At 38.2% G+C, this 54,888-nt stretch overlaps 5 protein-coding genes across 5 annotated transcripts; 1 reads left to right on the forward strand and 4 right to left on the reverse strand.

Annotated features, from left to right (window-relative positions):
* Positions 1-2,659: 2,659 nt before the first annotated feature.
* Positions 2,660-8,059, reverse strand: LOC110907311 (regulator of nonsense transcripts UPF3-like). Its single transcript, XM_035983068.1, has 10 exons — positions 8,005-8,059; positions 7,526-7,558; positions 5,062-5,199; positions 4,861-4,990; positions 4,712-4,762; positions 4,523-4,599; positions 3,990-4,133; positions 3,121-3,490; positions 2,976-3,015; positions 2,660-2,782 (listed from the first exon to the last, which is right to left on the reverse strand). The coding sequence occupies exons 1-4, from the start codon at positions 8,057-8,059 to the stop codon at positions 4,884-4,886; spliced, it is 333 nt and encodes a 110-aa protein (XP_035838961.1). The 3' UTR covers positions 2,660-2,782; positions 2,976-3,015; positions 3,121-3,490; positions 3,990-4,133; positions 4,523-4,599; positions 4,712-4,762; positions 4,861-4,883.
* A 14,333-nt stretch (positions 8,060-22,392) lies between these two features.
* Positions 22,393-24,218, reverse strand: LOC110909295 (probable inactive purple acid phosphatase 16). Its single transcript, XM_022154328.2, has 5 exons — positions 23,909-24,218; positions 23,421-23,639; positions 23,059-23,338; positions 22,795-22,966; positions 22,393-22,689 (listed from the first exon to the last, which is right to left on the reverse strand). The coding sequence occupies exons 1-5, from the start codon at positions 24,138-24,140 to the stop codon at positions 22,477-22,479; spliced, it is 1,116 nt and encodes a 371-aa protein (XP_022010020.1). The 5' UTR covers positions 24,141-24,218; the 3' UTR covers positions 22,393-22,476.
* A 1,270-nt stretch (positions 24,219-25,488) lies between these two features.
* On the reverse strand, positions 25,489-27,626 carry LOC110909294 (probable inactive purple acid phosphatase 16). The gene is made up of 5 exons (XM_022154327.2): positions 27,264-27,626; positions 26,754-26,972; positions 26,394-26,673; positions 25,954-26,125; positions 25,489-25,848 (listed from the first exon to the last, which is right to left on the reverse strand). The coding sequence occupies exons 1-5, from the start codon at positions 27,526-27,528 to the stop codon at positions 25,636-25,638; spliced, it is 1,149 nt and encodes a 382-aa protein (XP_022010019.1). The 5' UTR covers positions 27,529-27,626; the 3' UTR covers positions 25,489-25,635.
* Positions 27,627-33,217: 5,591 nt separating this feature from the next.
* Positions 33,218-38,972, forward strand: LOC110909293 (coatomer subunit beta-1). The gene is made up of 6 exons (XM_022154324.2): positions 33,218-33,373; positions 34,369-36,428; positions 36,945-37,454; positions 37,919-38,004; positions 38,097-38,319; positions 38,746-38,972. The coding sequence occupies exons 2-5, from the start codon at positions 34,374-34,376 to the stop codon at positions 38,299-38,301; spliced, it is 2,856 nt and encodes a 951-aa protein (XP_022010016.1). The 5' UTR covers positions 33,218-33,373; positions 34,369-34,373; the 3' UTR covers positions 38,302-38,319; positions 38,746-38,972.
* An 11,872-nt stretch (positions 38,973-50,844) lies between these two features.
* Positions 50,845-52,185, reverse strand: LOC110907310. The gene is made up of 2 exons (XM_035983233.1): positions 51,687-52,185; positions 50,845-51,610 (listed from the first exon to the last, which is right to left on the reverse strand). The coding sequence occupies exons 1-2, from the start codon at positions 52,050-52,052 to the stop codon at positions 50,966-50,968; spliced, it is 1,011 nt and encodes a 336-aa protein (XP_035839126.1). The 5' UTR covers positions 52,053-52,185; the 3' UTR covers positions 50,845-50,965.
* Positions 52,186-54,888: the final 2,703 nt, after the last annotated feature.

Below are 54,888 nucleotides of genomic sequence, written 5' to 3' on the forward strand. Positions count from 1 at the left end.
TCATGAACAAATTTGACTATAAATTCCTTGAGCATAATGGCTTTATTATTAAATTAATGTATGAGTGAATCTTTCACTTCAATCTGGCATCTGTTGTTTCCCCTTGTCATATTGAGCTTTCTGATCTACATGAATAACAAATGTTAATATAACACTAAAAAAGATATAGGAAAGATTGTTAAAAGTATCCATTCTTTATTTAAAAAAAAATCTATCACAACTTTGTATTAGGAAAGAAGATTAAAACCACCTAAATCCTAATCTCCGTAGTTTTGGTGCATTTTGTTGCTGTGATAAAAATATCAAGTGCAGGTCTTTTTTAATAAATGATGTTTTAAGTTTTATGGTATGATCAATGATGGGTAAACTGATAACAATGTTGACTATTACCTAACCTGAATTAATGATCCTTTGCGATTAAAAAGGATTAGTTGAAGGAAATAAAGAAAGTGTTTGATTTTTCTTTTTTGCTATTGAGCCAAAGTTGTATGATTTTAGTAATACATTCTCATATATAACAAAATGATACAAACACATGACATACCATCCCAATTCAACCATGCAATTTCACTAAGATCTTTGGGCCCGAGGTACTGTTGGCATATGGAAATTATAATACACCAGGAAATTGGGGATTGGGGAGCTTCCACATACGGACTCTAGAATAGAAAACTTAATATAATTTGTAGTGTAAAAAAGGGAAAAATGTTTTAAACAGTTAAAAAATGAATAATGTACCTGAAGTGCCATGGTGGCTTAAGAACTTTGACAAGATTCTGCAGCTCTTGAACTATGATCAGTGTTATCAACATTCAGATGATGCATACCAGAGTGTCTTACACTTGACTTAAATCTTTAATATTGAACAAATCAATCACCGACTTAACCGAAAAGTTTTCGTCATTACTTCCCAGCCATTTCCAGCAATCTTTCCTCTATTATGTTACTGAATCCAGCTAAGAAGCCAAAACATTCCATTCAGCCAACTGCACTATAGTGTTCGGATTTCTTGACCACAAATACTTTCCCATAAAGTTGTTACCCACTTGATTATACCTGTCGTGATAATCTATGTAGTTGCTAAGGGTTTAGTGTTCTTATGATTCTCTCATGCTTAGGCCTGTGTTATCTTTGATTAAAAAAGTACAATTAATGGGTCATTATTTTATAATAACTTTAAAGACTTCGTACAAAGTAAACCTCAAACAACCACTATATCACCATCAACAACCACCCTGTAGACAAATTTGAAGGTCCCTAAAAAAGAAAATAAAACCATAGCAAGAAGCCCAAGAACATATGCAAAATTGCATATAGAGTCATAGAGAACATAAGAAAGTTGATGTATAACAACTTGTTTTTAACTTATTTAAGTAGGATAATCCACACCTATGCATAAGCTATACCAAGTTATGTACTCTAAACCATGGGTTAGCCAACATCGTGAAATGAAGTGAAATTTAAATTCGAGTATCTTTTCTTTTAAATTTTGGAAGATAACGCCCCATTGTGTTTGGATTTTTCATTAATAATTATACCCTAAATGATCTATGCTTAAGATTTCCTATCTAATCCGCTAAGAATAGTATTTCAACAAAAGCAATGAGAATTTTACTCGTATGTGAATATGCGATTTAACATATAAGTACATGTCATGATTTCATGACTATTTACAACCACGTTCTCTAAGTAACATCATCCATTATGATGAGCTTTGGTACCGTGTATCGGTACCATATCGTACAGATCATTTTCGGCACAGGTAGCAATTTTTCCCATTTTTCAGGACCGCTACCAACCTGGGCTAAACTGTCACCCGCGTATCACCACTTACCAAGATTGCTTCTTTTTCAAGAACATCAATTGCCGATTCAACCCTTTGTTCTTTTACAGTAATTCTGATTCAAACCACTGCTTGAGGACTAACCCAAATATAGATACTTTGACTCTCAAAAGTCAAACATAGACTTTTTTGTGATAAAAGTTGAATAATTTGACTTTGGTTGTGAAAAGCTTGAAACAATAAAAATGATTTAATAGATTTCAATGTCGTTATCAATAAATTAACTAATTTGACTCACAAAAGTCATATAAGACACTTTACCGGATAGATACTGAAATACATACCTTTGGTAGTGAAATATCTGGAAACAACACTACTTTTGGTGTCCCATAATTTTCATGCCTGGCAACAAAATTCAAATCTGTAATTAACATTAAATATTATTAGACATTGTGAAAGTATATATTTTAAAAATTCTTCACAATAATTGTGATCTTTACAACTAAAGAGTTTAAAAGGCGATTATAGAAACAAAAAGAACACAACCCCCACCCACTCTTTTCCGAAGGTTCTTCAGTATACATTTTAGATTATGACTCCCATACTAATATGAGAAATATCAATACTTAATTATATGAGTGATGATCATATAAACAGAATTAGGTAATAATAAGTGAAATGTGAAACTACTTTGGCATTAACTGAGCATTTTCTATGTGTTTCTATCTCAAGTTTTAGCCCTCGCAATAATAACTTTGAAACATCACATCCAATTATCCAGATCCTTGAAGCAAGTCTCAGGATATAAGAAAAAGACATAAGCCATAAGTTAATACATATTTTGACATAATAAGCGAATGATCAATACACACCTGGTAAATAAAAAGTATATATTAATTATTCTAATAAATATTTACAATTGTACATATTATCAAAACGGGTTGTATATCATCATTGGTCAACTCCAACATTGGTCTCAAACCTTTCTAGTCTCGTTATCTGTAAATAAAACAATATAATTAGTAATACATCAATATGGTATTGTATATTCAACTTTTAATACTTAATAAGCATTAGATCAGAAAGCGCAATTTTAGGGTTTCCACAAAGAAAGAATCAATCGACTAAAAAACATAAACAAACAGAATGTATAGTTTAACAAAACATCAAGTAATCGACAAAAATATCTTACCAATTAATTGTGTTCGAATGATGTAGACAGAAACGTGGATCTACAAGAAACACTTGTCTTATAAGAATGTAAATCAAACCAAGAAAAATTATGACATTTAAAGTAAGAATACAAATCAATCATATACAGGAGACTAAAAACACACCATATAGATAAGAAACGAATTTGCCTACAATTGTTTGAACGAACGATTGAATGTCTGAAATAAACAACAAAGATGAGAGATGGAAAGTATGGAGCGTATTGGTAGAGATAAACAACGGAGAGATGTAGTGAAATGGAAAGTTAGGTAAAAACGTAAAAGACATTTACGTTTGCGGTGAGTGATCCATTATAGTGATCATAAGAGGATTTGTAAATGAAGCTACCAAAAAGCAACTGACCTGCAAGCATCCGGGGTAAATAAGTGAAGCTGTGTTTTACCTTTTTTCCCTTTGCGCTCCTGAAAACCACCGTACATGTAGCATGGACCACCAATATTGGCAATTTTAGCACGTATAAACCAGAACGAACTTCTGCACACGAATGTCCATCAAATAATTATAAAGCATCCAGTTAAAGATGTTAAATGAGAACAGTTGAACATGATTACAAACATATAAAAGCATCAATGTAATGATTTAGCTTAGATGACACAATGCTCATTTTAATTTCTAGTAGAACTGGCTAATTATTCAAATCGTATTTCTAATAGAACTTTACGGTTTGGTTGATCAAACATCATCTCCCCAACATATGATTCACAAATAACACAACCACCAATGGAAAACATCAACAATTAATAAATCTTAACATCAATAACTAATAAGGCATGTCATCAAATATTTGCATTACAACAATTTTAACAAAACATCTATCTTGTTCATCTCAGATAAAATATTTCATAAGGTCCAACAGTTACCGGTTACCACTCACATCTACATGTATCGTCAACATTTCAAATTTTACATAATTGGAGAAACAAAATCGGTGACATCTGGCCCGAACCGAATCATTAAACCAAGATGAAAGTACCTGTACACGCCTATAGGAAGTCCTCAACAACGGCAGTAGCGACGTCTGCCAGGCTGATCATTACCAACCGCAATATAACCATCATCCACCTCCGATTCTGACGCATTTTGCTTTGGGGGAACGATCACCACTGCGTCCGTTTCGCTGCAAAAAATATTTAATAATCAGTTGATCAATCTACATGTTAAATGTAGGGGTGAAACCCATTGGTAACTTCTCATATTAGGCACATTGGCAAAACTTGAGTAAAAGACCATTGTCAAAAGATAAATGACTTACAAATTTTAAGCGACTTCTTTTGTTGACAAAATCATTACCTTTGTCCATCTTAAAGGTCATTGAGTAAAAAGGCCATTGTCAAAAGATAAATTACTTAAAATTTTAAACGACTTCTTTTGTTGACAAAATCATTACCTTTGTCCATCTTAAAGGTCAAGATTTTCATAGATTTTAGGGCCTGTCATTAGACTGTTTATTTAAAAGCATTCATATTTGTCTACTGGTTATTGACATAATTATATAAATTAACTTACTGAATGTCCCCAAGTAAAGATCCTTGTTCCCGGCTACGCGGCCAATCCAACCATGCCATCTGCCGTGATGATGGTGTCTAAACATTACAAACAATAAACCAGCTCATTTTAATTTAAGTAGAAAAAATATAAACTGATGAACATATATACTGCATTGTTATAAATAATAAAAAAATCCTTTAGATCTACCTTGTAACGCCTTGCTAGACTAAGGCTACCCCAGAGAAACCACTGTTTCTCCTAAAAACCAAAACGATAAACAAAAGTACATAAATAACAAACCTTTAGACGAAAGTCGCAAAACTGGCCAAACCTCAGAGACGAAATTAGAATTTTACCCTATAACTTAATACAAAATGAGCTACATGCTCCGAGGCATAGTTCCTACTCGGGGCCTACCCTTGGCAGCTTTTTTCAGCCAAACAAAATCCATCAAAGGTGTGACTATAGGAGCCTCCTTAGCAGCACCTGTAATTTGATGATATCAAGTTTAAATTCAATGAGCAAACAGTTAAAACAACAAAGAACTTAATTCTGGCCAGCTCGCTCGGCTTCCTTTCTTTCTAATTGTATCTCTGCACTTGGAAGATTCTCAACAGGCTTTGAAACAAACTGAAGGAATTCAAGATATTTCGGATCTATATTAATTAAAAGATTACTTATCAGTGACGCATGTCAGGTAATGAGTTAATCGGCAACCTTAATCAACATCAGAGATAAGCCCTTTTATTACCTTTCCCTATGGCCCCTTCACATCCATCTTTTTAGACATTTGTTTACGAACACGCTGTGAAAGTGCATATTCAACAATTGTTTTAAATTGGGTACATGCGATAATAGACCTGTTAAGACCTTAATTTCTAATTATTATCAAGAAAAAACTTATTTTAGAGAAAAATAGTATGTGAAAATACATGCTCAGCAGTAAGAAGTTTGTTCCTGTTTATGCATTGAGAATTAGAATGAGTTAAAATCTGATGCTGATTTAGGTTGTTGATCATGTGCTTTAAAGTACATGCTCAAGAATTACCCTTCTCATTGACAAAAACGTGCCCGTCAAAAAACTATGCAAAGTGAATGACATTATTTGGCCGCTTAAATTCGATATATGCTCTGGAATACGATTGAGACTTCAGGCTGCAAACAAAGTTAAATAGGAAGTCATTAGTTCATTACTCTACCAAAAGTAAATGATTCTCGATATATAATGTCGAAAGAGAGTTCATAATCCAGTTCTAATCATTAACTATTTTTAAATTGTCTAATAAAAAAGACTGAAAATAAAGTACATGTTCCTACAAAGATCATGCCAAGAGAGACCAATTAACAGAGTATAATTCTTACCAAACCTTTCATATACTTCATATTCGATTATACTTGGCTCATCTCTACGAAACTTTATATAGAATAGCTAGGTTCATTCGACCAGCTACCAGTCTTCCCCTAGGTCAACTTCTACTCATTGCTAAACCAATACCATCGAAACATTCAAAGAATATACGTCTTCCCCTTGACCAAATGGGTGTTGCACTGCATACCACTTCACATCATCAATGGCTGCCAACCTTCAAGAGAGGTTTGGAGTTCACCTTTAGGACCTGCAAGAAGAACCACCAAACACTTTTATATAATTTGTAAATATTTAAACTTGAAAAGTTATTCATAACCCAAGCTGGCAAGCTGAACTTAAACTTGAAAAGTTATTCATAACCCAAGCTAGAGCTTAAAATATTTAGCTTCAAACGGCTCGAGCTCTCTTAAGTTAAATGAACTAAGCTCGAGCTTAGATGAGCTCAAGCTCGGTTTGACTTAGAATACATATATTTGCTTGTTATGATCGATCCGGTTCTCCATTAAAACAAGAGAAAACTTTAGAATCCTCCAAAAATATACATAAACATAGAAGAAGGTTGGTGAATGACTTTTTGCTGCAACCTCACATTAATTAAAGGTTGTTTGGACTATGGAGCAGTCCCATGGAGATAGATTCATAAAGGAAACATAGCTCGCCCCACCTATTGTAGGGTGTCGGTTCATGGTAGACGGCGACCTAAACGTGGACAGACATGTGTCTTTGCAGGACTTGCCCTGCATCAAAATGAAAAGGTTTACATAGAAATTCTGGGTTTACAATAGTGTTTGTAGAGACCAACACAAGTAATCTGTATACTTTGTTAGTCCTTGTAAATAACTAATCTGTTCGTGACAATAACAAACACTATATGATTAAATGTATGTAGTTATTTTCTTTTTTTTGGATAAAACGACATACAATGTAAGCATTTTTAACCTAGTTAACCCCTTTAGCACCATTTGGCATGTTACGTTTTCAGCTTATTTTTTATGCTTTACATGCTTACCCGTTTATCAGCTAATTCAAACCGAACCGAACTGGCCTGTTCGTGACAATATACACGGGCTAAAACGAAAATTGTCACCTACAACTGTTAAGTGCTTGAAATGAAATAAAAATACCTTAATGGAAACAATCCCAATACTTATGCTTTAACCGTTGAACCGTTTGTAGTTCAGAGCCGCCCTTGCACTCTCAGCCTGAAAGTTACACCATATGACCGCCAATGAACACGTTCCACCTGTAAAAACCAATTTATGGCCTCTTTTGTGAGCATGGTTTAAAAAACGGTTAAGGCATGCACCTCAAGGTGAGACGGTAAGAAAACGTGCATCACATAAATAATGAACAATGAAATTGACACACATACACGCATCAAATGTTTTGATCCCGAAACTGCACCTGAATGCGCATCGCTGCTGTCCTATTCGCTGCACTATTTTGGCAGCTCAATACCGATGTTCTTCGTCATCGTTTGGTCATTAAATGCATCCTGGTACATATAAAAATCTACCCGACCCATTAAACCTTAACCTGAACAACCGAATAAAGATACCGGTTGGTTATCAGGTTTGCTTTGAAATTTTTGAAACCCGTTTAACTAAACCGAAGAACACCCCTTGACCAAAGCTTTAATTTTTTTTTATTACCTGACAGTAAAAGCCCCAATTTTATCCAGAACCCTAAAAAAATATAAAGACCCAAAACCAAACAATATACAAAAATGTATATAACGATTACCCACATGAAGATCTGTGCTAAAACCAGCATCATCAGATGCTTCAAATCAACCTGCAGTTCATTTTTGTGACATTAATAATCAATAAACAACAAAAAACCCTAAGAAAAATCAAACGTACACCTACCGGCCAAAAATCATCGTCTCCATCCACAAAACAAAATCCTCCTCCGCCTCTAGGGTGTCTGAATGATTGAAAACCCTCCTCCGCCAAGGCAACCAGATTTTTCCTTTTTTTTTACCCAGACGGAGTTTGAAACCTCGTCCACCGCAAGATCTGAACTCCGATATTCATCCATATGGCGCCACCAGACATGGTTGTGCTGTGGGAGACAACCGTGATACATCAGCCACCATAAAATCAAAGGATTAGGTAAAAAGAAAACATACCTGGATCTTTGTTTTTCACCTTGTGGTTCTTGACATCGAACCCTAGAACCGCCATTGAGAGCAAAATCGGAACGGATATGGGAGAAATCTTCATGAAATTCCGATGGTGAATATATCTTCGGCTGAGAAGAGGAGCGCTAGAGAGAAGATTGAACGAATTAGGGTTTGTAAGTGTGAAATGAGGAGAATGAATGATTTACGTTTATTTGGTACCTTATATACCCGAGTCAAAAAACCGGGTATGGTTAACCCAATTCGGATCGCGTGCGAAAACATAAGGATTCTCACATTTTTCCCGCCAAAAAACCATTGTTGTTGCACCATCACTTGACACGTGTCCCAAATCTTATTCATATATTATATATATAGATATATAGATTAAACAAAAGATATCCCACGTATTTACATGTAAACATATATAAATAAACAATTATTTTGTATATTGCTAAAATATTGTTAATTACCAACCGTTGAAAATTTAGGGGTGTTTAAAACTATCCGTATCCGAACATATGATCCGAAATATTCGATATCCGAATCCGAAATATTATCCGAATTTTCGGATTCGGGTGGTGATTTTAAAAATTTTATCCAAAAATTTAATTTTTTTCGGATATCCGAATATCCGAAGTATACGAAAATATCCGAAAACTTATATTCAGATATCCGAAACTATCCGAAATATCCGGTTTCGAACATCCAAAAAATAATAAAAAATTAAAATAAAAAATGGATATTCAGAAATCCGATTCACTATCCGATCGGATATCCGAAATTTCGGATACGGATTCAGATAGTGAAATCTGGTATCCGAAAATTTTAGATATCTGAAATTCGGATATCCAGTTTTAAACACCCGTAATTGAAGTATTCATCACTTACTACCTACATACTCTTCACTCAACCATTCTTTAATATTCTAAGTACAAATAACATTAACATATTTTAATGCAATTACCTAACAAATAAATAGAGTTAACTTTTGTTTTGTTCCATGTGATTTGGTCGTTTTAAAGGTTTTACCCTAATGGTTTAAAAAGTGTCATTTCCTCCCTGATCTTTCTAACTTATCACCAGTTTTCTCCAAGCCTCTAACTCCCTGATCTTTCTAACTTATCACCAGTACAAGTTTTTTTATACATAAAAACTAGCGAAATTTTATAAAAAAAAATTGTAAAAATGGTTTTTTAGGCTTTTTTTAGTTAGTTTTTTTGTTTTCTCATTTAAAGTAGTTTTTTCATGATCCATCCTATATATAGAAGTTTCTACGTGATTCACGGCTTTGTACACGACATCATATCAATAGAATCACGTCATTAGTACATTCTTGTGTGTTCGATCACGCACGTTCACGGATTCCGCACGTCGAACGTTCGTTACGCAATCGTACGGTGTCAAAACCGATCCTACAATAGGGTAGGAGTTGGCTACAAAGCCTACTTTTCCTACAAAGTGTAGAAAGCAATCTCCTTGTGACATATGGCATCTAATGTTAGTTTACTAAAGGGCATTAAGGTAATTGAATAATTACAACAAGTTAAGGAAGATTTTATATCATAACAATAAAAGACTATTTTTATGGAAACTTATGTCTATTAACTATTCAAAATTGGCAGTTACATCATTCGTATCCACGATTAATTCATCCGAAATTCGAAACATAAAACAAATTAATCATTTCTTAACATTGTGTTTTATCAGTTTACGGTTTCTTCACACCGTGTTATATCAATTTTCATAATTAAACACACCCCTCATATATTTCGAAACATAAAACACATTCATTATTCCTTGACGTTGTGTTTTATCAGTTACCGATTTCTTCACATTGTGTTATACCAATTTTTACAATTAAACACACCCCTCACTCATAAAACACAATAGTGTCTGAAATGCAAAATATAAAACACATCAGTGAAATACACAATATAAAACACGCAGACACTATATAAAACACACTATGTCTGAATTACTTGAATCATAACTTTTTCGATATGTAGCAATATGGTACTCATATTAAAGATAAAAACGCTCATTATTATGGTATAATTTAAAAAAACAAATTACTTATAAAAAAGTTATTGACGTTTTAAAAAGATTGGGGGAAATTACATGCGAGTTGCATGTGATTCCTAAATTTAAGGTATACAAAATTTATTTGTATACCCTTAATTCAATAAATCAATCAATTTAATTAAAACAAATATTACAATTTTGCCACTCATTTAATTTCATCCATCAATTACCTAATTTAATGGCCATAATCACTTCTTACACTTTTTTAGACAAAACACACTAATGTTAATCATTCGATAATAAAAACCTTATCATCCAAAATACAAAACAAAAACCAAAAATATTGTGTTTTAATAACCTCCACTAGGTAGAGGATCCTGTAAAAGTGCTCAAAGTGTAAGAAGTGTGAGAAGTGTATTATAACACTATATATAATACTATATAACACCATATAAACACCGTATAACAATATATAACACCATATAATACCATATAACACTTTGTAACACTATATATCATTATATAAAAAATATAACACTATAGGTTGTCTGATAGCATGTCTATGATAGATGTATAGTGTTATATTTGTTATATAATGATATATAATGTTACATAGTGTTATATGGTATTATATGGTGTTACATATTGTTATACGGTGTTTATATGGTGTTATATAGTATTATATATAGTGTTATAATACACTTCTCACACTTTAGGCCCTTTTTACACTATCCTTACCCACCTCCACTATGTTATTTATGGGTTTTGAGTATGTTTTATGGTTGACATTATGGTGTTTTATAACTTTTTACACTTTGTAGGAAAAATAGACTTTGTACCCAATTCCATCCTATATATATATATATATATATATATATATATATATATATATATATATATAAATGGAGTATAAAAATAGGATTTTTATAAAATATCCACTTTCTTAAAGAAATATTTGCAAACTGTTGGTGTTACCCGTACATATTTTGTATTATATTATATTATAATTCATTTAAATTTTTTTTTTTTGAACGGCAAATTTGGATCACTGACGGACCACTGGAGTATCATCGTGCCACCAGCAGAACCACCCGATCATATCCATCTCCACTAGACAATATAATTATATTATAATTCATTTAATTTTTTTTTTGAACGGCAAATTTGGATCACTGACGGACCACTGGAGTATCATCGTGCCACCAGCAGAACCACCCGATCATATCCATCTCCACTAGACAATATAATGCCTATACACCAATTCAGGAGGAAACCCAATAAATCTGGGAAAAACCCCCCTTTGTGGGAATCGAACCCATAACCTAATAGTCATAAGCCTTATCCCACCACCAAGATACCACTAGGCTATAATGCCATGGGTATAATTCATTTAAATGGTAACACAAACAAGGAAATAAATAAACGCGAATGAAAATTGATGGGAACATTCCAAGGTGGTTTTATCTAAAAAAAATAGAAATGAAATTACCTTAAAAAAATTCAAACACAAAATCGGAAATTCATGGTGGTTACATCAAGGAGAATCCCTTACGGGCTGCAAGGTATCTGAAAAAGAAACTTTTGACTTTTCTCATTTCAGGCCTCTCAACTTCTTATTTTGATCTTTTCGTAATTTTAACCTCTCAATTTTAACTTAGTTAATTATGAGGAAGGTTTTCAAACACGTGTTACTTCTAAAATTTTTCAAGATTCACCAGGTGTTACACTTTTGTGGACGATGTCATGACAATAATATAGACAATGTTATTGACGAGTAGACGATGTCATTGGCAAGTTGATGATGCTATTGATGGTATTATAGACGATACATTTGACGATGTCAGGCAAGTCGTTGTTTAGAGTATTGATGAGTTAAAATGATGTTTTTTTAAAGTTGAGTATATTAGTTTTAAAGACGACGATGGATACTGTTTCAAAAGATGATTTATTGAACTTTTTAATTGTTTACCTTACTACTATAGAACTCACTCAATGTAGCTGACGTTTTAGCATGCATGTAAGTCGATAGATGTTTTGCTGTTTGGATGACAGCTCCTTGACAAGTGATGATGGTTACCTGTTTCCCATGAACTCTGGGCATTCCCTAACTTTTCTTGTTTGACTTGTTGGCTTTTTTTTTTTTTAACAATTTTTCTTATTTTTACAATTGAGTAAACTGCCATTTTGGTCCATGAGGTTTTGGTCACTTTTGCCACTTTAGTCCAAAACTCAAATCTTTTGCATCTGGGTCCCAGTGATTTCACTTTTATTGCCATTTTGGTCCAAAAATAAATCAGGTCATATTTCTCAAATTAAATCCTACTATTTTGTCTTTTTCTTCAGAGGCAAAATGGTCATTTCTTTTTTATTTTATTTGATGCTTTTATTATTAAGTTCAACTTCTATAACCAAATATGAGACTTCATATCCACTCAAAAACACACATCACAGTAACTTCAAAAACTGGCAAACTTTTATACAGCGTTGGGCCCACGTCCACTACAACAGTGGGACACCCAGCTCAATGACGGAGAATATCTGAAAACACTCATACGAGACAAAATGTGGAAGACGACCACAGGAACTCAAAAATCAGTACGGAACAAACGTACATGGTGCAAGGCGGACCCTCGCGCAAACAGAACAATAAACGGAGCCACAATCAACACTGGCGGGAACAACAAGTAATCTTCCTCGTCATTCCGGGAGGTCCTCAAGAAGAACGGCCGGTCATCATAACTGGTATCTTCGGTCATTACCGTACTGATTACATGTTCATTGATTCGGGTAGTTCTATGGATATTATTTACAAACAATGTTTTAAACAATTAGACCCAGATGATAAGGCGCGCTTGAAACCAGTCGATTTTCCCTTAACTGGTTTCTGCAATGAAGCAGTCTTTCCTCTGGGACAAATCGCTTTTCCTGTAACACTCTCGGATGTAGAGCATTCACGCACCGTTACAGTCAATTTCATGGTTATGCCAGCTATATCATGCCATGATCTACTGCTGGGGAGACGTTCACAAAGGGAGTTTAGCATGATTACCTCCATACCAAACGCCGCTTGCGGTTTTCCAATAGAAGCCGGAGTAGCAATCTTATATTCAAGCAAAGAAGTGATGTATGTAGACGACGAGCCACCAGTAAAGGCCGCAAAGCCATCTCCATCTAATGAACCAAAGAAATGGGTTCTTAACAATGAATACCCTGAGCAAACCATTCTACTAGGGCACGCCGTCTCACCAGCAATCCGTGCAAGATTGAAAGAGCTTCTATCTGAGAATATGGATATTTTCACATGGTCCCCAGCAGACATGACCGGCGTACCAAGAGAAATAACCGAAAATTTCTTGAATGTTCGACCTTCCGCAGAACCAGTAGCACAAGGAAACCGTAGTCTTGGTGCGGAAAATGCTCGCGCAATGAATGAGCAAGTAGCTGAATTACTTCAAGCTGGGATTCTGTGCGAAGTTCGATATCAAACCTGGGTAGCTAACCCAGTAATGGTACAGAAGCACAACGGTGGGTGGCGCATGTGCGTTGATTTCAAGGATCTCAACAAAGCCTGCCTAAAAGACTGTTACGCCCTCCCAGATATAGACAAGAAGGTAGATTCCTTAGCATCCTTCCATTGGAAATGCTTCTTAGGTTGTTACAAAGGGTATCACCAAGTACAAATGAAGGAAGAAGACGAAGACAAGACAGCTTTCCGCACGGACAAAGGTATATTTTGTTATACAAAAATGACTTTCGGTCTCCGCAACGCGGGAGCCACTTATCAACGTATAATGGATAGAGTCTTTGGGAAAGACATCGACGTAACAGCAGAAGTCTATATAGACGACCTTGTCATCATGAGTCGTGAAGAAGAATCAATGCTCACAAACATCCAGCGCACTTTCGACTCTCTGCGCAGAGTCAACCTAAAACTGAACCCTGTAAAATGTTCGTTCGGAATGGAAGAAGGCAAATTCTTAGGATTTATCGTAACCAAAGATGGTTTCAAAGTCAATCCAGAGAAGGTAGAGGCCATTCAGCTTATGCCATCACTAGCATCCATCAAAGAGATGCAACGCTTAGCCAGTCGGCTAGCGGCGCTCAACCGATTTCTAGCAAATCATGCTGCCAAATCATATCCATTCATCAGCACATTATGCAAATGCGTAAAGAAGAGCCAATTTCAATGGACCCCGGAGGCAGAAAAAGCTTTCCAGCAAATGAAAGAATGCCTAATTCAACTACCTACTTTAACAGCTCCGCGAAAAGAAGAACCATTACTCTTATACCTCTCCGCATCAGAGGTAGCAGTTGGCGTAGTGTTGATGGTCAAAAGGGACGGAGTCCAAACTCCAATTTATTACATCAGCAAAATGTTGACCGGTCCAGAAACGCACTATTCCATCATGGAAAAACTTGTTCCCGCGCTAGTTCGCGCATCGCGCAGCTTGCGAAGGTACTTTTCTGGCCACATTATAACCGTCTTCACCAACTACCATCTGGGACAGGTCTTGTCCAAACCAGACGTCGCGGGCAGGTTAGCCAAATGGGCCATTAAACTGGGCGGATATAACATTTTGTATAAGTCGCGCCCAGCTATCAAGGGCCAAGTCCTAGCAGATTTCGTCACTGAAGTTCCCATCGACAAGATCCAGATTGCGAAGCCATACAAAATCCGACCCCAGTCTTCGATGACATGGTCTGGACCCTACATACAGATGGCGCTTCCAATGATGATGGCGCAGGAGCTGGTCTCCGCCTGGTTAGCCTCGACAACCACGGACTTACCTACGCCATTTGGCTAGATTTCAAGAGCACCAATAACGAAGCGGAGTATGAGGCATTCCTCGCAGGTCTCCGCCTAGCACTCAAAATGGGGGCAAAAAATGTGGAAGCACATGTCGATTCCAAGTTGGTAGCCGAACAGATCAATGGTCGCTATGACGCAAAAGGCGAAGCAATGGCCTTATATCTTGAGCAGACAAGAACACTAATCAATCAGTTTCAGACCTTCAAAATAATCCACATTAAGAGAAGCGACGCGGATGCGCTAAGTAAGCTAGCCGCTACAAGCTTCAAGCACCTAGAAAAAGAGGTCCACATTAAAGTTCTCTCAAACCCATCTGTTCCTCTAAGACACGTGAACGTGATAGAAGTTGGGAATCCATCTTGGATGTCCACAGTTATTATGTATTTACAACATGGAACCCTCCCCCGGAGGGAAAAACAGAAGCAAGAAAGATTCAACACAAAGCATTAAATTATGAGATGGCGGATGGAATTTTATATTGCAAGTCTTACATGGGTCCTCTCCTAAGATGCGTAGACAAGCATGACGCGCAGTATCTGGTCCGGGAAGTTCATTAAGGATCATGCGGAATCCATGCTGGCCCACGCATGGTAGTGGCAAAAATCATGAGTGCATGCTATTACTGACCCGGTATGCATTTGGACGCCGTAGAGGTCTTGCGCAAGTGTATATCATGCCAATGTCATGCTCCAAAAAGACTACGCCCAAAGAATCCGTTGGTTCCAGTAACCGCAGTGTGGCCTTTCCAGCAATGGGGAATTGACCTAGTAGGTCCTTTTCCCGACGCACTAAGCGCAATAAAAATTATAATAGTTGTCGTAGATTACTTCACCAAGTGGGTAGAAGCCAAAGCCCTAGCATTAACCACTGCAATGGTAATCAGAAAATTCATCTGGGAACATATCATATGCCGGTTCGGAATGCCATTGCGCATTATCACAGACAATGGTACCAACTTTGCGGATCTACAGAAGTGGATGAAGGAAATGCACATCGAACATAGTTTCGCCTCTCTGGCACACCCACAGGCGAACGAGCAAGTAGAAAGCGTCAACAAACAGATTGTAGATGGAATCAAAGCAAGGTTGGGAACCGCAAGAAGGGGGTGGGTTGATGAACTCCCGAGTATCCTATGGGCTCACCGCACCATGCCGAAGACTAGCACAGGGGAAATGCCATTCAGCCTTGTTTACGGCTCTGAAGTAATAATCCCGGCAGAAATCGGCCTCGCGTCACCTCGAATGCTAGCCAAAGAAAAACAAAACAATGAACATGAGCGCAGACTCGACCTGGACCTCCTCGAGGAGAGACGTGAAAACGCAGCCATCAACGAGGCCAGGTACAAGTCGAAACTGGAAAAATATTACAACGCTCGAGTACGCATATGCACTTTCGTACATGGAGATTTCATCTTAAGAGACAACGAAGCATCAAATGCTGAAAAACCAGGAAAACTCGCGCCCTAATGGGAAGGGCCCTACGTTACTAATGAAGTTCTAGGAAAGGGCTCGTATACCCTATGACGGCTCGACGGAACAGACGTCCCACGTACCTGGAATGCGCAACAGCTGCGCAGATGCTATATGTAACCTTAGGACCCTTTGTACCTGGACAACATACAACGTCAACCAGCATACAGTACAATGGTCATTGCTTACATATGCATCATAATGATCATATTTTTTAACTACTTTGTATCTACTGGCCTCTACGCCCTATCCAAATCAATACGAAGTTTACTTCCACTATACTTCTGTGTTTTATTACAAATGCATGCGATTGCTTTTGGTAAACAAAAAAGCACTATGATAACACAAGTCTCATGAACGGTCTGTGGTCACAAGTACCACATAAGGTCCAGCCCTACGTTCACACGTGAGCTTTATATCATCTTTATTTGTCCTACCTGAACAAAGTAATCGTACTCATGCAAACATTGTAACTAGAAAATACAGAAACATAAATACTTGTGCAATTGCACATGAACAAAGATGTGCGGCAACACATTACTACAGTTACTTGCGCGGCAGCGCAATAACAAAGCCGCGCAACAGCACATTTAAAAACATGTGCGGCAGCACATTAAAAACATGCGCGACAGCACATTAATACGGTTACTTGCGCAACAGATACCTGTGCGGCAGCACATTGATACAATTACTGGCGCGACAACGCAATAGACAAATATACTTGTGCAATAGCACATCAAGTTGTACAACGGCATTAACGAAGTTACAAATGCAACGACACAATACAGTTATAAGCGCAACAACCAACAAAAATCAGACATCCTAAACAAAATTAGTCGTGACAACCGTTACACGAGTTATATAATCATACACGAAGGTCTTCACCATGTCAGGAGGCAACAATCAAGGAAACAACCGTGTCCGCGCGCACACAGTTTCCATGGCCACAGCCAGTCAACTTCACAAACTAAAGTTTTTCGCTTTGCGCCAAGCAAACCTTAGCTACTTCTCAAAGCAAAAAGCGCACAGTCCATATAGTCCAGTGCTCCACCTACTTACGTAGAAGCAACACTGGACTGGGGGACTTGAATGGGTATGGTCCCAAAAACCCTGCGCAGGCGCATAAGACCATACCACAACCTTATCCTAAAACATCTTAAATAAAGACCCTGCGCGGCCGCGCAACGTTCCTAAACAGGATTTGGGAAGAAACGGCTCAATAATGAAGTATGGCCCCCAAAACCTTGCGCAGAAGGACAAGCGAATCTATTGAGAGATATATTGAGCCGGTAAGCGGGATTGACTTGCCGAATAGTGATACCATAACCTCACTTCTAGAACATCATTAACAAGACCGTGTGCGGCTGCGCAGTGGTCTCAAACAAGTTATGAAAGAAAACAGTCTTTGATAAACACGCGCTGGAAGAAAGGAGAAACAAACATTCAACTAACACTCTTGCGTAGGCCCGCGCAAGGGAATAGTTAGACTTGAAGAGAAAATCCTAAACATCTCCGCACGTCCGAAAGCAAGACTTGAATAAAAGTATCTTTTCTGTTACAGCAAGATAGACACGTGGCAAGGGCATAACGGTTTACAGCTGTAGATCTTCTAGAAGCCTCAAATACTCATCGTGCATGGCCATTCGGTTATAAATGAATGATGATGTGGCATAATCCTAGACACTCATCTAAATCATGATGATGACACTAACTTGGAGAGAGATCCACCCAAAACCACTTTCCATGTGGCAACTCCCTAACCGTTGATCTAGGCCCACGATCCATGTGCAAAGATTGACGGAAGGAAAAATAACCACCAAAACGGAAAGCACTTTCCGTTACTTTCTCCGTCGCACCAGTTTCCCGCCAAAACCGGCTATAAATAAAGTCTGCATGTATGATCTCATAAGTTACTTTCACTTCATTCTCACTTTTACTTCTTCTTCATCAAGATCACCGCACTTATTCTCACGCCGGAGGGTGGTCACGGAGAGAACCCCCATTCTTCCCGTGGCGAGTCTAACGGCTTTCTGTTTTGCAGTGATCACCGGAGAAGGAAACCAGCCAAACCGCCGAATCAACGAGAGGAATAACCCATTTATGCAGAGACTAAACCCCTGATCTGATTGATTCCGGTCAATTCTGATCACTGTTTCTTCATCGGTGATCTCTATTTATGAAACAGATTGAATCAACCAATCAACTAATCAACTATTAACCTTAAAGTCATCAACTTTCCTAAAAAGCTACAGAAATCAAATTGGGGGTCTGGTTAAAACCAATAACACAAACAAAACCCAGATGTGAAATCAAACAATACCATGATTAGGAGAGACAACGAAGCTTATTTGCTATATATCGTTCGCCCACGAATCTGCAACTGCAAGCTCGGATTTCCGCCGGAGCTTCGTACCAAAAAGGCGCAGGCTGAGTTTCTGGAAGCAGCAGCTAGGGTTGAGGCGATTTTCAACAAGCAGAGTTTTAATTACTATATAATACATATTTTTATAGCGGATATCCGAATCCGAATTTTTTAAAATTCGAATTTGGATACCCGAAATTTGGGATTTAGATTTGGATATTGAAATTCACTATCCGAAATTTTTAGATATTCAAACTTCACCCATATACCTCAAGTTGTCCAATGTTTATTTTCCTTTTTATGTATTTATTCTCTTATTATTTCATTTTAACTCGTCATCTTGAGTTAAGACCGTGGGGTATGCTGGGGCATGAGTTTGGGGCATGAGTTGACACGTGGCTTGGGGGGGCTTCGCTGGGCTGACCCACATTGAAGACGGTATGGTGGGGCGGGGGTTTGGGGCGTGGCCAGCCCAAACCGCTATTTGAATATTTTTTAAAACAAGAAATTTAATTTTTTTAATATTTTTAAATAAAGAAAATTACATAAAAAAAATTCTTAACGCTTATATTTTTTCTTTATCTCTTCTCTCATCTCCAAGATTAGTTCCAACTCTTCACCCTCTAGGTGATCAATGGGCTGGGATAGAAATTTCAAATAATCTCGTTTTTGTTTCAGGGCATCTCTAGCTTCTTTGTTTTTTCGAATTTCGGCCCTTTGTTGTTGGAATACGTTGAATGTATCTAGCTTCCATGCAATGTCATCCAACTGATCGTTGTATATTCACCTACGCGAGCCCGAACTCCCAATTGAAGGCGATGCCGTATCCGATCTTGATTTTTGAGCGTGCCTTTTTGCGGCATCTCTTCCATATTCAGGCCGGCTTGGCGAATCATCCAAAAGGTCCTCAAACTCTTGATCTCGTGCATCAGATTGGGCTTGGGACGAGGCCCTTGACCTTTTGGAAGACGTGTTCATTTCGCTACCACTGGGGATATTCGCCCACTTTGGATGGTACTTACAAATCTCCCAACAATGCATGAAACGGAAGTCGCTCCCCACATTTGTTTTGAATGCAACAAATGCATTTGTCACCATGTCGGCTCCAGTTTCACCACTTTTTGGGTTTTGTTTTGCTTTATTTAAAAAAACACTAAATTTTGTAAGTTGGCCGCTTATCTCGCTCCACTTCGAGGAGAAACTATCGTTTTCACGATAAGCCTCCCTTCCCATTTCTTGATGGAATGCTTTACTAATCGCTTCCCACAAGTGGCTTCGATGTTGAGAATTTCCTATTTTAATAAAAACAAAATTTAATATATTACAAAGTTATATAAAAAAATAACCATAAATATTAAAATAAGGGCTACAAAATATTTAAAAATACCTAAAGTTGGATGTTGAGATTGTTGAAGCCACGCCCTCGCCAATACAAGTTCTTCATTAACGACCCATCTTTGTTGTTTTCGTTTGGCGGTTTCAAGTGCTTTCTTCGCCTCGGTTTTTTTCTTATGACTTCTCTTTTTTATGGGTTGGGATGCGGAAGGACCATCGTTGGGTGGTTGAGTTTCGGGGACGGTTTCGATTTGGGAAATGTTGATGGAGGTTGGTGAAAGGTTGATGGGCATTTGTGAAAGGTTCATCGGGCTAGGTATTGAATCGTCGGGTTGTTCGGGTCATAACCACGATTGGGGAGTGTATTAAAAATGGACGAGACATTGGACGATTGGATGGTGGGCTAGGATTATTTTCTTGGAATGCAAACGGGTTGTTCGGGTCATAACCACGATTATGAGGATGCATTTTTCGTTTTGTAGAATGAGAATAGAGATGATTATAGAAATTGAAGATGATTATTGTGGTTGAATGTGGTAAAAATAGGAATTGAAGTGTGATATTTATAGTGAAAAAATAATTTTTTTAAACATAGTGGTTGGCCAACGGCTAGCCCAACGGATAGTTTGGTTTGGCCATTGAGAGCCCGCCATGTCACCTTGCTAGACCCGCCCCACGCCCGGCTTAAAACTCCCGCCCCTTGGGCCACGCTCCAACCCAAGCCCACCCGGGGTGGTGGCTTGGGCGTTTTCAGCCAACCCAAGCCCCATACCCCATAATCTAATATGTTATTATGTGAATTTTTTTTTTTTTTTTTTTTTTTTTTTTTTTTTTTTTTTTTTTTTTTGTAAACGAGTAGGTTGAAAGAGTGTAAATAACTGGTGGTACCATTTTGAAAATTTTACACGAATTGGATTGTCACCCTTGTCATGCTTGACATTTCCAAAGTTTTTCAATTTTCGTTTTTTATAATTCTCATTCAATGTATGTTAATCAATATTATTATAAATCAGCCCAAAATCAAAAAAAAAAAAAAAACCTCTAAATCTATATCAATACGTACTCATACACAAACATCCGAAAATGATCAGACCCAATTTTTTAAATGGGTGTTATAAAATTACACCACTGCCCATTTTCATTAATATTTATACACCAATATTGCATTATATCTTCATTTAAGAAGAAAATATTAAAAAATACCACCTAAACTAAAAAAAGATAAATAAAGCATGTCATTATATAAAAAAAAACTAACCAGCAAAACATAAAAAAAAAAATAAAAACAACCAAAATTATGAAAAGGCCACATAAACTAGTAAAAATGTATAAATATATAATTTTTAAAGTTCTAGTAAAAATAAGGCTAAAATAGTCATTATATAATTTATTTTTAATAAAATAAATACAAGTGGATAAATTTACAGTTTTATTACGTAGGATATATATAATTTTAATTTTAAATTGAGTAAATATGCAATTAAAAAGCTTTTCTAAGAGTAATATGTGATTATCCAAATTTAAAATCACATCTCCAGTCATTGCATTCTTTTATCCTTACCCATTGCCCCTCCATTTGTTAAGTGTTTAACTCGTAAAGCATCAAATGTTCACGCTTTCTTCTAGTTTGACCTATAAACTTTTACTGGTATACTAGTTAGTGCGAATGTAAAATAACTTGTATTATTCCAACTGAAAATTTAGTTGCTATATCCGTTGCAACAATTTTATCTTCGTAATATAATGCGACTTTGGATTTAATATCTGTAACATTTTTGTTTATCATAGTGTAGTGTAAGGATTAAATATAGATGTATCATGTATCTTAACATACAAATTGGATAACGTGAGAAATGAATGATGAATTTTCTTTTTTTTCATCTACTTAAATATGATGTTTAATTGCAAAGTAAAAAAAAAAAAAAAAAACTCTAGAGTAATAGTAATTACATAATTACTCTACTAGTGTAAAACACGTTTTTTTTAGATTCTCGGACTAAAATACGTGTTTGACAAGATCGGAAAAAAAAATTCCGAAAAAAATAAAAATTATCTCCTTCACTTCTCATGTTAAGCCCAATTTGTATGTTAAAACTCATTTGTAGTGGAATCTAACTCTATTTGCTTTTTTTTTTTTTTTTTACGATTTGGATATGAAAAAAAGTAAAGAGTCAACAAGCTTTTTATATATGTTAGCAGCCGATTTAAACATTAAATCAGTGAAAACAACTATTTGAGATCACAATTATGACACTCGACTAGGTCTGAAACGGAGGTGCAAAATGGGTCGGGACTCTAGAGTGACCCAAGATCGATTCCAAGCCCTAGGTCGGAACTAGTGATGAAACAAGAGTGGGATCAAGAGGGTGTGCTGACCCCAAATAAAATCCGAGATGTTTTGAAGAACATGATTTTGGCCTTAAGTGCTAGAGAGTTCGTTCTTCCATTAAACATGTGAAGTATCCTAACATAAACTATATCTAGTTGGATAAAACGACTTCGCTATGCAACGTGCCGTTTTCCATTCTAATCCACGACTTGAGTGAAAAAGGCTCGTCGGTAATTTCCAAGATTCTAGCACCTCGAGCCCAAGTTCCATAGCCACCATACCCGGTATGTCTAGCATAACACAACCACATCTTCTCATATGGGCAGCACCAATCGAGCCCGTGGTTGTGACCCACAAATATAGCCTACCAACATCAAAATCAGTTACAACTTACTTCAATTGGGGTTTTGAAGAACAAGAAATCCTTTTAGCCACAGGATTCAGTATCGCAAATTTATGTAAAACTTACTTTCACCGAAGGCCTTTCTTTAATAAGCTTCATCATTCCCATTTCGGCGTCTTGGGCCGCCACGCCTTCTTCGAACATTGAACCCACACACTGCGTCTGTCCGGCTGTAGCTTCCTTGGCCACCTTCTCGTACGCTTTACTCGGTATATGCCAAAATACTATCTCCTGGATGCTATTATACAATGCCAGTTATAAGTAAAGTAATATTTTGGTTTTTTTTCCTTTCTAAAATGACTCATTTCGACTCGTTCGTATGGTAGTCACCTTGAATCAGGGTTCATCTCTTGGGATTTGTTGCGGAACCATTCAGCCTGAATAGCTGAGATAACCCCAGGGGATGATCCACCACCAGAATCCAAGAAGTACATGAACATTACAGGCGTATTGTGATCACTTTTTGGGGATACAACAGTAAGAACATAATTAGACACACTTGGCCATAGATTTCGAGGACCAAATCGCGTGTATGACAACGAATTACGCCTTATCTCATCTCTCATCAGCTCCAAACGCGTCGTCCCTTCAAAAGCACACTCGTCTCCCCCTGAAAACAATACAAATCCTCGCAATTCATACGATATTAATCCTAAACTATAAAAACAAATGTATCTTGTTTTGCAATTCACCGGAAGCACTTGTGGAAGGGCAGACAATTTGAGGTATTCCAGACGATGAGAACCACTCGATAGGCCACTCGAATGGTGCATCGTCATGGTTACCGAACAAGCTAGCCCAGGGTATGTTCCTGGCTCGTGTTGGAGATATTGCTTGATCCCAATACAAGCTAGCATTTTGAACCATGAAATTGTTTGCTGTAACCAAATCTCCAAGATATACTACAAAATCTGTAACAAATATGAAAAATGGTAACTCAATAATATTTAAACACTTTTGGCCTTGAAATTCGAATTCGAATTATATGTACTTTTTATTATCATTTTATACATATGTATATTTTTTATAATATGAGATTTTTATTGAAATATATCTTTTTTCCTATAATTCGAATTGAATCAACTCGAATTCGAGTTGGTTTTTTCGAATTTAGCAAATTCGAATAACTCAATATTATTAATCTTGTACCTTGGAAATTCGATATGTTGAACACCCGTACCTGGCCTTTCCACGTCGAGAACGGTGGACATGACTTTGATGGAGCTCAAATCATGATCCGGGCCCCAGTCACTCCACGCATTCTCTCCAAAATGAAGATCGGCAAATAGAGCCACCTTAAAGCCCTTGTTGCCACTAGCAAACCGTAGATAACCATTAGTCACGTCATCATTTTCGGGGCGGACCGTGACCATAAGAAAAAGAATGGTGATCATACACCAGCATATGGCCATAGATTATATTGAAACAAGTGTTATGAATCACACATGTGGCTGACAGGCAACTTATGATAACTTTGTAATATAATGTCGAAGATGACCACTAATTTGAAGTTATGTGATGGGTCCAAGAAGAAGTTAGTATATATTATATAGTTGAAAATGGGCATGGTGTGGTGTGGAGCCCCATGGTGGTTCTTCAAATCATGGCCCCACTCTTCGCCATAATGCGCTAGTAACAAACTTTTTATAGTGACAATGAAAACTTGGTTTTCCTACTACGACAAAAAGCTTTGAAAGATCATGTTGTGATTATTAATTATAATTAAAATACTCAAAAAAATGGGTGTTGTTTTTATTGGACTTTTGTTTCTAGAATCGAAAGTATATATTATATAGGGTTTTGTTTCTCTTGGACTTTTGTTTCTAGAATCGAACAAGTATATTACATGGTATATCTTCCAATACACATATACTTATGTTATGTTTAATATATAATCAATTGTAAGTAAAGAATCGTGAGAACCGCAATAACTATTCGTATATAGTGTTGATTGTATGTAATGGTAGAGAGAGTAAACTCAGTTACACCATGAAAAATACGTTTGCCACCGATTCCTTCACAGAGGGTCGGAGGATAAGAAAATGGTCGCCTCTTTGGCTTTGTGACCACTAACGATCCCTATTGTGATGAAACTGCTTCGATTGACCATGGAAGAACTGTTGTAACGACAAAATTCATGACCGCCACCATGATTAGTACAAGTATTCTATGTTTAAAGCTATAAAATATATGTAAATTACCTCGACATTGATGGAATAATTTGTGACTTGTTGCGATACACAGAATGGAAGAACGCAGAACAAAAGTTGTATGGAACGCCAAACCAGAGTTTTGAAACGCCAAGTCTTTCATGTGTTTTGTCAGCTTGCAAGAATTGTGTCACGGCAGGCTTCTTCACTAAGGGGTGTTTTGCAACGCTAGACAATTTGAATCACAGTCGGAAGAGAGGTTCATCATGGCAATGTAAACTCTTATTTTTATGTGTTTGTTTGAGCAATTGAACAATTCCATCCTTGATCAGCTAGTGATACTTCTATGGTAACAACCACTTCTCGTCGTTGGTAACCCCACACTAATATACTAATGTTGGTTTTCCTTGGTAAATTCTATCGGTAATCTTTCGCTAAATGCATTGTCACACCTTGTTTTTCAACGGATTATCGATGAGACCAACTTTCACACTATGAATTTATCCGTCAGTAAAGGTATTCTGTTTTGTAGTGTTTTAGACAAGTTTACAGAGTTTAATATAGAACAAATTAGTTATTGACATTTTCGTATTTTTTTAACAAGTTGGAAGACATCAACATACCAAAATTAGATTGTGTAAATCGTGTTAACATCATTTATGTCGTTACACATATACGAGGGAACCAATATTTACTTGGATAAAACATATACACTATCGACGCATTTGGTCTTCAAATTTCCTAACAAAAGCTACTTCTAAGGAGATAAAACCACCTCACTATGCAACGTGCCATTTTCCATTCTAATCCACGACTTGAGTGAAAAGGGCTCGTCGGTAATTTCCAAGATTCTAGCACCTCGAGCCCATGTTCCATAGCCACCGTACCCAGTATGTCTAGCATAACACAACCACATCTTCTCATATGGGCAGCACCAATCGAGCCCATGGTTGTGACCCACAAATATAGCCTGCCGCCATCAAAATCAATTATATTTTACTTCAAATGGGTTTTTGAAGAACAAGCAATCATTTTAGCCACAGGAATCAATATTGCAAATTAATGTAAATCTTACTTTCACTGAAGGCCTTTTTTTAAGAAGCTTCATCATTCCCATTTCCGCGTCTTGGGCCGCCACGGGCTCTTCAAACATCGAACCTACGCACTGTGTCCGTTTGGATGCAACTTTCTTGGCCACCTTCTTGTAGGCTTTACTTGGTATATGCCAAAATACTATCTCTGGTATGCTATTATACATTGTGGGTTATAGCTAAAGTAATATGAACCAAATAATCTATAAAGTGAAAATAATTACTCATTCGAGTTGGTAAAATGGGTTGATGTTACGGGTTGGACCAGGTCGGGTTGGTGTTAATGATATAATATTTTGGAAACACCCGCTTTCAGTTTTAGTTAATTTTGCTAATATATGTGTTTCACAAGTTATTAGATTTAAAATAACTTGTATCGACTCATTTATATCGATTAAAATTGCGGTATCTATCTACTACTCACCTTGAATCAGGGTTCACCTCTTGAGATTTGTTATGGAACCATTCAGACTGGATAGTTGATATAACCTCTGGGTATGATCCGCCGCCAGAATCCAAGAAGTACATGAACATTACAGGCGATTTGTGATCACGTTTTGGGGATACAATGGTAAGAACGTAATTAGATACACTTGGCCATAGATTTTGAGGGCCAAATTGCGAGTATGACATCAAATTACGCCTTATCTCATTGTTCATCAGCTCCAAACGCGTTGTCCCCTTAAAGCTACACTTGTCTCCCCCTGAAGACAAAACAAATCATCGTGATTTAAAAGAAGTTCATCCAAAACCATCAAAACAAATATCTTGGTTTGCAACTCACGGGAAGCATTTGCGGAAGGGCAGAGTATTTGAGGTATTCCGGACGATGAAAACCAGTCGATAGGCCACTCGAATGGTGCATCGTCATGGTTACCAAACAAGCTAGCCCACGGTATGTTCCTGGCTCGTGTCGGAGATATTGCTTGATCCCAATACAAGCTAGCATTATGAACTGGTAAATTGTTTGCCGTGATTACATCTCCAAGATATACCACGAAATCTGTCACAAAATTTAAAATATGGTTAACTTATATTTAAGGCAACTAACATAGTCATGGTTGATATGGTTCAGTTCGGTAGGTTTTGACAACAAAAAAAAAAAAAAAAAAAAAAAAAAAAACCCAAAACATTGGGTTGAACCACTAACTACAGTTTCAGGACCGGACGGTTTTAACTGTTTCAACGGTTTTAACTGTTTCAAGTTTAGATGGGTCAGTGGGTTTCAAATAAGCAGGCCTAAACATAGTTAAGATGTTGGTGAAATTAAATAGATATTTTTGGCCCTACCTACCTGGGCTTTCAAGGTCGAGAACTGTGGACATAACTTTAACGGAGTTAAAATCTTGGTGCGGGCCCCAGTCAGTCCATGCATCCTCTCCAAAATGTAGATCGGCAAATAGAGCCACCTTAAACGACGAACCCTTGCTTCGTAAGCAACCATCATCCGCTAGTCCATCTTCTGGCCGAACGGTGACAAACTTTTGGCAGATAAGAAAGAGAACGGTGATGGTGCACCAGCCGTTAGATGCCGGCGATCTGTTTGGTGATTTGGCCATTGATTATTTGAAGAACACGTGATATGTGGTTAACAAACAAGCAACTTTAGATGATTTCGATGATAACGTTAATTTTGGAGGATATGCCGACTGTTTAGGGTGAAGGGGGTGCTCACCTAATAGGTGAGTCCCCTCTCTTACGCCAAACCAATCCCCGTGTGCCACGTCAACTCCCCTCTTAAACTCCCCTAACACCCCCATTTGATGGCGCCACTCCCCTCTTAGGTGAATTGGTTTTTTTTTATAAAAAAAAAAAAAAAAAAGGAAAACTTGTGATTGGATGGCAGCTCCCTCTCTCCTCTCTCTCTCCTCCCTCTCTCCTCCCCCCTCTTCGGCAGCCGCCCACCGTTCTAGTCCCTCTCTCTCTTCACCGCTGGAGTTGGCGGTGCTTTGCCGATCGGGATTTGGTGTCACCGAAGGGGTTGCCCGAAGGCACCCCGTATGCCCTTATAGGAATATCCAACAAAAAACAGTTGGTGGTATCACGCTGTCGACTTTATCCCTGCCAACATTGTACGCTAAAATGTCATTTTTCATAATTTCATCTTTTGCTTGTAATTTAGAAAATAAATATATAGTGTACATTAATCCAGTGTGAGAAGTGTATATAACACCATATAAACACCGTATAACACTATGTAAAATCATATAACACCATATAACACCATATAACAGTATGTAACACTATATGACACTATATAACCGCTACTAGAAAACTGTTACTATTTCTACCAAAATTTCCTACGCATTTCCTACGAACGAAAATGGCGACACTTTTCCTACGATATTCCGACGAACAAGAAAGGGTCTTAGTTTTGTAACAAAAAAAGCTACAAAAAAGCGACAAATTGGTTTGCGTAGGAAAAGTGTCGGAACTTTCCGACAGATTTCCCACAGAATTCATTTTCATTTTAAGCATTAGTCGGAAATTCGTAGGAATTGGTATGCCTAGGAAATGTGTCGGCAATTTATGACGGAATTCCTACGAAATTCGTTTTCATTTTAATCATTAGTAGGAAATGTGTCGGAATCCGATTTATCATAAAAAATATTCATAATAAATAAAATTAACGATATTAAAATATAAAGTTTTATTATTTAATAAAAATATATGTTATCTCTAAATTAATTCCGTAGGAAGTGTGTTGGAAATTCCGACAGATTACTCACGGAATGGATAATTTTTTTGTAATACACATATATGTTATTTTTAAAACAATTTTATTATATATATATCCGTAGGAAATGTGTAGGAAAATACTGACGCAATTCCTACGAAATTCGTTTCATTGGAATCATTAGTAGGAAATGCGTAGGAATCCAATTTATCATAAAAAAATATTCATAATAAATAAAATTAACGATATTAAAATATAAAGTTTTATTATTTAATAAAAATATATGTATGACTTGTAATTCTCTGTTACGATATAATAACACTTAGTACAACGTGATGTAACCCTTCAACATCGAATGCTACATAATAAAGGGCTTAACGATCCATTAAGATATATCAAGGCTTAACACAGTCTATTAGGGCATGTATGACTTCTAATTGTTCGTTACAATATAATATCACTCAGTACAACGTGATGTAGTTGTTCAACATCGAATGCTACATGATAAAGGCCTTAACGAGCCATTAAGATATATCAAGGATTAACACGGTCTATTAGGGCATGTATGACTTGTAATTGTTCGTTACAATATAATACCACTCAATACAACGTGATGTAATCCTCTAACATCAGATGTTACATACTAAAGGTCTTAAGATATATCACTCGATATAACATGATATAAACCTTCAACATCCATCTATCATAGACATGCTATCAGACAAACTATAGTGTTATATAGTGTTATATGGTGTTACATATTTGTTATACGGTGTTTATATGGTGTTATATAGTGTTATAATACACTTCTCACACTTCTGGATTAATGTATAGGATCCTTTACCTATAGTCCAATGGATAGCTTGAAACGAAATACTTTTATGGATTAGTGTGTTTTATAGAAAAACACAATTCAAAAACGTAATGGATTAAAACACAATGGATTAGTGTGTTTTATAAAAACACAATGCAAAAACGCAATGAACTAAAATAAAAAAAAACATAAAAATCGAAATTAAATCACAAAATCATCAAACAATCCACCAATCAGAACCAAATTAATAATAAATCGCTCACCTTATCAGTTCCATCCTCCAGTAATACAAATCAATCAATCAAACCCCAATTTTATACAGATCATTCAAAATCAGACAAAATTACACATAGTGAACTGAGTGATTGGCTTCAAAATCAAGCTGAAAAGTGAGAAATTGAACCGGTTTTCTTTATAGAAGTTGAAGAACGAGTTGATTGAGTGTTTGAATCAGTGATCGATGAAGAAAATCGCACTATAAGTAGTGATTCTAGATATATAAAGTGAAGAAAATGTTGAAATGTGGTTTTGACTAAAATACTCTTCCTTTTTTTTCTACTTTGCCATATGTAAGGCGAAGATGCCTTCTTAGGCTTTCTACAAGGATCAAACTTCCTATTTAATCATTGGCCTGGATATTAGAGTTTGACTAATATCTATGAGATTGTTTATAATAGTAACAACAATAAGAATAATATTACTTAATAATTGTAACAGTAATTGTCAATTAGACGTCCAAAGTTGAAACGTTACATTTGGTTTTAAATTTTTAGAAAATTGCCCATATTGTCACAATTGTTTAGGGTAAGCAATATTTGGGTTCGTGCCGAACCTAAGAGACATACATGGACTGACATAAGATCATCCAATAATCACTCAAAATATTGTTGGTTTGGTATCGTATTTCCCAATGAAATTGGGCAACCTTTTGAATTGTCTAATTGCACTATCATATTAAAGTATTTCGAATGTACAATATCTATAATTGGATGAGACAAAAAATTCTGCAAATAGAGTGTCCTTGTGAAATAATAAAGTTTTAATGTGTATGTTAAACATACCAAACATTCTTCTATGTAAATAAGTTGAACCATCACAATGATTCTTTGAAATGTTACATCTCTTCATAAAAGAGTATGACGGCTGAGGTTATACTTGTCGCGAATTATTCAGTCATATTAGTGGAAAGCTAAACCATTTATAATTCTTGTTGATAAACAGTAGGAGTTATATAACCACATTACGAAATGAATAGAAAAAGTAAAATAATAAGCTTAATTAGGGATCAAACTATAGTTACAAATAGAGAAGAAATTCTAACATAATATTTAAGATCACGTCAGTTATCTATTGATTTATCCAGTTCTTCTAGTTAAACCCAAAAGTAAAAGTTTTAAAAATGGTTCAAAAGAAAAATGAAGAGGAAAAAAATGGAGTAATCAGTGACAGGAAAAAAAGTTGTTTAGGATCAACACACCTCTTGATACTTCGTTAACTAGACCTTAACATAGGGTAACAAGGGTTCAATTGTCAGACGAGGAGCTATGTATGTTAATGCGTAGTGTTGTGCAGCAACTGGGTCGGAATCCTAACACACTCAAACTTGTTGCTTTGAATCAACAAGGAAACGCCACTCGAGGTCGGAATCAAACCATAATGGTATCGCCCAATCAACAAGGGAAGTATATTCCACTATGATTTAGTATGAATTAATTAGATAGTTTAAGAGGTTTAAATTACTTGTCTTTATTAGTCTGTCGTTGAGTCGTCAATTCCTCTAAGGTAGTTACTTTTATAAAAACCAAGTCCTTTACTCTTTGGTGTTATCTCCACGCAAAGGTGAGAGCTCACCCAACCTGAAGTCCCTTCCAAATCCTTTAACCTCCGGTTAGAGCATCAACATAGACATAGAAAACATGAACGACCCAAGTTAATGGCGTCTCAAGATTATTGGTAGATCTTAAGGGTTAAGCCAAAATACTAATGAACCAAGTTAACGATGACACTAATATTTCACTCACTTTCAATAAACTACTAATTAACTAAAGTTATTAACACACACACACACTTTGTTCACCCATGATCTTCCTTAGTTAACTCTCTATCAAGAGGGGTAAATTTCACCTTAAGCACCTTTAAGAATCTAGCCAAGAATGGTTATGAAACTAGTTTTTACCAAACTTGAAAATATTATATTAATCATTAAGAGCTTAATTACACTAATGATTCTTGAGTATTTCATAATGATTACAATGATTAGAAATAGTGAGGTAGAAGAGAAGTGTGTAGTAGAGAAGAAGGGAGAAGATGAGCAAAGATATGGTGAAATGAGTCTCTATTTATATGTTGGTTGGGGGCGAGACACGGGGTGTGCCTGGATGGCACGGGCTATGCCAGGCTCGATGACCTGGTATTCCTGGTTCTCGAAGCACGAGGTATGCCTACTTGGCACCGGCCTTGCCTGGCTAGATGACAGGCTATTCCTAGTTCTCGAGGCACGAGGTATGTCTACCAAGCACGACTCGTGGTCCACTTTGCGGGTCCCCCGGATCTTCTAAATCTTCTTGAAGTCAACTTTTGTCTTGTAGTGCCGAGACATGGGGCGTGTCTGGGCTTTTCTTGACTAGGCTTCACGTTGTGATCTTCTGGAGGTGTTTGGCAGTTTCCGGATCCAAGGCATGGGGGTGTCTGGACAGTTTCTTCTATTTTCTTCAGCTTTTCGCCCGGTTTTGCTTCCTTTGTTCATCTGGGTTAGTTTTGTCATAAAAATTAATATAAACCAAAATAAGCCTATTTTGAATATTCCTTTAACAAAATACAATAAAAAGTTGATGTAAATTGATATAAAAACATGTGTACTTTTGCTTATATCAACTCATCATAAAAAATGAAGCTTCTAATCCTGGTTATATGCTTTTCTATTTGCCAACATTTGTGCTTATATCAGATTATCATACAAAAATGAAGCTTCTAATCATGGTTATATGCCTTTCTATTTGCCGATATTTGATTAGTTGATAAATCTGTCATGTAGGTAAGGGAGATTTACGAAGGCAAAGGACGTGCCAGAACAAATTTTATAGTTGAATTTATATTTCTTAGAACGTATAACTTACACTTCCTTTAATTCACTATTATTTCCACACCAATGTCTATTATGAGACTATAACCAACAACTAATTAAAAAGGAATATCTTTACTACATACATTTATATATAACCTTAAAAAAATTCAAAGTTGAGATTGAATTACAAATTTTGTAAAAATTAAAACCACTTAGAGATGGAGAGGTGCTCACCAAAGAAACACCACAACCTACAGCCTAATTGGAGTGGCGCTGCGTGACTACCCTAATAGTGCCTCTTTCCTCTCCACACACAATGCATCCCCCACCCCCTCTCATCTCCTATCATCAGTGACTTATCACCCGAAATACATACCTGATTCATGATACCCAGTAGAGTAGGCCGGTGTTACTAATCGGGTAACACCAAATGCTTCATGGTACCGAAAACTCCCCTCCCACCCTTAATCCCGTTTCCTCTCCACACACAATGCATCCCCCACCCCCTCTCATCTCCTATCATCAGTGACTTATCACCCGAAATACATACTCGATTCATGATACTCAGTAGAGTGGAGTGGACCGGTGTTACTAATCGGGTAACACCAAACGCTTCATGGTAACAAAAACGCCCCTCCTACCCTTAATCCCTTTTTATCACTTTAAAATAATAATAGTCTTTGTCAAAAATGTTTATAAAGTGGAGAGTGTAAAATGGAGTGAAACTTAAGAGTTAAGATAAAAGCAAGCAATAACCACCCCCACTAAGACAAGATCTATACTCTCTCCCTCCTCCCTCACCGGATCCCTATTGCCGACACATCCAACGGTGACTCAGCCGCATATCAGGTGAATTCACTATCACATTACCTGCAACTTTCATACGATTCATTATATATTTTCATCAAATTCATACGTAATTTCCATCAGAATGCTTTTTTTTGGTTATCAAGTGCGTTACATTGCAGCGATTTTTTCATCTGAACGCTATTTTTTATTGTGATTTCGCAATTTAATGTTTGCATTTGTGCATTCATAAGTTTTAGTGCAGTCAGATCTACTAGGTTTTGTTTTCCGAGTGGCCAATTGGAGATTGTCTGTTATATGACTTGATCAGTTGAATTAGGTTAAGATTATTTTGCCAAAGGTTTGTTGATGAATCTAGGCTTTGTTGTGTTACTTGAATGTTGATTATCTATTAAATTTATTTTTTCAGTTAGAGATCTGCTATTTATTTTTACAATTGAGTATGTGTGTTGTTCGATTAGAGATTGTTTGTTATATAACTTTGATTCAATTGAGTTGAATATTAAATTCGGTTAGTAATATCGTGCCAAAGGTTTCTTGATTATTCTAGGGCTCTAGGCTTTGTTGTAATAATCTAATTGTTGATTATTATGATGTTGTGCCAGAAAGCTATTGCTTCTCCATCGATTTTTTTTGCAATGTAAGTTACAATCGATGTGCTGTTTGCTGATAAACCATTGATCTGATCCATTTAAGTGGTCTACAAGTGACTGATATCATGATTCATGGACTATGTTTGTGTTCTGTACACCCGCTCTGGCACAGATCTGATCATCTGACATGGAATTTCATGATTTTTCTGTTCTTCACTGGATATTAACATTAACAACTTAGTATAATTATGAACTTATCCATCTCAACTGTGATTATCGCAAAGGAGGCACATTTAGAGACCAAAAATTGGACACTTTAGAATACTAGAAATGGATCTGTGAAATTCTAATTGAGATAATAGAGAAAATTACAAATCATGTTGCTGAACTTTAAAAATTTCAACATATGATCTTAACTAAAAGAAATCTGGTTATTTGCAACAGAAAATATGGAGAAATCTTGCTCTCTACTTATTCATTTCGACAAAGGAACACCAGCACTAGCCAACGAGATTAAAGAAGCTCTCGAAGGAAACGACGATGCTGCAAAGGTAGACGCCATGAAAAAGGCTAACATGCTCGTGCTGAACGGAGAAACAATACCACAGCTTTTCATCACAATCATTCGTTACGTTCTTCCTTCAGAAGATCACACCGTTCAAAAACTTCTCCTTCTTTATCTCGAAAACATCGAAAAAACCGATTCCAAGGGAAAGATCTTACCCGAAATGATCTTAATCTGCCAAAATTTACGAAACAATCTCCAACACCCGAACGAATACATTCGTGGCGTAACTTTACGGTTCCTTTGCCGTATATGCGAAACTGAGATTATCGAGCCGTTGATTCCTTCTGTATTAGCTAATCTCGAGCATAGAAATCCATACGTAAGGCGAAACGCCATACTTGCTGTTAATGCGATTTATAAGCTTCCGCAAGGGGATAACCTTTTGGTTGATGCACCCGAAATGATCGAGAAAATGTTAACAACCGAAGCTGATCAATCGGCTAAACGAAACGCGTTTCTTATGCTGTACACATGCGCACAAGACCGTGCGATTAATTACCTTTTGACCCATGTGGATAAAGTGTCTGATTGGGGAGAATCGTTACAAATGGTTGTATTAGATTTGATCCGTAAAGTGTGCCGAACAAACCAAGGCAAAAAAGGGAAGTACATCACGATTATTACATCGTTATTAACCGTACCGTCAGCTGCTGTTGTGTTCGAATGTGCGGGAACGTTGGTATCTTTATCGTCTGCACCTACAGCCATTAAAAGCGTATCCAATACGTATTGCCAACTGTTACTCACTCAAAGTGACAACAACGTGAAACTTATCATTCTTGATCGGTTAGACGAACTCAAATCTTCCCATAGGGATATTATCGTTGATATGATAATGGATGTGCTTCGGGCACTTTCAAGCCCGAATCACGATATCAGGAGGAAAACACTTGATATTGTTCTTGATTTAATCACTCCTCGAAACATTAACGAAGTCGTTCTTACGTTGAAAAAAGAAGTTGTGAAAACTCAAAGCGGGGAGTTGGAGAAAGACGGTGAGTACCGTCAAATGCTTATTCAAGCGATTCATTCTTGTGCAGTTAAATTCCCGGAAGTTGCGGGCACGGTTGTACATATGTTAATGGATTTCTTGGGTGACAGTAATGTCGCGTCGGCAATGGATGTAATTGTTTTCGTGAGGGAGATAATTGAAACAAACCCGAAGTTGAGGGTTTCTATCGTAACTCGGTTGATCGACACGTTTTACCAGATACGGTCTGCACGAGTTTGTTCGTGTGCTCTCTGGATCATTAGCGAGTATTGTCTTTCGCTTTCGGAAGTCGAAAGTGGAATTACGGTTATAAAACAGTGTCTCGGAGACTTGCCGTTTTACTCAGCTTCAGAAGACGGTGATAATAATAATACTAATGAATCTGTTAAAAGGTCTCCGCAAGTCAATGCAATAACGGTTTCTTCTAAACGGCCCGCTATACTTGCTGATGGAACTTACGCCACTCAGAGTGCAGCTTCCGAAACTACTTTTTCCGCACCTACGTTGGTCCAAACAACGTTAAATTCCGGAAATTTGAGATCGCTTCTTTTAACTGGTGATTTCTTCTTGGGTGCGGTTGTGGCGTGTACGTTGACTAGACTTGTGTTGCGTTTGACCGAGGTTCAAACATCGAAAGTTGAAGTCAACAAGTCAGCGACACAAGTATTGCTGATCATTGTCTCGATGTTGCAACTTGGTCAATCTTCGTTTCTTCCACACCCGATTGATAATGACTCTTACGATAGAATCGTTGTTTGTTTACGGTTACTATGTAATCCGGATGAACAAATCAAGAAAATATGGCTGCAGTCTTGCCGTGAAAGTTTCGTTCAAATGCTTGTGGAGAAACAGCAGCAGGAAACCGAGGAAATAAAAGCAAAGTCTCAGGTTTTACACGCACAACCCGATGATCTCATCGACTTTTATCACTTGAAGAGCAGGAAGGTAATAATTTTGTTGTTTTTTTAAGAGTAAAATGCCATTTTTGTCCCTGAGGTTTGACCAGTTTTGTGACTTTCATCCAAAGGTTTGTTTTTCCGCATCTGGATCCAAAAGTTTGAAACCTTGCTATTTTCATCCGGCTCGTTAACTCCATCCATTTTTCTCCGTTAAGTCAGGGGTATTTCTGTCTTTTTTGTTAACCTAAAGGCAATTTGGTCTTTTTCACTTTATGTAAAAAGACCGAATACCCCTAGAAAAGGCCAAATTGCCCTTTAAGTTAACAAAAAAGGCGGAAATACCCCTGACTTAACGGAGAAAATGGATGGAGTTAACAAGCCGAATGAAAATAGCAAGATTTCAAACCTTTTGGATCCAGATACGGAAAAACAAACCTTTGGACGAAAGACGCAAAACTGGTTAAAACTCAGGGACGAAAATGACATTTTACTCTGTTTTTCATATTGTATAAGTTGCATTATTTTACAGGTTTTTTTATTTTTAATGTTTTTGACTCCCCAGGGCATGAGTCAACTGGAGTTAGAAGATGAAGTTCAAGATGACCTAAAACGTGCTACTGGCGAATTTGTAAACGAAGGAGATTCTGCAAATAGACTAAACCGTATTCTTCAACTAACCGGTTTTAGTGACCCAGTTTATGCCGAGGCGTACGTGACCGTTCATCACTATGACATCATTCTTGACGTCACAATTATCAACAGAACCAAAGCGACCCTGCAAAATCTATGTTTGGAGTTAGCAACAATGGGTGACCTTAAACTTGTTGAGCGTCCACAAAATTACACTCTTGCCCCTGAATCAAGCAAGCAGATTAGAGCAAACATTAAGGTTTCCTCTACTGAAACTGGAGTCATATTTGGGAACATCGTTTATGAGACTTCGAATGTTCTTGAACGTAACGTTGTTGTGTTGAATGATATTCATATCGACATTATGGACTACATCTCTCCCGCTGTTTGTAGTGATGCAGCTTATAGAAGCATGTGGGCTGAATTTGAATGGGAAAACAAGGTATCAGTCAGTCACTTCATTTAAAATACTATTATTTTTTTATTATTATTAGAGTAAAATGCCATTTTCTTCCCTGAGATTTGGTTAGATTTGCGACTTTCGCCTAAAGGTTTGTTTTCTCGCATCTGGATCCAAAAGGTTTGAAATCTTGCCATTTTCATCCGGCTCGTTAACTCCATCCATTTTTCTCCGTTAAGTCAGGGGTATTTCCGTCTTTTTTGTTAACTTAAAGGGCAATTCGATCTTTTTCACTTTACATACGAAAACACCCCTGACTTAAGGGAGAAAAATGGATGGAGTTAACAAGCCAGATGAAAATAGCAAGATTTCAAACCTTTTGGATCCAGATGCGTGAAAAAACAAACCTTTGGATGAAAGTCGCAAAATTGGCCAAACCTCATAAACGAAATAACATTTAACTCTTATTATTGTTATTGTTATTATTCATTTTTACTACTTTTCAGGTTGCTGTTAACACTGTAATTCAAGATGAGAAAGAATTTCTCGATCATATCATCAAATCAACCAACATGAAATGCCTAACTCCACCGTAAGCCATTCAGTCACGTGTTTTGTTTCTAGTTAATGAGATGATTATATTTTATTTTGTTTGCTAATAATGGTGCACTGGTTGTGGTTCAGGTCTGCCTTGGAAGGTTACTGTGGCTTTTTAGCTGCTAATTTGTATGCTAAGAGTGTTTTTGGGGAGGACGCTTTGGTGAATTTGAGCGTCGAGAAGCAGGCAGATGGTAAGCTAAGTGGATATATTCGTATCCGGAGCAAAACCCAAGGGATAGCTTTGAGTTTGGGGGACAAAATAACACTCAAGCAAAAGGGAGGGGCATGATCTTTGATTTCATCATTGGTAAGTAATCAATAGTTTTTTTTTTTTAATAAATAGATTAATAGGTTTTATTCGCTTGAAGTAAAAGTATCAACACTTACTTCACAATTTAAAGAGGTGCCCATTTTAACCCGATTACATATGAACGTGTTGCTTTTGGTAGTATTTTCATCCCAAATGGGTTAAATTAAAACGTTTAGCTTAAAGGGGGACTGGGTCTATTTGTAATTCATATAACCTCCTAAATTCAAGATTAAATTATTTTCATTATAATATTGTTGTGCAATCATAATCAGCATTAAATGTTTATATGAACTTCTATGCAATGGACCCGTTAACGTTTTGGCCCATTACTCGACTCACCAAGCTTGCCAGCTCTTGCATTTAGTGTCAGATGTTGATTTTGGATTTCACAAAATTGTTTACCTTTAAATGATTCTGGGCCAGGTTGTGAAGCAGCAGGAGGTTTTGCAGAGAAGATTGCGATGAAGCAAGTAATTTGGATACTGAGTGTTATTTAGAGGAAGAGATTGGATTTGACTTTGCAGACGGCATATTATATTTAGTTAAGGCATTACCAAAATTTGTATTGTTTATTGAAGCCATTTCATTTCATACATAAATGATAACTTGGAATTCTTTGATATTGATTATCCTTTTATCTTACCTTTAAAGCCCATATCATGGAATCCAGTTTCATGTTCCTTGAGTTGATTGAATTGGGTTATTCGAAATCTGATTCATATTTGGAATAGATTTGAAAAACCGATTTGAATTCAACCTAATTCGCTAATAAAATAAATATAATAGTAAGCTTTCAAATATTCTTTCGACTCTTCTTTATTTTCTAAAACGTGATAAAGGAAGTGGTGGAGTGGTAAGGAAGAGACCTTGTGTTCTAAGTGATCCAAGTTCAATTCCTACCCCTAGCATTTAGTTTCTGCGGCACCTGGTGATGATGGGAGACTAGGCCAGTAGGCGGCGATCGCTAGTTCGATCCTTGAACTGAGCGGGTTTTACCTCACTGCACTGTCGTGCCTTCGGGCGAGTGTTCACGGGCTTCGGCCCTAGGTGAGGGTTTTCCCCGGTTCGGAAGGCGAGTGTATCCCGATGTGGTGAATTTCGCCAGTAGCCCATTTGGGGGATTCGTTGACCGTTCTAAAAAAAAAAACGTGATAAAAATAGAATTTCTTTGGACATCATATATAGAAGAGTAAAATGCACGGATAGTCCCTGTGGTTTGGTAAAGTTTCACCTTTAGTCCCTACCTTTTCAAAATTACATGTATGCTTCCTGTTGTTTGCTCAGTTGTTACTCGGATAGTCCCTGGAGTGGATGGAGGTTACTTTTCTCAGTTAAGTGGACGTGAAATGACAAAACTACCCTTACTATTAAATATAATATCTTAAAACATTAAAAAATCTATATCTTTTTATTATTTAATTGATTAATCAAGTGAGGCCCATCACCCTTATCTTCATCACCCCAACCCATCCCCAATTTAACCCTCACCATCAACAGAGCCATGAAGACATAACTCCGGCATGAATCCGGTCACAAGTGTCACACCCCAACCGATGGCGGAATCATCGGGGCGCGGCACTAGGCGAATCAGATTGCTCAAGAGAATCCATAACAACTATATTGCGATAATATTTATTACATTTGTTATCCACGTTTAACCCGAAAACACACACACTTTGGCTAGGTAACACTGATTTAGGTGAGATTTGTTATAAAACAGGGGAAAGTACTTAGATTCGAGCTGTTTATGATGAAAATGAGGTCACTCTTTGGAGTTCTTGCGAACTTATGATGACATCACCTTCGAAACAACTCTAATCCATAAGAATCACATAACTTCTTGGTTAGAAAACATGGATTTAGACTCAATTCGTGTGAAAACGTATGGAAATCACTCAGATCCAGGTCGTTCCTTCATGGGATGACATTACTCTTGAAGTTCATAAGAACTTCATGGTGACATCACCCTAGAATACCCAAAATCCAAAGATTTCATGGTTAAAAGTGGAAATTTGAAAGGTAGAAAGGTGTAGAATTGAGTTTAGATTAAGGAAGTACAAAATTTAGGTTAGAAACTTACAGGAATCACGAGAATTCGAGAGAAAAATAGCCCAAGAGCCTGCTGGTCGAGTGGGAGCTTTTCATCAGAGTGAAAGGTGAGTGAAATAGGGTATTTATAGGCAAGAGAGGGAAGGAGAGGTGAAAGGGACTTTTGGGTCGGTTGGCCCGTTTGATCGGACGGCCTGTCCGATCGGATAGCCCATCCGATCGGCTGGCCTGTCCGTTCGGACGGCCCATCCGATCGGCTAGGCCATCCGTTCGGACGACCTGTCCGTTCGGATGTGCCTTGGCCTGTTTCTTTCGACGTTTTGCGTTGCGATAGCTTCGGGCACTTATTTCATTCATATTTATTTATTTATTTATTATTAGTAATCACAAAAGGGCCGTATATACGTATCTATAATCCAATATTCGGTGCGGTGATCGAGTTACGCGTGCCTTCGAGTGCGTTCTTCGATGAGATGTGCCACAATGACTATCAGGGCACTACTTGCTCGTATTGCCGTCATCGTCACGATGGCTGGAGACATGGTACTCTCCCCATAGTCTTGTCAGCGTTGATTGATTATGTTTTGACACCTCACGGTTATCGAGGAGGGTAGATTAAGCCTTCACTCAACAACATTGTGTGGGTTATTATTTACGAAAATAGCTTTGTAATAGCGATAGAATATGCGTAATTATTCGATTATACCTCGATTTAGCGATATATCTGATATAGTTACATTATGATCCGAATCTCTGGTGCTAGGCGTAACCAGTGTATCGAGTAGTAACAACGCACGAAGGTGCGGGTTGTTACAGTCTCCCCTGCTTTAGGAAATTTCGTCCCGAAATTAATCCATTAGTAGGGTCATAAGAGTTGATGCGAATGAGAGTAGCGATTAAAAGCGTCTAGATTAGCGAGCGATCGATTAAGATTCGACGAGCGAGAGCGGTGAGAAGATACGATTCGAATAACCAAAAGCGATGACACACACAAAAGCGATTCCATAACGTTTTAAACTTACCGATAATCGATTAATCTTCGAAGATATTTAGGAAAATCCCCACATGGCGCGGCGCTAACTGCATCGATGTCCACACCAGCGCTATGGGGAGGGTTTTTGTTATTTTGATAACATATTTTGAGTTATACGTTTTAAAAGAATTTGGCGGCAAAATAAGTTTTAAGAAAATTTTCCTACAACGTGAGTTCGAGCTGAGACTCGATTGTCGAACCATCGTTTTCGGGAAGATTTCTTTTTGTCATTGCAAAAGTTTTTAAGGAAAAACTGGACTTATGAAACTTCCATTGGGCACGGAGCTAAACTGTTTCGATGTTTTCTCCATGTTGTAGGGAAATTTCACTTGTCCAACGGTTTTAACAAAATTTTATAAAAATTGGTTTTCTTTAACAGTACGGAAAAATAATTTACATCGAGCCCCACGTGGCACTTTCCCACGAAAGTTTGTTAATATGATTAAAACACTTATTTATAGGAAGTACCAGCGGCGTATCCACCATGTTTTGTCCATATTACCTCTGTTTCGTGAGGCGGTGTCACGTGCGTCGATAAGACACAGATAGAATTTCGTTCCGTCGGTTCAAGCAATAGGATGCCAGACCGAGTCGTGAATGGGAGCGAGTCGGATGCAAACAAAGCATAGATAGCGGATGCGAGTAATTCGATCATACGAAACATTGATATGGCACACTGGGTTAGATGGCGATTGATATGCCATCGCGAATGACACGGTTCTTGATTCGATTGATGCGATTTTGATTCGATTCCATATAAACCCACATGGCATGTTTCCACGAGAGTTGCTAATACGGAAAACGCCACGTTTCCCATATTAGTTTCGTCTCGTGGAGCGATGTCATGTACCCAAATACTACACAAACTGCATGCGATATTCGATGATCTGAATAGCGATAGGCATTAGACTCTAACAAATGATGGGTGACAATTGCCGCGTTGCGAGCGGTATGCGATTTGATTGAGTTGAATATACCACAAACAGTAACTAATGCTAACCCACATGGCCTTTTTCCACGAAAGTCTACTAATATGGTTAAAACACCACCATGTTCCGACCCTATTAGTTTTGTCTCGTGAAGCGAGGTCGTGCGTGCTAACATAACACAGGTAACACGAGTATCGATGAGTGATAGCGACACGCGATGAGAGTATCGAGTTGATGAAATAGGCGCGAAACGCGTTAAAGCGAAAAACGGTGAGTGAGTTTCAATACTCGTTTAGCGATTCACAATAAGCGATCCACGCCAGGTGGTAGAAGTTCACACCATGGTTGATAACCAGCGGTAGTGACTGCGAGATAAACACAAGATGCGATTACGATTTCGAGCCATATATCGAGTGGTTTAGATTGCGAGATAGATCTAGCAAAACTGCAATCGAGTTGCGTTATAGACTTTACGACCAGTCTTGCGTTGCTCTAATTGCTCTTCGGGGTGAACTTACCCAAGTCCATCGATGTGGCAATTGCGTTGCGTATGCCAACTTATGTGAAGTCTCGCAGTGATGCGGTTTAGTTTTGTTACGCCTTGTTCTCGATTTGTATTGTGTCAAAATAATCATAATATTATAATAGAACTGATAACGTCCAACTCCACATAGCACTTTCGCTACGAAACTTCGGTAGTATGGTAGAGCACACCTTGCGTTACCCCTACTACTTATGTCTCGTGGTTTGGTGTCATGCTTTTGTTGACATGGCCAGGACGCTTATACGTAGGAAGTACCACGCCTGACCCTGCTTTTAAACGTTATGGCACCATTAGAACTTTACTACGATCTCCGTGCACTGACCAAAATAATCCCGTGTGCACCCGCGATTAGTTGTTCCTTTCACGTCTATCGTACCTCGTTCTAAGAGTGTTGTAAGGGAAAAATACATTGTATAGTACATAGTGCTAGCGTTTAGATGGTGCGCGAGTATAAGAGAAATAGAATCCACATGCGACGATAGATGAAATAAGTTCCACACATAAAAGAAAATGACGGCGATAAGTCGTATTATTACAACAACATTAGAAGCAAAATAACGTTGCTGTGGAGGCCTTCTGGGGGGGGGACTGCGGTCGTTGCTGAAATTCCTCAAGGCTGCGGTCCTGTGCGGCAGTGCTGTGTATGATGACCATACCAGTTACAATTTGTGCAATAGCGACAATTTGCTTCTGGCGGGTGATGATACGTGCACGTGAAACACAGGGGATGAGGCCCATTGTAAGCATGCTTCTGTTGAACCGGGACTGCTCAGAGAGGTTCTGGTTGCAACAGTCCAGTTGTTGCAGAGTTTGGGCTCACGGTCTTTCCTTTGCGGTCGGGTTGATCTTCTGGGGATGATGCGGTGTTGTCAGCAGATTCGTCTGGTGATTCGACGGAAACATTGTCAGAGTAATCCTCAGAAGAATCTTCAGAGAAGTTGTCAGACGAACCATCGACTGATTAGCCAGAGGAATCGTCGGATGAGTTGATGATGATTGCTTGATGAGCTTGTTTGACAGGCTTCTTAGAGAAAAATCCGTCCAGGACTCGTTTGCTGTTGATCTCTGTGGCTAAACGGTAGGCTTCTTCGATGGTAGCAGGTCTTGCAGCTTCGACAAAATCACCCACACACTCAGGTAAGCCGCGGATGTACTTTGGAATGGCTTTTTCTGAAGTGTCGACTTGACTTGGGCAGATTGCACTAAGCTGCTTGAACCTTGCTGTATAGCCAGCATTGTCACCTTCGGTTTGCTTGATTTCCCAAAATTCATTTTCTAGCTTCTGGACTTTGTGAGGAGGACAATATTCTTCCTTCATGAGTTCCTTCAGCTCGTCCCAAGAGAGGGCGTAAGCTGCGGAGATCCAACGTTTATTGCGTTCGGCGGTCCACCAGTCGAGTGCTCACGATTGAAATATTCCGGTAGCACAAGTAGTACGGAAGCTATCGGGACACCCACTTTGTCGAAGGGTGACTTCGATAGATCGAACCACTGGAGCAGTTGGGTCACACCTCCTTCACCTGTGAATTCCATCGGGTCACAAGCTTTGAAGTGTTTGTAGAGAAAAGTCGGTTGCGGCGACTCCGTCTTAGAGTCCTTCGTGGCTCGAGAGTTACTGAGAGAGTGCACTTGAGCGACAATTTGAGGAATGAGCTTGACCACTTCCCTGGTCACAAGCGAGGCAATCCTCTTATCGGCGCTTCGTTTGGCCCTTCTCCTAGCTGTTCGTCTCGAGGCAGAGTTGTTGGAAGGCATCTAGACAGATAGATTTGGAATGAGATTCGATCATAATGATTTTTGAGTTTACGATGCGATGAAGCGCGATCGAAACTTGTAACGTGCAATATAAATAGACTTCACCTAGGAGCCACATAGGAGATACGAAACTTCCTAGATTCTCACACAATGCTTTGATTGTACTTAGATATAGATAGTTGTAGTTTATATTTATACACATTTATTACGGTTTAGAATGCGCGAGGGCGCGTTGAGAGAGAGAGAGTATGCGGGAGGAATTCGGACAACTTAGACATCAGTTTTGTTGCGAACATTCGGTCTTTGTTTTGGATTGCGATGGCTGTGCGAGTTGTGCGTTTTGTAAAATAGGGAGCGAAAAATCGTAGTTAAACACACAAATGTGGCTAAGTTCATCGAAATGTAAGGCCAGTGAATCGTAGGCTTAGTAAAGTACTTGGAGTGCCTCAGGTGTTTACGCGTCGACTGCCCAAGGTAACCCAATCATGCCCAACAAGTTGGTGTACACGCGTTGACTTTGAAGACTTATGCTTCCACTGGGATGCAGCTCATGGCATTCATCCTTCTAGTCATCGCGTGGCTTAAGTCATTGTGATGGTCGAGTCCCTGGTGAGAACTTTTGAAAAAAAAATATTTTAGGGAGTGGAACGGCTCATTAAGGTACGGGTTTCACCCCTGACTTAACGGTTTCGTTCCCAGTTGTGGTTGTGCTCGTCGAATTAATCCGAGAGCTCCACTAGGATTTCGAAATGGAGGCTTTCGTCAAGGTATGGATGCCACTCCTAACTCAACGAAAGATTCTCGTGCTAGAAAAATGCGCTGAGTGAGCAATCCTATCGAGAGTTATTGGTTTTCACACCTGGTCTCGACTGGATCACTCGGTTGTGAGATGCGAGTATTTTCGAAAACATGTGTATTGTGTCAGCCTTAGGAAAGGCTAGGTAGTATTTCAGCCTTAGGAAATGCTTCTTTGTGTGAAATTGTAGTATGCGGGGTTCACAAAGTCGTAGTCTTTGCAATTCCGATCGAAAGCATCAGGTAGGCGCAATACAAACCCCACTGGGTTCGTACGAGGCAGCCTGTGGGTGCTTAGACTATAGACTAGGTCATTCTCTAAGACGTCGACCCGGACTAGGTCGAGTCTTGCCTAATTCCCTATAGTTATGGCTCTGATACCTATCTGTCACACCCCAATCGATGGCGGAATCATCGGGGCGCGGCACTAGGCGAATCAGATTGCTCAAGAGAATCCATAACAACTATATTGCGATAATATTTATTACATTTGTTATCCCATACTAAGAAACAATACAGTCACATAAGTTATCACAGATTTCTTGTCCTCTCAAACAATTCAAATCCGACAACCTAGCTTTTAGTTGAGTTTCTAGACTTCCTAGCTTGATTTAATGTAGTCTTCGACTAAACCTGCAACATACGTTAAAATATTGCCAATACAAAAGTATTGGCGAGTATACAGGTTTGATAAGTAATAGTATAGTAGATTAAAAGTGCTGCGAATTTCCACATGCATAAACGTAATACACGACATATATACTTACAAAACTAATACTACCAGCTAAGTCCTCGATGCTCGATTCTTCGATGGCATAACTAGACCCCGCCGGGTGCAATAGTACTATACTAGTCGTGGTGGGACATCACGAGTATAAGTCCTAGCATACATGCAACTAGCATCACGTATATCTATGCAAACAGTTATTCGCAAGTGATAAATTGACTGATTGAGTCATTCGTTTGATAAGTTTGATTTATAAGGAACGTATGTTACACCCAAAATTCGATAAAAAGGGGTCAAGTATACTCACAGTGCGTATTTGGCAAGTAACCACAACTTGATTTGGATCGATTGAGAGTGCGTCTGAGTTATCCTGGTTATAGATCGTTAAACGATGAATAGTGTGTTAATTGGCGAAAAGACCAGGGTTTTGAGGGTGATCCGATCGGATGGGTTGCTGTCCGATCGGATGGGCTGCTGTCCGATCGGATGGGTTGCTGTCCGATCGGTGGGCAGCCTGTCCGATCGGCTGGCGACCTGTCCGATCGGGTGGCAGCCCGTTCGATCGGACGGCCTGTCCGATCGGACGGTGACCCATCCAACTGACTTCGTCGTTTTCTGGGCAGTTTTGGTAGAGGCGGTGTGCCATTGTGTTGAACAACTGATATCCCATCAGTAGGTAACACTGATTTAGGTTTTTCCCACTTCGTCAGATCTAGCCGTTCTTGATGGTTTTTCCCACGTTTAACCCGAAAACACACACACTTTGGCTAGGTAACACTGATTTAGGTGAGATTTGTTATAAAACAGGGGAAAGTACTTAGATTCGAGCTGTTTATGATGAAAATGAGGTCATTCTTTGGAGTTCTTGCGAACTTATGATGACATCACCTTCGAAACAACTCTAATCCATAAGAATCACATAACTTCTTGGTTAGAAAACATGGATTTAGACTCAATTCGTGTGAAAACGTATGGAAATCACTCAGATCCAGGTCGTTCCTTCATGGGATGACATTACTCTTGAAGTTCGTAAGAACTTCATGGTGACATCACCCTAGAATACCCAAAATCCAAAGATTTTATGGTTAAAAGTGGAAATTTGAAAGGTAGAAAGGTGTAGAATTGAGTTTAGATTAAGGAAGTACAAAATTTAGGTTAGAAACTTACAGGAATCACGAGAATTCGAGAGAAAAATAGCCCAAGTGCCTGCTGGTCGAGTGGGAGCTTTTCATCAGAGTGAAAGGTGAGTGAAATGGGGTATTTATAGGCAAGAAAGGGAAGGAGAGGTGAAAGGGACTTTTGGGTCGGTTGGCCCGTTCGATCGGACGGCCTGTCCGATCGGATAGCCCATCCGATCGGCTGGCCTGTCCGTTCGGACGGCCCATTCGATCGGCTAGGCCATCCGTTCGGAGGACCTGTCCGTTCGGATGTGCCTTGGCCTGTTTCTTTCGACGTTTTGCGTTGCGATAACTTCGGGCACTTATTTCATTCATATTTGTTTATTTATTATTATTAATCACAAAAGGGCCGTATATACGTATCTATAATCCATTATTCGGTGCGGTGATCGGGTTACGCGTGCCTTCGAGTGCGTTCTTCGATGAGATGTGCCACAATGACTATCAGGGCACTACTTGCTCGTATTGCCATCATCGTCACGATGGCTGGAGACATGGTACTCTCCCGATAGTCTTGTCAGCGTTGATTGATTATGTTTGACACCTCACGGTTATCGAGGAGGGTAGATTAAGCCTTCACTCAACAACATCGTGTGGGTTATTATTTACGAAAATAGCTTTGTAATAGCGATAGAATATGCGTAATTATTCGATTATACCTCGATTTAGCGATATATATCTGATATAGTTACATTATGATCCGAATCTCTGGTGCTAGGCGTAACGAGTGTATCGAGTAGTAACAACGCACGAAGGTGCGGGTTGTTACAACAAGAAATCCAGAAAAAAAACCCAACCTCACCCTCACAATCAATAGATCACAAATCCCGCCCATGTCTTGTCCCTCTCTCTTTGCCCTGTTAATATATGTGAAGTTTATTGTTGATGCTTGGTCCATCTGAGCTTGTCATTAACCTTTGTGAAAAGTATTTAATGTTCAAGAAACTCACACACCCACCAGATAGCCACACTTAATTACCAACCCCATCTCGTCTCTCTGAAAAAAACGGTGTGACGGAGGGTTGCCGAAAAACATCGTTATCCCTCATCTGAAAATATGTTTTTGTAAAAGATGAAGAGAGAATTTTGAAACGTATCATCACTTCGTCTACTTTTTGTACTTCAAGTTTCAGATTTGATGATATTCCAATTGAAAATAGTGAACATGATTTGTTGAAAGTTATCGTTTTAGTGAATCGTTTTTAGATCTGAATTTGAAGTTTTAGATTTGAATCGCATATTGCTGGTTGTTCTTCGAAGTTGAATAAAGATCTGATCTGAATCAACTTAATTTGTGTTGTTTGATTAGAACGAAGATCTTAAGTTGCCGGTTCGGTTGATTCGAGTAGATCTGAACTGACGAAGAGGACTGAATATTGTTATTTACGATTGAATCTGAGATAATTGATTCAGATTTTGTTGTTAGAACTGTTTCTGGGCTGCTTATGTTAGGGGGTATTTGGCCTAGCTTTTATTTTTTGGCTTATGCTTATATTTTAAAGTAGCTTATAGCTTATTTTCTATCATTTGATAACCTCTTTTTAAGTGTTTGGATTAGCTTATAGCTTATTTTATATCATTTACCCTTAGATAAAGAAGCTTCTTCAAATAAGCTAAAAAACCATATTCAAATAAGCTTATTCAAATCATCTTATATAAGCTAATAAGCATAAGCTTAAAAAGCTAAACCAAACACCCATTAGTGCTTATTTTATAAAAATAAGCTAAAAAAGCTATAAGCTTAGATAAAAAAGCTAGGCCAAACACCCCCTTAATAAACGAAAAAGCATTAAAATTGCAAGTTTTTTAATGTTTAATATATTGTTTTTAATGAGAAGGGTAATTTTGTCATTTCACATCCACTTAACTGAGAAAAGTAACCTTCATCCACTCTAGGGACTATCCGAGTAACAACTGAGCAAACCGCAGGGAGCATACATGTAATTTTGAAAAGGTGGGGACTAAAGGTGAAACTTAACCAAACCACAGGGACTATCCGTGCATTTTACTCTATATAGAAACTTATAAAATTTCAAATAATTAAATTTCCAAATGGCAACACTCAAAATATAAATTAGTTAAAAGAGAAAAATGCAATTTGCGTCCATGTGGTATGTCCCAAACATCAACTTGAGCCCCTAAATTAAATTTTTGGTTTTTTGAGCCCCTGACTTTATAAATTCATAACATTCTGAGTCCTTCTGTCAAGGTTCCGTCTGTTTGACTGTTTGACTATTGTTAAATGTCCAATATACCCTTAATGACCTTATACAAATAATCCCTTATCCCCTAAATTCATCAAACTGATTTAAAAGAACACTGATCTGATAGGAACCCTAACCCCAATTCCCTAACCGGTCGATCCAGTCTTAAACTATTGTGAAGATGTCTCAAAAATTAGCTTCAAGCTCCAACAAGAAATCAGCTGGTGGCGAAGCTTCTCAATTCCTGTGTTCTTGTGGTGCACCTACGTGGTACAAGGTACCAAAGACGGAAGCTAACCCAAATTGACGCTTCTTATGCTGTGTAAGTTAAAATTATAGAAGAAAGATTGAAGTTATATGGCTATTTCCTGATTGATTTGTTTTTACAGAAGAAAGATTGTGGATTTATAAGGTGGGCTGATACACCTTCATCTCCACCTTCAAATTCATGCTCTGCTTGTGAGAAGGTAATACCCGCATTGTTAAGGAGCATGGAAAAGAAAGATGATTTTGCAATCAAGAAAGCTAACGAAGTGATGTTTTTGAAGATGTGTTTATTGTTTAGTTGGTTAATGATTGTTGTTGTTTATGTGTATTTTTAGTTTAATGTAAGAGTCTCTTAATGTAATGAATGTTGGTTATGTGTCTTGTTTTGGTTAATGTATGAATGAGCATTGAACAAGTTTTGGTTAGTATCACTTTAATGCTATGAATGTTGCCGTTGATGTGTAGAATAACGAATTGGTTGAGGAAGTGGCTGACAATGAGTTGGACTTAGTGCCGTCTGTGCTGAAGGAGGAGTGGTTTGATGACTATGATGCTGTGATAGAAGTGTTGAAAGCAGAGTATGAAGCATCTCTTCCAGATCCAGCAGCGGACTACGACTCAGAAGAGTTGGAAAGGGATAGGTGGGAATGTGCAGTTCAACCACCGGAGGATGATTGGTACCATGATCCGTACCCGGGGGAGCATTCTTCTGACTCCGAATGGTCAAATGATGATGCTCATTGGAAGTAGATTGTTAGGGTTTTCCATGTTTGTATTGATACATTAACTGCATGTCTTTGTATTGATACGTTTAATGAAATTTAGTTGGTTGAGACTCAATGTGTATGATACATAAACTGCAGCACAAACACAAACTGCATAAACTGCATACACAAACTGCATACACAAACAGAACCTGCACAAACAGAACCTGCACAAACAGAACTGCATACACAAACTGCATACACAAACTGCATAAACTGTATAAACTGCAGTTGAACATAAACTGCATAAACTGCATTACAAGTCTTAAACTGCATTACAAGTCTTAAACCATTACAAACATAAACTGCAGTCTTAAACCATACTTAAACCATACATAAACAAGTCTTAAACAAGTCTTAAACCATACATAAACAAGTCTTAAACCATTGAAATCAACCTAACTAAGCTTCACTCTCACTTGGTGCACCTTGTGATACAGTTTGAGATTCTTGAACATTCTCCCCCCCTGGCCCTTGCATGTCTTACTGTTGTGACCCAAGCTTCCACACTTGCTACACTTCTTCCTGGTTTTGTTTTCTCCACCTGCAACTTGATTCTCACTTGGTGCATGTACAACATTCTCCACATTCTCCCCACCCTGCCCCTTGCATGTCCTACTGTTGTGTCCCAAATTTCCACACTTGCTGCACTTGGTTGTATTGCCCTTCCTGGTCATTTTTCCCTCACTATCAAAATGAGCTTCAACTTCAGCCTCACCAACTGATTTCTTTCTCTTCTTTTGTGGCCTCCCAACCTGCTTATGGTGTTTGGGAGGCAGAAGTTTGGTGGGACATTGTGAGGGTATCCAATTCTCAGGCCCGGGAATTGGATTAATCACATTCTCATAAACCTTCTTCCATGTGGATAACCAATACACTTCATCAACCAATTCTTCTGGCACCCCTATCCTAATATCATTTCTGGCCCTATCATTGATAGCAGCCACTGCATGTTTACATGGCATGCTAGTTAAATCCCACTTTCTGCAGGTGCATGTTCTGTTCTTCATATTAACAACACACTGGGATCTTGAGCTATTCACCTACACAAAATCAGTATCCAACATTCAAACATTGAGTTACTCACCTAGTAAAGGGTCTTATGAACTCTAAACATACCTGGTACTGTACTGCATCCACCATTAAAACATTGAGTTGTGAGGCTTCTTCTTTGATCTTATTAAACACTTCTTGAGCATGAGGAGTTAATGGACCATGAGCTTTAGCTTGAATCTTCTTTACATTCACAATTCTTTTGGTCATATACACTCTTATGGACTCTAAACATGTGATTACAGGTTTGTCTCTGGCTCCTATCAACTGCCTATTGAACACTTCACATATATTATTCAACAATATGTCACATTTGGCCCTACCTGAAAAGTATGCTTTTGACCAACTGCTTGCTGGGATATTTGATAGCTTTTCATGGAAACCAGGCTCTGCAATCTTCATTTCTTCCATTGCATTTTGAAAATATGGCATTGATGTCTTGCTGGCTACTCCATACAACAAGTTTTTGTACACATCACCAGGCCAATCCTTCTTCAGATTCTAGATTCTGGTGGATATGTCTTAAACAGAACCTGTGTTCAGAGTCTGGGAACACTTTGGATAATGCAGGCAGTAGTCCCTGCCTCATACAATGTAAGTTAGATATGATAAAATGGCATAAACATTTAAATGATAAAATGCCATACCTTTTGCCTATCTGAGATAAAAGTGAAGTTGGTACTGTCTCCTAAGCCAAGATCATCTTTGAGTAATTCCAAAAACCATTCCCAAGATTTAAAAGTTTCAGCCTCCACTAAAGCATATGCTACAGGATATATACCGTTGTTGCCATCAACACCAACTGCAGTAAGAATCTGTCCAGGAAATGGACCTTTCATAAAACATCCATCTAGTCCCAATATTTCTCTACCACACATCTTGAACCCTCTCATAATAGAAGCAAAACAAACATAACATCTCTTGAATTGTCTAGTAGGAAGACAAGGGTTAGCACAGGGTTCACAATCTATTTTAATTGTGCTACCTGGATTTGCCCTCAACAGTGCTTCACAATAAGACCTTAGGATACCATACTGCTCTCTATAATCTCCAATGATCCTTGTTGTAGCAATTCTTTTAGCCCTAAACACTTTCTGGATTGAAACATTCACCTGATGGTTCTTCACAAGCATATCCTGTATGGCTGGCAAAGGCATGTCAGGGTTTGACTCGATCATGGCTTGGATCTCATTAGCTATCTGAGACATGGTGTACAGGCCCACTTCTCTTGTTTGGAGGCAATGATGTTGTGAGGTAATGGTTTTCTGTCACACCCCAACCGATGGCGGAATCATCGGGGCGCGGCACTGAGCGAAACAGATTGTTCAGAAGTTTCCACAACAACTATCATACAATTCAGTTATATAACACGTCCCATACCGTGTCCCAAATAATAACAAGTTATCATAGAAATCAACTAAACAATATGGGAACTGTTCCGACAACTCAAATTCTTAATTATTACAGACCGAAAGTAAATATTGTTTTAAGACCTCTAGACGGCTATCCGTAAATCTTACTGACTACAGGTGCCAGTACAAGATCTACAGATAATTATGGCCCTGGAGCAGATACGTGGACACTGTCCTAAGGTCACAGGCTCCTAGAAGTTTATTATTGCCTCGCTTCCCTAGCACGCTAGTAGCTTAAACACCTGTCACATACGTTAAAATAAAAGTCAATACATATAATGTAAAGGTGAGTACACAAGTTTGATATAGCATATAGAGTTCGAATAGTTTACGCATAACCAAGCACGTACACAAGGGCAAACGATGCATGTAAATTATCGACATGGGACCATCGATACCAATGACTTCGAGTTGACTGTCCGAGACAGTTCGCAATACATGATTACCACCGTAATCCATGCAAGTAATTGTCCTTAGCAACCCCCGTGTGAACGGGTGCTGAGTCCAAACTATAGTACTACGTTGCTAAAGCAGGCAGATAGCACTCCACGTGTAAACATAATAAACAGCAATCATTTAGACAAGTCATACATGCAAGTAGGTTAGCGTTCAAATAGTTTGTGTTGTTTGTGGATTTGATAGATTACGTATGTAACACCCAAAAGTGCTGAAAGCAAAAAGGGATCGAGTATACTCACAGTGGTTGATTGTGGATTGAAGGGAGCACTGAGAATAGGTTAGCCTGAATAGTTCGATAACACAACGATGAGTAACGCGGAAAAAGGTAAACAGTGTACTTGGATCGAGTAGGCCATTCGATCGGACAGCAGTTCGATCGAGTGGGCTGTTCGATTGGTTTGAAAGTCCGTTCGAACATCCATTCGATCGGCCGGCTGGCTCGATCGGCTGGTTTCTTCAAGTGGATTGTTCCTTCCTTTGATGAGAAGGATGTGTTTGTGTATGATGGTTTGTACTACCTTTCAGGTTGGCCGATCGAACAGCTGTTCGATCGGTTAGCCCAACCGATCGGTTAGCACTTCATCGTTTTCAAAATATGTCACTCGATCGGCTGGCATGCCCGATCGGGTGACATTCCAATGTTTCGAAAAGTCTAAGTGTTTTGAAGTATAGTATCTCATGATTCGAGCAGTAATGTTTACAATCGAGTGGCTTGATCGATCGAACAGTACCTCGTCAATACTACACTTTGCGAGTTGGTGGGTCTAAGTGCTAGTCGATCGGTTAGCCTAGCCGATCGGCTGGCATAGTCGTTCGGTTGGGCTGTTCGATCGAACAGCCTAGCCGTTCGGCCAGCTTCTCGATTCGGTTAACCTTTCACTTAACACTTGGTTATTCCCGTTATTTGTTGATGTTTTAGAGATATTTTGACTACGAGTTGGACCACAAAGCTGAAGTCCCTACTTAGTCTACTGACTCGAGCAGGAATCACCCAAACTCGGTCAGAGACGGTTTGGAACCTAAGTTTAACGTTTAACCCGAAATCGGTATATCTCTCGGTGGAACCCGAATCTTGAACCATGTGTTTGTTTAGATTGATTTATAAATCGGTTCAAGTCTCGTTTTCACCTTTTTGAGTGTAAAAGAGTTGAAAGATAGATGAAACCCATCTTCCAATCCTTTTCCACCGTGAAATGTTAAGATCCTTGGAAGATCTTAGGTTATTGATGTGGAAATCGGTTAGATCTAGCTTATTCATGGTTGAATGAAGTCAAGAACATGAAGTCCTTGATGAACACCAAGAACACCATGATGACATCACTCAAGAACACCTAGATCTTGGTGATTTCATGGATGAAATTCAGATTTTGAAAGATAGAAAGATGGAGAATCGATTA

Source organism: Helianthus annuus, chromosome 14 (genome assembly GCF_002127325.2).
Source record: "Helianthus annuus cultivar XRQ/B chromosome 14, HanXRQr2.0-SUNRISE, whole genome shotgun sequence".
Lineage (NCBI taxonomy): Eukaryota > Viridiplantae > Streptophyta > Magnoliopsida > Asterales > Asteraceae > Helianthus > Helianthus annuus.

What these genes read in the sequence shown, in the direction of transcription:
- LOC110907311 (XM_035983068.1), bottom strand. Translation starts at nt 8,059, where the DNA reads ATGGCGGTTCTAGGGTTCGATGTCAAGAACCACAAGGTGAAAAACAAA. An exon ending in GGTGAAAAACAAAGATCCAG is followed by an intron (nt 7,559 to 8,004) that starts GTATGTTTTCTT and finishes ATATTTTTTTAG; the next exon opens with GGTTCTGGATAAAATTGGGG. An exon ending in ATTGGGGCTTTTACTGTCAG is followed by an intron (nt 5,200 to 7,525) that starts GTAATAAAAAAA and finishes AACTCATTACCT; the next exon opens with GACATGCGTCACTGATAAGT.
- LOC110909295 (XM_022154328.2), bottom strand. Translation starts at nt 24,140, where the DNA reads ATGGCCATATGCTGGTGTATGATCACCATTCTTTTTCTTATGGTCACG. An exon ending in CCCTTCCACAAGTGCTTCCG is followed by an intron (nt 23,339 to 23,420) that starts GTGAATTGCAAA and finishes TATTGTTTTCAG; the next exon opens with GGGGAGACGAGTGTGCTTTT. An exon ending in AAGAAAGGCCTTCGGTGAAA is followed by an intron (nt 22,690 to 22,794) that starts GTAAGTTTTACA and finishes TGATGTTGGTAG; the next exon opens with GCTATATTTGTGGGTCACAA.
- LOC110909294 (XM_022154327.2), bottom strand. Translation starts at nt 27,528, where the DNA reads ATGGCCAAATCACCAAACAGATCGCCGGCATCTAACGGCTGGTGCACC. An exon ending in TCTCGACCTTGAAAGCCCAG is followed by an intron (nt 26,973 to 27,263) that starts GTAGGTAGGGCC and finishes ATTTTGTGACAG; the next exon opens with ATTTCGTGGTATATCTTGGA. An exon ending in GAGGTGAACCCTGATTCAAG is followed by an intron (nt 26,126 to 26,393) that starts GTGAGTAGTAGA and finishes AATGTATAATAG; the next exon opens with CATACCAGAGATAGTATTTT.
- LOC110909293 (XM_022154324.2), top strand. Translation starts at nt 34,374, where the DNA reads ATGGAGAAATCTTGCTCTCTACTTATTCATTTCGACAAAGGAACACCA. An exon ending in ATCACTTGAAGAGCAGGAAG is followed by an intron (nt 36,429 to 36,944) that starts GTAATAATTTTG and finishes TTGACTCCCCAG; the next exon opens with GGCATGAGTCAACTGGAGTT. An exon ending in ATGAAATGCCTAACTCCACC is followed by an intron (nt 38,005 to 38,096) that starts GTAAGCCATTCA and finishes GTTGTGGTTCAG; the next exon opens with GTCTGCCTTGGAAGGTTACT.
- LOC110907310 (XM_035983233.1), bottom strand. Translation starts at nt 52,052, where the DNA reads ATGCCATATTTTCAAAATGCAATGGAAGAAATGAAGATTGCAGAGCCT. An exon ending in TGGATGCAGTACAGTACCAG is followed by an intron (nt 51,611 to 51,686) that starts GTATGTTTAGAG and finishes GATTTTGTGTAG; the next exon opens with GTGAATAGCTCAAGATCCCA.